The 72,089-nt window shown below is 36.3% G+C and overlaps 1 protein-coding gene and 1 pseudogene across 1 annotated transcript; both read right to left on the bottom strand.

Annotated features, from left to right (window-relative positions):
* Window positions 1–16,645: 16,645 nt before the first annotated feature.
* LOC149812079 (type I inositol polyphosphate 5-phosphatase 5-like) lies at window positions 16,646–47,880 on the bottom strand (annotated as a pseudogene).
* A 21,315-nt stretch (window positions 47,881–69,195) lies between these two features.
* Window positions 69,196–71,490, bottom strand: LOC149812080 (cell wall integrity/stress response component-like protein). The gene has a single exon (XM_089993206.1). The coding sequence runs from the start codon at window positions 71,028–71,030 to the stop codon at window positions 69,549–69,551; it is 1,482 nt and encodes a 493-aa protein (XP_089849332.1). The 5' UTR covers window positions 71,031–71,490; the 3' UTR covers window positions 69,196–69,548.
* Between the last annotated feature and the right edge of the window lie 599 nt (window positions 71,491–72,089).

Genomic DNA, 72,089 nt, shown 5'->3' on the forward strand with positions numbered 1-72,089 from the left:
AACATCTCATATTTTCGAACCAGAGATGAGATCTTGGCTTCTTTCACTTTATTGGTTCCTTCATGAATAACTTCCAGAGAATGCCAAATATCATAAGCAGATTCATAAATAAATATTCTCTTGAATTCATTTTGATCAATGACACAATACAAAGCATTCATAGCCTTTGCATTTAGATTGGCCATCTTCTTTTCTTCATCAGACCATAAGCTATAGTCTGAGGATGGAGATGTGTATGGATATTCAACAATTTTCCATACAACAAAATCTATAGACTTTAGAAATATAGTCATTCTGCATTTTCAGTATCCATAGTTGAAGTCGTTGAAGAAAAGAGAGCGAGATGCGTGTTGACCTTCAATATCACGAGCATAATAGGTAGATGCTATTTGTACTTGAAGACTTGTTATGTCGAAACCAGCAAAACATGCTCTGATACCAAATGAAATTTCACTAGAGGGGAGGGGTGAATAGTGAAATATAAAAATATCGGTAATATAAAAATTAAAGGCAATCAGGCACAACACATAAAACACAAGATTTATACTGGTTCGGTCGAGTTACTGACCTACATCCAGTCTCCAAGCAAAACACTTGAGCCTTTCACTATAAAATCTGAGTTACCGGATAAATAGTACAACACCCTCTTTCCCAGAGGTCTACTTCTCTCAACAGAGAAGGGAAACACCCTCTTTCACAGAGGTCTACTTTTCTTAACAGAGAAGGGAAACATCCTCTTTCACAGAGGTCTACTTCTCTCAACAGAGAAGGGATATAGTGAATAACAGAAAGTTACAATACTTCGTATAGAACCTTCAGAATGATATGAATGCATGAATGAAGATTCTCAGAATGTTCTGTTCTTTTCACTCAAATGATTCTCTTTGTCAAAGAGCTATTCTTGACTTTTTCTCTTTCTTTTCTCTTTCTTTTTCTAGGCTCTCTTTTTTGCATATTGAATAAGAATTTTTCTCTTTGTAAGCTCACATATCTTTCTCGAAAAACTATTTTGTTAGTGTATATATAGCCTCAAGAAAATAGTCGTTGCTTTTTTTAAATGATTCTCCTTTTGAGATGTGAGATGTCAAGTCATTTCAAAAACAACTTTGTGTAAAAAGATATGTGTACTATATTGCTTTTTCGAAAAGTCTTCTTTCCATAAGTGTAGCAATTGGGGTACACTATTCATTGTTGTATTTTAAATGAGATATAATTTGTAAAAGGTTTATTTTTATAATAAATTATTTGTAGTACATTGAACGTTGGAGTGTAAGTTATCATGTAGTTTTGTCTTTATTCAATTTAATGATTTGTAGTATATTAGTACTTTTATTACACATCGTCACTTCTTTACTTTAATGTGTGTAAGTACAATAAATGCTTTGTTGAGTACTTTATTTGTAAATGGTCATTTCTTAAATGCTTTATGAGGTGTTATTTAATGTCTACAGAAAGAATGATGACTTTAGGTAAGTCGACATTCTTGAGTGGGGAGTTTAATAATAAATAAATGGTTATTTCTCAAATGTTTTTGAGGTGGCTTTTAATGCTTACAGAAAGAATGATGACTTTAAGTAAGTCGACATTCTTGAGTGTATAAAGTAAATAAAGTCTTTTTCAAACATAATTGTTTTGTATATAATAATATTTGTTTTGTTAACTCATGATAGTCGATTATGTATTATGATTTAAATTCATTTTATTTTTTTCTTTCATACTTGAAATCATTAGCTTTGATTTCTTTTCAAATTGTATTTTTCATAAATGCATGTTAGAAGGTACAATTAATGCTTTTAAAATCATGAGCTATTATATCTTGTCAAAATACCTTTTTCATAAATACTTGTAGGAAGGTACAATGATTTGTTTCCAAAAAAGTGCTTTTTGAAAAATCGTATCCTTTTATAAAACATATCTTTTTGTAAAAAGATGGCTTGTATGATAAAACATGAAATATGCAATATGCATGCTTCTGAAGGTTCTGTTACATATGACTCTAAGGAAGAAAAAAGTCTTCATCTTGAAGTAGCCGATCTCCTTGAATAGTCTTTAAGAATGTATGGCACATCAAGCTTTTTCTTGAGAGAGTATGATTCCATCGAATAGTTGTACTTGATCAGGTTGTCTCCATTCTTCTTAGGGGAAATAACCTTGCATCAAATACTCGTTAAATGAATGACAAATCATATCCAGTCATAATATAACATTTTTCATGAAGGCATATCATCATATCATATTAAAGCATATATGACAGTATATCATATTAAGCGTCATCAAAACATAGTTTCTCAACACAGAGAATCAGGCTTGTGCTATGAAATTTTGAAAATAATGCAAGTTTGAGAAGTATGATGTTTGTCTTGGAAAATTGAGATGTGCTTGAAAAATGATTAGGAAAGTGCTTGAAAATAGAATTCCTGGGAAAATCATTGAATTTCATTAGAAATCAGAAATTAGATTGGAAAATGAATTTTCAGGAAAACTTGAACTTTAGGGAAATCAATTTTGAGATTTGGATTGCTTTTATGAGGAAATGGACTTGAGAATTCTAAGAAAGTCAGGAAGTTCATTGGAAAATGAATTTTGAAATAGAAAATGGATTCTCAGGAAAATGAGAACTCTAAGAAAATCGATTTTGGGATTTGAAAATGAAAATGAGAATGTAGAAATCTTGGAAAATCATGGTTTTGAACTTGGGAAATACTTTGAAATCTTATTTGAAAATTCAGAATTGTTGAGAAAATCAAATCCTGAGAAAGACTTGAAAATTCTTGAGAAAATCGATTTTTTTTTTTAAAATAGAATTGGGAAAAGAGTTTGAAAGTAATGCAAATTGGATAAATGAATGAATTTGAAAGAGAGTTCTTTGAGGAATTGGAAAATCCTTTTTGAAATTTTGAGAAATGCAGTGCATTTTGAAGTTAGCCTAAGAGTGTAGGCTCAATGTGGCTAATACGAAGATCATAAATCTTGGTTTCCTTCGTATTCTGACTATGACCATAAATGCGAATCCCACCAAGTTTATAAACTCCATAAGAGCTTGTGCATGTGCCATTTGTGTCAACCATAGTGATTTTGGAAAATATGCATATGCATCATACATCACATATTGGAAATTTGCAGGAATTAAACTATATGCAATGCAGTCCTATTTTATGCAGAAAAGTAACTCTTATTCCAAATTTTTACATTTGATATTACATTGAATTGAAATAAAAGAATAAAAGCTAAGTCTTCTTCTTGAATGTTCCTGCAAAACTAGAAAACAATGTTAGCACAAAAATGTAGGTTTTTCTGAATTTATCCGAAAATATTGGAAATTATCGAATATTATTCAAATGTAAACCCAAATTCATACCCCCCTTGATATAAACATGAGAAATAAGGAATAAATTTTGAAAATAAACTTGGAAATTCGAAATTGGGATCAAAATGACCTAAATGCCCCTGATAACCTTGAAATCAGGGTTTTCTAAAAGAATTTTTGTAAAATTTGGAAATTTAAAAATCAAATGAAATAAATCAAACACAATATGATGAAATATGATGATATGCATAAAAATTTATGGAATTAACAATTGAAAATTCGAAATTTAGGTCAAAATGACCAAAATGCCCTTGATAACAAGACTATGACCTTGAAACCAGAGTTTTCTGAAATAAATTTTGCAAAAATGAGAAATTGAAATGCAAATGACATTAAAATTAACTATAATATGATATGACATTCTTATTTACATGATAAAAACCCTAAAATGGCGAAAATATCATAAATTATCAAATTTAACTTGATTTTCGCTTCTGAATTTAAAAATAAACTGACATACAAAGCAAATGAACTTGGAATTGAGCAAAATTTGGCATGGACACCTATACTAACCCTAGGAACACAATAAATCTGAAAATACATTTTTTTGGTATTTTTAAATATAGAAAATAGCTAAAAATCCTAAAAAATCAAGATTTTGCCTAAAATGCTTATTCTAAAAGGAATTTTGGATATGAAACTTTCATAAAAATTTCCCAAATTTTATGGGGTGACAGAGGACAGTTAGGCAAAGATTTTTTCCTTTTACACATTTTGGTTTTGACTCATGGTCGGAGCTGGACAGCTCCGACAATTCGGATCGGAATCCGGTGACTCTAGGATTTAGGGCAAACAGACAGGTTTCAGGAGAAAATGTGGTAAAAATATAAGACAAATGGAAAAATAGCTGAAATTATGGGAAAATGTCTTTGACAAACATAGGCAAATTTTATTTTTTTGTAGAATTGGGATTCAGGTTATGGTTTGAAAATGAGCACGCTGTTATCAGAGACCTGAATCTCTGGAATTTCTGGATATTGGAATCTGTCAGACAGAAAAAATAATTTTGGGAAAATATTAAACAATCCTAAAAATTCTCAAATTTTGGAAAATGACAAAGGAATGGGTTAGGAACAACTTTTGTGTTGAAAGTTTTGACAAACAACTTATGGATTGAACAGACACAACACATTAGGGTCGGTCTATACCCTGACAAGGAAAAATCAAGGTTTTCCCAGAGGACTGAGAAAATTGATTTTTAACAAAGATCAAATCTCTTATAAAGATTCAAAAATTTTCAGACAATTAGTATATTCCACCATGAATCTATTGTAATTTTTAGGGGGATATTCAGATCTCCCATTTAGGAGATTTTAGGCCAAAAAGTATGCTAAAAAAATTCTGGAACTTCCAGGGGTTTAAAACCAGGTTCAGAATCCGATTCAATATTTCATTTTTTTGGACAGAATACGAATCTCAAAAGATCTCCATTTTTTTTAAATGACCACTAATAAACATATGCATCCACCCTAAAAAGATCATGATTTATTGAATATATTCAAACATAAAATAATGATATTCTTATATGCATAAAATCATGATTGACAAGTTATCAATGGAATGCCTAATAAATTCTAACCTAAACATGATAGATGAATAATATACAAAAAAAAAATGATGCTATGTTTTCAAGGAGACATGATCATCTATATTTGATATAGCTCTCAAAATGGGAAATTTCATCCATTGGATGGAGGAATCTCACCATTTAAGTAGCCAGTGGGTCCTCTTATTTCTACCATTCGAAGACACAAGGAAGGTCCATACATCACCCTAAATCCGATTTTGAAATCGACTTCATATCATTTACATAAAATCAAGCTTAAGAATTGTATTTCAGAAAATGATAAGTGTAGTTTCACACAAGTTTAACAAAATAGATATAAAATGGTAATGTAAATGGGGATTTACCTTGTATCGACAAAGAGGTAGCGACACTTGTTAGGCAAAAGGGTGTTGCCTTGGTGATTGTAGTCTTGTGGCTGCAAAGAGGATGGTGGTTGCTGGCTATGGAAGGGCTGTTGCGGTTGCTCGGAGGTGGCTGGGCCGGCTGTTTCCATAGTTGAGAGGGCTGCAGATGATTATTGAAGGAGATAGAGGGCGTCAGCTAGGGGTTGCTGCCAATGGTTGTTGAAGTTGCTGTAATGATTGACGCCAATGAGGAAGGTGTGATGAAGGCTGGAACTTGAAGATGAAGCTGTTGCTGAAGCTTGAAGCTGGAGAAGGCTGCTGGGCTTCAAGGTTGAAGAGAGAGAGAGAGTGAATGTGAGAGAAGAGAGGAGAAGGGCTGAGAGAGATTAAAGGGAAAGAGGTCTTCTTCTTTTTTCAACCATATGATGCTATCTCCTCTTTCTTTGTTGAACTTAGGGAAGATAGAAAATAAACTTAGGGCTTTTTGAGAGAATGAAAGAGAGAGAGGCTCTTTACATGAATGGGCTGGAGAATAGGGAAGGAAAGAAAGGGAAGGGAAGGAGGAAAGAAAGGGAAGAAGGAAAAAGGAAAGAAAAGGAAGAAGGGAAAAGGAAAGAAAAGAGGAAGGAAGAATAGGGAAAGAAGAAGAAGGAGGGGGGCTGGAAGAGTCTACGTGAATGGGAAAGGAGAAGGAAGAAAAGAAGAAGAAAAAGAAAAGGAAAGAAAGAAGAAGAAGAAAGGGAAGAAGAAGAAAAGGAAAAGGAAAGAAAAGAAGAAGAAGAAGAAGAAAATGGGGAAGGGAAAAGGAAAGAAAGAGGAAAGGAGAGGGGGCTGGTCGACCCCCTTGTGGGTCCTACCTACTCTCATAAAATAAAATAAAAAATTAATAAAAAAAATGAAAGAAATAAAAAAGAAAAGAAGATAAATTCTTTTTTATTATTATTAAGATGAGAATGAAGGAGCCATCTCAGAGTGGGCTCTCTTTCCAAATTTGAAATTCATTTTGATAATCATAGGGGTAGAATAGTCTTTTTTAGAAAAATTTTGGACGAAACGAGCTATTTTTGGCAGTTTTTGAAACAAGCTCAGAATTTAAAATTCAATACCCCGTTGCGAAACAAATCCAGTGTAGAATTTGAAAATTTGAGTTTAAAAGAAATCCAGATTATTTTTCTCGAGAAAATATTTCCAAATTTAGACTCCCGGGGGTAAAAATGATAATTTTGAAAACTTAGGGTTTGAAATTGATTTCTGAAAACTTTTAATACTCAATCTGGATTGAAATTTATAAAACTGGAGTTCTGGACTTTGAAAATGGAATGAAATGTAATAAAATGTTATGAAATGTTGAGGAATGATATGAAATGATGAGAAATGACATGAAATGTCACGTGAAATGCTAACCTTGAATGAAGAAATTTGGATATTACACCCCGATTGACAGTTTTACCAGTTCAAAAAGTGTTAAAATTGATAAAATTTGCAAAATGATTCAAGAAATGGTTTTCAGGTCCTACCGAGCTAGAGTGACACTGAAAATTAGGGTTTGAGCTGAATTGAACTGAAATGAGATGGATTGAGATGGGTTTTAGAGTTTCAAAACTCAAATGAACTGACCAGACACTGACTCAACTGACCATTCCGACTAAGTTTTCAAGAAAAGCTGTCATTTTTAGAGAAATGGTACGGAATGGTCACTAGAGTGAAGTGAATTACGAATTTGAGCTGGGTTTGAGCTAGAACAAAGGTCACTAATACTGACATGAACCAAGATAAAAGCTCGAACACTAGCTCAATTGACTGAACTCAGCTCAATTCTAGCTGAAACGGGCTAAAATGAACTCCTAGACACTTGAAAATGGTTTTGAACTGAAACTGGAGTACTTGAACTTCTGGTGAGCTCAAGCTAGACTCAGGAGAATAGGATTGACTGGGAATGACTGACTCAGAGACAATTGGCTTGGATTTAAGTGAGAAATGAGCTCATTTCTGAAGAAATGATCCTATTTTGGCAAGAATGGTCAGAAATAAAAATGGACTTCTCACTGTGAGCTCAAGTGAGCTTGAAATGACTGATATTCTAACTGTTTTGAACTGACCAATGAGCTTGGTTGACTCTGGCTGACTGGGGTCTGGGATGACCTAGGGGTAAAATGATAATTTTCTTAATGAAAGTGGGTAAAATGGTAATTTTCTGACACAGACTCAGGGTTTGACTCCTACACTGACCTAACAAAGTTGGCACTGCACGAGGAGGGTTGTCTGAGCATGGATGAGAAAAATTTGGGGTGTTTACAAGGTGTTTCATCACGATCTGTACAACCATCCCACCAAAAACCATCAAATAATCGAACCAAATCCATTTGAATACCCTATTGTGATTTTCCTTTACGAGCTTTGTCTAAGTGAACGATACGTACCATCGCGATTTACATAATGACTGATTCATAAAAGGTGGAAAAGAAAAATAATAAACAAATCGAGATGATGTTTAGACTTAGTAAAGTATAAATCGACTTAGAACCACAAGTCTTTAAGTTTCATAGTATAACAATATTTGTCCTATCGTGATTTGCTTTCACGAGCTTTATCTATGTGAACGATATGCCCTATCATGATTTACATAATTCTGATTCATAAATGAATGACACGTTGCACAAGTTTAGGAGGGTGTCGCTTCACTTTGCTTTATCAGTAAGTAACTGACGAACCGACATTTCCTTTTTAAACGACGTGTTCAATTTTGTCATTGTAAACGATATGTCCTATAGCCATTTACTTTTACAAACTCTGTCTATGTGAATGATATGTCCTATAGCGATTTACACAATGATTGATTCATAAAGGTGGAAAAGAAAAATAATAAACAAATCGACACGATGTTTAGACTTAGTTAAGTATTAATCGATGTAACTTCAATGATACAAATCGAGGTAACTTCATAAATAATGATGACAACAATTGCAAGTTTTTTTGCAGCACATATTGATAATTTCAGTTGTTAGTTTTCTTTTCTATGTAAGTGATTTGCACAATGATTGAGGCAAAATAACATGATTATGGTCGTTATATTCTACGCAAGCGATTTGTAAGACTGTGTATACAAATTGTGTAAATCTCTCTGAGTTGAAATAAAATTTCAATTTTACTAAACACACCAATAAGTTGGACTGTTATTTGTAGCAAAGGCAAATTGTTGTCTCCGACATAGACATCATTTTGTAAATCGCTATAGGACACTATTTTGTAAAATAATTCAAATACAGTATATGTACAAGGATTTGTCTTATTGTGATTTACACAATGACTGATAAAAGACAAAAAAGATAAAAAAGAACTAATCGACACGATGTTTATTGGTGCACTATAAATCTAGGAAACTTGATAAATATTAATATTCTTTAAGTTTCATAGAATAACAATATTTGTCCTATCGTAATTTGCTTTTACGAGCTTTGTCTATGTGAACAAATCGTTGTTAACTTCATAAATATAAATCGAAGTCCTGATAATTATTTTTGGATTCTATAATTCTTTGTTGTAATTCTATAATTCTTTTTTGTAATGTGACGTTCTATAAGTGTATAAATCTATTTTAATAAGTGTAGCACATAAATGCCACTGAACAAATCGTTGTAATGATCGGCCTTCGTAAATAAAAAACAAACAAGAGTTTAGCATTGTGTACTATGAAAATTATGATTTGGTTTTACGAGCTATCTTCTTATCGCAATTTACATAATGATTGATAAATGGCTGAAACAATTTGCATAAACATTGATAAAGACTGAAATGATTTATACGTATAAGGACTACATGCTAACATGATTTCCTTGATACCCATGGCTTACAACCAGTACTATAAGAGATCACAATTTGTGTTGTATAGAAGGTGTTCTATTATGATCTGTACAACCATCCCACCTACTGGTGATGATATCACAATCTATCACGATCACAAACAAAGACATATCACTGTCGCAGTTACTTCATAAATACAATTGGGTGTCCTGATAATTACCTACTGGTGATGATATTTGTTTTCTTTGATGATGATGGTCATGTATTTTATCTAAGCCAAACCATTGTGGTCATGTAAAAAAAGATTAAGTTTTTTATAAATGATTACGGTTGTAAATCACATCGATTGTTTTTCTTTTCGGCCATTTATGAATCAATTATTGTATAAATCATTTCATGGCCAAACCATTGGTCATGATGTGTTGTAACTAGATACTCATATTTTTGTTAAATGAATGTGGTTGTAAATAACATTGACTTGTATTTATTGTGATGAGACAACAATTTGTTCATGCACTTTTACCGCGATTTGTACTCATGCACAGTGTAATTTTCATCCAGTTGTGGCCGACATAGACGTTATTGTGTAAATCACGATAGGACACTACATGATATAACGATTTATATATCAAATAAATCACCATAGAGGCGATTTACTAATGGTGTAAAAATTAAGCTACAATGATTTAACAATGATCATACACAGGTAGTAAATGTAACAACTTTTTATTTTTAAGACAGTTTATTTATAGAACATTTTTTTGTGCAATGATTCAACTACAGTATATATATAACAATTTGTATATGTGAAGGCTAGATGAGACAATGATTTATACATGTAAATGATACATATTACAACGATTTATACATATAAAGGATATATTATTAAACAGAACAATACAAGATACTACATTAAGTTTCACAAGAAATGCAAACATCCTCCCAACATTGATTACATACTAAAAGACATGTAAAACTGAAACTATCGTTCCAGAAAAATTGGTCGGGAGGATTGAAGGTTACAACATTATAGTGCACATCTGTAGGGTATTGCTACATGTTGGAAATTATACAAGTTATATATTGATAAGTTGCACGTAATGCAATTTATATGGAAAGCAATATAATGTATTACATATCTGTTCATGCGAAGGGCTTTGTTGCTTTTGTTTAGAGTTTGGTTGTTTCTTAGACCTTTTCTTGCCAACTAATTCTAGTGCACTCTTTGTCCTTCGACGACTACGATTAGAGGCAAGTTTTTTTTTTATACATTTCGCTAGGTGAATTTTTCCATCATAATCTACAACGTTGACTCCTGACTTGTTGAAGATGATGTTTACGCTTCAACACAACTTCTCATACAGGTCAAGGGAAGCATGATTTTTACCTCTATTGTTCGCTCTTATTTTCTTGGACTGGTTTTCATGAGCTGCAATAGACTGATGGTGAATTAACTGCACATTTTTAAGTAACTCCCTTGATATTTTTCTCATGCATACATAGGCTTCTTCACTTTTCGATGACAAATCTGCAACATGCATAAGTGACCTATATAGTTGTTGGTAACGAAAGGCTATGTGGCACTTCTCATCAACACCAGATTGACTGACATTATCTATATCCAGCAGTTCAATCTTTGTTTGTCTCGTCCATCTTCGCATTAAATATGACTCAGGTATTTCTTGTATCTTCTCTTGATTAAATGTCTTTAATGCATGACGACATAAAATACCTTTGAATTCATACATTTTGCACGTATATTCAACTATTTCATTGTCAACATTATGCGTAGCATATGCTTCTTGCCTTTTCGGATGCTCTTCGCCCTCCCATATAATATGGTATTTGTGCATATTCTCAGTTTGCATACATCCTTCTATGTTCCAATTCATGACCTGTATAACCTCCTTCTTAATCCATTCAAATACAATTAGTGTATACAGATCTGCAGGTCACATCAATATTTTCATGCCCAAAGTTACAGGGCGTGTATTGAAGCATTTCATATCTTGTTCAAGCTCATTCTGTCAAAGACTGTCTACAAATAATTCATATTGTTCTATGAAGCGAAACATTGTTAAACATGAATACATGGTTTTCTTCAGTGTGACATACATAAATTTAGTTTTTGTGTGCTTATCATACCCGCACAAAAGTATTGTCTTCCATATGCCAATGTCCACTTCTCTTTTTATGCATATAAATTTTATAACCACACACAGTCTTCAAGGTCGTACATCTGAATCATTTCCTTCTAATCAGACATAAAAGTGACCTCGTCTACACTCTCAAGTACACACCTTGTAAACTTTTTATCAAACCCTATCTTCTGATTAAATATGTGTTCTATGTTCTTTATTGCATTTTGAAAGATATGCCACAAACATAGGCGATGATGTGCATATGGCCATACATGAGATACTGCAACCGCAATTGCGTAATCATCATCTGTAAGTACAGCTTCAGGTTGCTTTCCATTCATTGCCTGTGTAAATACTCTGAACAATCACTCAAAGTTTTCTTTGGTCTGGTCATACAAAAAAATGTTGCCTAATATACAACTCTGTGAGTGATGGTTCACTCTGACAAACTGTACAAATGGACATTATTTAGTATTAATCTTCACTGTCATATAAAAAACAAGCACATCATTGAGGCATTCATAATCTACTCTTGACTTTGAATCTGCCCAAAACATATTCACAGCATATCCATCTTCATCCAGTTGCATTGCAGTAAAGAAACTAGGGTCAATGCATGATTTCTTCTGTAAGTAATCAACCAAAGAATATATTTCTCCATTCTTTATATTATATGTCCTCTTCCTTCTCAAGTAGTTTCTTAAATCCATAGGTGTGAATGACATATTCTCGTGACCACCATCTATGTGCGTACATAAATTATATGTCTTCCTTTGTGCAATGACGGTGCTATCAGATATTTCAGCAATTACAACATGCACTTCAGTTACTTTACAATGTGACCTTAACATAGGAGTCATAAATGAAGTTGTTAAATCATGGTTATGATCACTGATTGAAATACGAACTACATATTTTCTATTCAAAAATCTTCTTAACACCATTCTCGCTAGACATCCACATCTTGAATCTGGCTTGCTCCTTGTTGGATTTCTACTTGACTTCTTTCAGCCTTCCTTAGAACAAACATATGTATTTTTTACCATGACACCCTGTGTATTTTTTGACCAAGAATACCTTCTAACACTGAAGCCAAGTTTTAAGGCATAATCATTGTAAAATTTATATGCAGCTTCCTCATTATTAAACTACATTCCTTCTATGGGAACAAAGTCGAGTGTACTATCATGTACATTCTCAGTACCTGCACCTTTATCAAGTGTATTGTCATGATCGTCTACCTCATTATCGAATTGAATTTCTTCTGCTGAAACATTCAAGTCAAGAGTGAATCCAATACATGCACCCTTCTTATTATGTGCATCATTAGTGCATATGTTCACTTCTTCAGGTGTATCATTAGTATAGATGTTCACTTCTCCATATCTTTTCAATGATTGAGATATATCATCTTCACTGCAACCAGATGATAAGCTCACCACTGTCATAAGCAAGATATCAATTTGTGTTAGCCAGCACATACGTTTACTATGATTTATTCAAGATGCGTATAACAACGGATACCGATAAGGTTAAGCAAGTCAAAGAAATGCTTGAATGAATCACAGTATAAAAGCAACAACGATTTGTTATTTGCTTATACTATGCATCGAGTTGTTATTTATCATGCCAATAAAAGAAACGATTTGTCGTATATGTGTATTGACGATAGCGATTCACGTGACAGTGACTTAATTATATCTACGATGTTGTGAAGTGATTTCAATAGAAATCGTTAAATGAGCAACAATTTGAATACGAAAATTGTCACCTCAAGCGCGCAATAATATATTTCTGCACACACACGTTTTAAAATTCTTTCTATAAATATCTTACAAATCGATACTAGAAAATACATAATATCTTACAAATCAATATACATATCGCTTAATATATTACAAATCGATACAACAATTCAGCATAATAGCTTACAAATTGACACTATAAAACACATAATATCTTACAAATTGATATACATATCGCAAAATATATTACAAATTGATACAAAAATTTAGCATAATAGCTTACAAATCGATATTAACAAACAAAACAATATCTCACAAATCGGTAGTATGTTACTACAACCGCGATTTGTGATACATTGCATATACTGAGTGAGTGGACGACACCGAATGGGGTAGAGGCCCTTTCTCACATCTGTAAACAAGCATTTTTGTTAACAGGTCCCAGTGTATTACAAATATCTTTAATTTTCCAACCATCAAAAAGATAAGATCTACCTGTAATAACAAAATAATGCCTTAATGATACTCACGATGACATACGTTCTTCAACAATAGCATGATGATATGAAAAGGTATTCATGATGCCTTAATGACACTTGTTGGAATGTTTGTGCGTCATTGTTTTTTTTCATACTGCCTAACGAAAATGAAGAAGAGAAGACTGTAAAAAGAGATGGCCGACAAATGCCCCTATGATGCCCACCAATGATTGAACCAATCGATCGATTTATAGTTATCTCCACGAGGTAGGAACAAACTCGAGAATGTTTTGTAACACAAGGCAAGAACGAGAAGGCGGCAATGTGTTGTAACACAAGCTAAAAACCAAGGCGAGAACCTGGACTCGAGACGATGGCAAAGGGTGCTTCGACGACAGCAGACGACGGTAAAGAGTGCATCGTCAAAGGGAGCTCCTGTTACAACTGATGGTGCAAACAGAACGTTTGGACTTTGAAGAGTTAACATCATCCTCGACTTTCTGGATGGAGGACAATTTTATCCTTTTCTCAAATCGTTGTTTCCCTTTTTTGGATGCCAAACTTTTTTGTCATTTTCTTAAACCATCGTTTCATGGCAAGAATGGCGAGAAAGGGTACTTAAGTCTTTGCAACCATATCAGACTCTGATGCTAAGTGATGCCGACACACATAGGGATACAAGCTCCACGTGCTTATATATGTTGTGCTCATTCGGACCCCAAACACGCACTATAGCAAACAGTGCATCTTCAGGGGAGAACACACAACACCCTCCCATCATTATCGCCCCCCTCTTTTGCTCTCAAACTGATCTAATTGGGCCAGTGTGGAGCCTCTTCAATCCCAATAAAATAAGCAAGCAAGAGGGCCCAAGGGTCATCTCAAGTGACCCTTTTTTGCTTGTTGAGAAGGTGATGTGAAGGACCTTCCCGGTATTCAGTTCACGCCTCCAACGCCTGCACTCCCTCTCTATTTTCGGTTGGGGCCTGCAACATCCTGTACATAGGCTGGACTGGTTCCAGTTAATCTGTTGCTCTTGGAGCCCAACCCAGGACCCGATCCAGTTGACTAGGGTCCGTAACTCAACTTCTTCTCTGTTGTGTGCTCTAGAACCACCTAGATTGGTCCAGTAGATTGTGGACCTCCATACTCTTGCGACAGATCTGATTTTGGTGGGTATTACACTAGACAAACCAAGTATCGTGCCTTTTATGGATTTTTTGGTCGATTTGGGCCCAATTTTGGAGAGGGGCAATAATAAAAATAAGATGGTTACGAACTGCAGGCTATCTCTATGGGAGATGCCCGACGAAACTGCATTGAATGAGGCATTGAGGCTCCTAAAAATCGGTCTAGGAAGGCAAGCAACAAGCCAGCTGGTTGGTGAATTGAGACTTCAAAATCAACGACTTTCTTCGTTGAAGTCACAAGCTAACATGGAGTTCTAAGGGAGCTTGGTATATGGGAGACCTTTATTGATGAAGCTCGTTATGTAGAATTTGCAAGGATTGGGTACTAAGCTCAAAAAGCTATTCCTCGCTAACTTTATCAAGCAAGGAAACTATGATGTAGTTGCCATCTGGGAAACTAATCTCGATATCCGGCACGCATGAAAATTTGGCCAAGATGATTATAATTACATGAGTTCATTGGTTGAAAATTTTTAGATTCTTACGGCTGATTTGGAGATATTTTTTAGAGCTAATTGGGTTACAAATTAATGAAACGAAGAGTTAGATAATGGTGTTTAATGATGAGAAGATATGAGACACTAGAAGACTTTGCTTCATGTGTGTTTGAATGTGGCAAAGTGACTTTGCCTCTCAAATATTTGGGCATTCCCTTGCATAGGGGCATTTTTAGAGATTGTTATTGGGCAGGGGTGGAGGACAGAGTGAATGGGAGATTGGATTTATGATCGGCAAAGCTTTTCACTGGTGGGCAGAATCACTCTAGTAAAACATGTCTTGGCCACAATTGCACTACACCTTATGATGGTCTTTGTTATGCCAAAACAGACAGCAAGAAGATTGTAGAAAACCTTTAAATCATTTCTTTGGGCAGGCAAGAAGAGAAAAATGTCTCATAGTATCGTATGTTGGGAGATGATCACTATGCCTTTGGAATGTGAGGGTTTGGGTATTAGAGACATACATCGTTCTAATGTTGCATTTATGGTCAAATGATGGTAGATCATATGCAGAGAGGACAACATGGTAGCAAGGTGCCTTAGGGAGAAATATGGTTTGAAAGGATGGTCATGGCAATAGATATGACTCAAAGTAGAAGAACAATTCAGGTTTTTGCAAGGGGCTCTTCACAGTTCTACTAGTTTTCTTAGAGTTTATCAAAGTGGAATTGGGAGATGGAAGCATGACAAGTTTTTGGTGGGGTATTTGCTGGGGTGAACAACCTTTAAGGCATAGATTCCCAAACTTATTTCGTGTTGTGGCTGGTTCTAACCGAACTGCATGTGGCTACCATGTGGTCGGATGGTGTTTTGATTTTCAAAAAACTCCTTATGTTGAGGCTGCCTGCCAACACCAAACTTTTCTATCTCTCTTTCTTAGCCCGCCATTGATAATGGGATGACATATTAAGTAGGAGGCTCTCATCGAATGATAAGTTCTCAGTGAGGTCTTGTTATCGGGCCCTATGCCCAGCTGCTGTTAGTCCTTTCCCACACAGCACCCTTTGGGGAGGGGGCCTACCTCCACGGGGATCTTTCTTTGCTTGGCTTTTGTGTTTCAAGAAAAAATTAAAACAGACTCATTTTTGGGTTTCATTTAGCGAGCAAATGTCAAGTTGCAAAGGAAAGGTAGCAAATGGACATATTTGTGAGGCGTTGTTGGCTTCTTATTGTCTGGCGATTTGTTTGGCTAGAACGGAATGCCAGAATTTTTAGCGGTAAATGCAAAAGCTTGGGTATGATTCTGGACATGAATCTCTGATAGCTTCATTAGAGATGCAGATTAAAATGGCCAGATTCAGATCTATCTTGGAAAAACATTCCACAGTTTGAAGGTCGATGATTTTCATGTTTGAACTCTATTTTTCCTTGGCTCATTTTCTTTGGCATCAGGGTGACACCTCGTCTCCTGCTCATATGGTATGTCAGTTATTAGCTGCTCTTGGTCAACTCACTATGCAAGGTAACTATAATGCATTATACTCTATAAAGAATAAAATTTCCTTAAAAAGTCATAATTGATGAACATTGAACAGGTTGCAGAGATAATACACATTTTTCACAATGAAGAGTGAGAGAGCCCAAAAACTTGGAGGAAAGACGATGGTACGTCAAAATTCATAGAAACTATGTCTCTGTTGCAAGTAATCATCAACCTCAACTCTAGAACCGGCAGCAGAAAAACCCTTTCCATGTTTGCTACCATCGACCATCTCAACTTCGGCAACGAATACAGCACATACGGGCCGGTGATCGGAAAACCGCGACTCCCCACGGATATACGACAATTGCTCGATGCCATCTCCTCTCCATAGTATGCGGTCGCACCTAGGTTTTCATGATCACTAAGTTAACTGCAAATTAAAAGTCGAAAGCAGCATGTCAAACTATATAAGATATACCAACCATGCTGGCGTTCTCCTTTTCTTCTTGGATTTCACTGTCTCTCCCATATATGCATCAGAGTTGTTTGAGTATTTGTAAGTGGGAGCGAAATAGATCTTGCCCTCTTTCCACGCTTTGAATACTCTTCCTGCTTCTCTCTCAATCTTTAGCTGTAATTCGAACGTGTTCACTCAAAAAAGTGTAAAAGTTATAACAAAACTATATGATAACTAAATAGATTGGGATGAGAAATTGGTGTCTGATTTGTGATTGGTAATCTTATTAATTATAACAATATCTTAAGAATAACACTTTGTAATAGAAATCCAATGAAACCTGATCCTTCTCCAGAAGAGCATCCCAGTCATTTTCCTCCAACAACTTCCTTGTCTCCGAATAGCTCAGAGCAATCCGGTAGTTCAGATCTCCAAGCCATATCACCCGACTGTTTTAAGAAACACAAAAGAGAAATGACATAAATCTCGCCAAAAAGTGGATGATTGCAGGATAAAAAAGTTTCAAGAAACAAGGAGAAAAACTTACTCATGTTCAAGAATTCTCTCAGGAAATCTGCGACCAGGGGATTTGCATACTTTTGGGAACTGAGTGGTTTTCAAGATCTCGATGACATCGACGTTCCTTCGGAGTTCATCACCTTCCTTTTCCCCAGAAGCTAAATGACTGCAAACGAAGCAGAAACTCGTTTGATGCACTGACATGCTCACTGATATGCACCCCTACATGACATTCACCAATTAGTAGATTATCGTGTGTATGTTTTGTTTTCAAGATTGCACATTCTAACCAAAAAACTACTTTTTATGTCTTGTGAAATTCTTGCAAAGCAGATCAAATTTCTGTGAAGATACCCCAATTCCACTTTCATAACTGTTGATCATATGCATATATGGCCCAGTGATGCTAAATAGCTAATGTATCTTGGCTACTGACCATTTATTGCAACCACAGCACATCTCACATCTCACTTGATTGAGGTATGTGTAGGCCCCATTCTCTCATATCCCACGGTTCTCAACTGAGATGTTCGATGGGGATTGAACATAACCAATGACCCGTTATATACAATATGACGGTAACTGCTCTCTAGACGTTTCAAGCTCGAACCACTATAGAGAGTGCCTGTCTTTTACCAGGAGTATGATTGCAGGGCCAATTTCACTCCCCTATGATATCAGTATCATCATACCCCATCTTGGATCTCATTGATGCAAGTTATGTTGATCAATTCTAACCTCATAGATGGACTTAACATGGTTAATTTGAGAGGAATCAGCCCTTGGATTGCATTTTTTGGCCAAAAAAATATGATTTTTTTAGGTCAACAAATTTTCTCATGTTTATAGCCATTGGTTTTTGAATCGTCAGTAAACCCTACGCAGGTTGGATTCTGCCCATATTTATTAAATGAACAATGTAGATCACATCTATGGGATCAGAATTGATCAAAACCAATTGCATCAATGAGATCCCAAGATGGGCTATGACTAGGGATGATATAGGGGATGAGTGGAACCGAGTTCTTACCCGGTAGATCAGGTGCAATCGCATTGCACACTTTAGTGTGCTGCTGCACCTGGTCTGCCTCCATCTTCTGTTGGGCCCACAGCTGACAGGCTGTATCCCAGAGATGGAGCGGCATACTCGAAGTGTGCTATGTGATTGCACCTGATCCGCCCTTCCCCTGGGTAGAGCTCAATGTGGTTTGATCCCGGGTGGGCTCCTTATCATTAAAAAAAAGGTTATATAATCTACCTTTAATATAAAGAAGTTTGCTTAGTTTTTACCTTATTTCCTAGGTATCCCATGATTCCACGACCAACACACGAAAGCCTGAGGTGGCCAATGTGCTGCACGAGTTCGCTTCTCACCCACACGGATAGAAATATTCCCACCATCTGTTTACTGGCGATCAGGCAATAGTTGAGCTGGTTGGGGCCAGGCATGTCGCCATGCTGTTGGGAGCAATCGTCATCCTCATTGTCAGCATAACACAGAGAACAGGAATCCGCCTGCTGGATCAACTCCGCCAGCTCTTTCGTCCTCCTGTCCGAGGACATAGGGGTGGGGCAATTGCACATCTTCAGCTGCGCACTGTCCACCCTGAAGCTCTTGTTCAACACCTTGAGGTTGGGCTTCTGGGAGAAGATGAGCCCACTGGGGGACTTGGAGTCTTTGGAGTTGGGATGCCTGGAGGAGTTGGAACCGTGGGTGGATCTGTTGAAGCTGCCCTCGAAGTTTGGTTCTGGTGTAGCGGTGGAGGAAGCGCTGCTCCATTGGTCGTTGGGGTACTGCTGCTGCACCACGCTCTTGTTGAGTGCCTGGCCGATGAGAGACAGCCATTTGGCTGCGGGCTCGTTGTCTTCGATGACCAGCACGTTGCCTGCATTTAGAGGGACTATTTCCTGAAACCTGGACAAAACACACCACGACTAAACTTTTGTGAACTAATGGAAGAACAGGACTTCTCGTGAGAAACAGGTTGGTCACATTTTAATGGAGGTGGTAAATTTTTACCCTAAGACGTAGATATCGGAGGAGCCTTCCACCTGCAGGAAGTCTTCGAGGTCGAGTCCGTTGTGTGGAGACTTCCCTCCCACGTTCCAAGTCGCCACGAATATCCTGTGAACGAAGACAGAAGGCGTAAGCTGCAATGGTGGTGAAGGACCCACTGCTTGGTTATCCACCAAATGCTGGAATGAGATTGTCCTTTTCCCGAGTAAAGGGGACACGAACCCCCGAAGCCTGAACCAGTACTCGGCCCACTAAATGGTGAGTGCCACACAGCCTTGGGGCTGACCACTGTCATGGGGGTATGGTGGACGCCAGCAACGGAACACAGATACTATGGTTGAGTACTTGCACGGGTACTACTGCTCTCAGCGAACCCAACTAGGGGTGTCAACGGGCTTGGTTTACCGGGACCAGAACCAAACCCTATAGGGTCCGGGTATGGTGATAAATAAGAAGACCCGAGTCCAGACCTGAAGGTCCGATTATAGTTTGTGAAATTTTATAACAGACCCAGACCCAACCCGAGTTTCGATTAAAACCTACAATTTTTCAATGTAAAAATGATAAAAAATACGGTTTTATCGGGTATGGTTTGGGTTTGGTTTTTTTGTAGTGGACCCGATTGGACCCAGGTCCGAACCTGATACTGAAAATCTGGTCCAAGTCTGCTTCCACCTGATTCCAAACTAAACCTGACCCATTGACACCCCTAGTCCCAACCAACACCTGATGATTTTGATGGGAAATGAACAATTTAGTGTTCAATGTTTTTAACGCATGTTCTGAAAATCAGACTCTACAAATGTGATTTCTATAGTTTATGTATTGGAAATCTTGTATTAGATTAGAAAATTTTTTGTGTTTATACAAATTTAACAATGTATTTAAAAATAAATTCATATTGCATCTGAATTTCACAAAAAAAAATCAAATTTCGGTTATTTTAATAGTTCGATGGATAGAATGTTTTTTAGTAAACATGCAATAATGAACACATTTGCGGAAACCAAAACGACAGGGATGGACACCAACTCTCGTTCTCCCCCGGCGGCCAGCGTTCCCTCATCTTCCCATGCGGGTTGTGAGAAGCATGATGTGTCTCACAGCCCGGGAAAATCCCCCCTCAACTCCTCCTACGTCCTGGGTGAATATTGTCGAAGGGTCTTCTGAACCAGTGTCTCTTTTCAAGGCTGCAGTATGAAGCATGGTGAACGCCTACGGTTGAAAATAACCTGTTTTTGGGTTGAAATCTATCAGGCCGTTATAGTCGTTAAGTTCACAACAATTCGCCTGAATAATATGGAAGAACTAACACATGTCCTTCATGGAGGGCCATGGAAAGTGGTCCGGAAGACATTAGTGGCCCACCAGTGGCTACCACTATTAGCTGAATGCTGGACAAGAGACGTTTTTGAGGGGATCGCTCAGTATCTGCATGGCACTTTGCTGGAGAAAGATCATCACACTCGAGACATGGAACGTGCAGCCTTTGCACGTATTTGTGTGTCTGTGCCTCTCAAGTTTTCACCTCAGGCTTCTATTGAAATAGCCATTATAGACCATCGTACTTTAATTCAAGAGATTATTTATGAACAAAAACTTCTCCTTTCCCACACGATGAATGGACTCAAGTGAAGATTCATCGTAGAACAAAACCCTATAATGCTCGTAAGCAAAATGGCCAACATTCTAATCGGTTTGAAGCTTTAGCTGAAGATACATTGATGTCTGATGAGCATGGGTCTGATGCAAGATCCCATAAAAAATCGAGGAAATATTATGACCAACTCAGAGGGACAAAATAACCCAGAGAAACCGACGGAGTCGGGAACATGCAGGGACGTCGTCTGATTCCAATTTCCCGCCGGAAAAATTGTTGGCTGGTTCTTCCAGTCGATCAACTCCAAAGCAAGTACTTGATTACTGCTCTCTACAATTCAAGGGATTGAGCGTGATCTAGGGATAGCAGTGGACCGGGGGACAAAGGGCCCCGCCTCGTTTGGACAGGGGACGAAGGGCATGAAACAGGGATGGAGGCAGGCATGAAGGTTAAAATCTATCCTGGTGCGGGGGATGGGCTTACCTGGTGCGGGGATGGGCTTACACTTTGCCAGAGTGAACGACAGACCGACATAGAGAAAGGAGTGAAAAAGATAGGCAAAGACTACCTTATCCAAGTCCATTTCAGATCATAACGGCCCCCTTTTATCAACAAACAACTCCTCCAGGACCCGTCGACCATTCAAGTTTTTCTCCTCTTGGTCGACGATGCCATGAAGTAATCGCTCAAGCATGAAATACTCTGGTGAGAGGGTAACCTATGTTTCGAGTAGCAACCAAATTGGCTATTGCCCTCCAACATCTGAGTGAATGGAAAAAATCAGTAATAGGGAATCTTAACAAGCACAAAGATGAAATCAGTCTAGCAATATCCCAATTGCAAGCTCAAGTGGATGAGGGCCACCAGTCCACAATTGCAGAGGAATCCTCCTTGCAAGATAAATTTGCTGAAATCCTTCAAATAGCAGAAGCTCATTAGAAACAACTGTCTAGGTGTCGATGGTTACAAGAAGGTGATCACAACACCCGTTTTTTTCACCTTATGGCTACCCATAATCTACAATGGAAGCATATTTTATGGCTCCAAAAGGAGGATGGCTCTAGTGTCACAGGTCAAGAAAATTTATTTCAGGAAGCAACAGATTATTTCTCTCTTCTCTTCACTAGATCACCGTGCAATTCTCAAGACTTCCAAGGATCATCATGGCCATCTATCTCTTCTGATGAAAATGACAGCCATTTGCTGCCGGTGTCAGACGAGGAAATATCCAAAGCAGTCTTTGAGTTGGATAGAGATAGCGCTCCAGGGCCTGACAGATTTTCTGGTAGATTTTTTACGTTCTTCTGGCCAATCATCTTCAAATATGTATGTGTTGTTGTTCAGGACTTCTTCGACTAAAGGTAAAATGCTCTCAAGTATTGATATTACCCATATTATCGTTATTCCAAAGGAAGAAGCTCGTTCCTTTTCTAAATTTTGTCCAATAATCTTGTGTAATTTTCTGTATAAGATTGTTACCAAAATTATGGTCTTTCATATGACATCCATCTGTCAACACATAATCTCTGCAAATCAAAGAGCTTTCTTAAAAGGTCGAAACATTCAGGAGAGCCTCATGCTAGTGCATCAACTCATTGACTCTATAGGCCATAGCAAAACTCCGTCGGTTATGTTTAAAATAGACCTAGCTAAGGCCTACGATAGAGTTGATTGGGACTTTCTACAAAGTACCTTGAAGAGCGTTGGCTTTACAAATCCTTGGATCCAGTGCATTATGCAATGTATCACTACTACTTTCTTTGCGGTGGTTATTAATGGAAAACCAGGCCCAATGTTTAAGAGCAGTAGAGGTATTCGTCGGGGCGATCCCTTGTCCCCATTGCTTTTTCTCTTGGTAATGGAAAGGCCTAAGGCCAGATATTTCAATTGGACTCATTTCTTGTTCGCTGATGCTCTTTTCTTTTTAAGAAACAAAAAGCAATCCCTCAGTAACGTTATTTCAGTGCTCAGAGAATTTGAAGCTTCTTCATGTCTTGTTGTGAATCCAAGCAAATCCCAGTATGTTCCCTTTAATATATCCTCCTCTAGATCACAATTTATATACCAGCTGTGTGGGTGGAATCAAGTGGCACTGCCAATCAAATATTTGTGTCTTCCCTTGTTTACAGGACAACTCAAGAGATCCATGTGTGACTACTCATTGATTGCTAAGTTTCAGAGCAGATTAGAAAGCTAGAATAGTCGGGTTCTTTCCATGGCAGGGAGATTGGTTTTGATCAAATCGGTTCTCGCTTCATTTCCAATTTATTGGATGTCTTGTTTTTCCTTACCTTCTTCTGTTATACAGCAAATGGAAAAAACTGATGAACAACTTTCTCTGTGTTGGTTCTCCTGATCATCATCGATTCCATCTTCTTTCCGGGGAAGTGATTTGCAAACCCAAAATCGAGGGCGGCCTTGGTATAAAAGCTCTATCAGAGCATAATTTTGCTTGTTTGGCCAAGTTGGGAGGGCTAGTTAGAAATTCGGCTCCTACTCCATCGGTCAGGTTAGTGCAATCTAATTATTTGCATAACTCTTCCATTTGGTTCTCTCAACCATGTATCACATGGATGGCACCGTGTAACTCAATGTATCCTTTGACTACAAAAAGATTTATCATGGCGCATTGGGAATGGTCAGCAGACTAAGTTCTAGCTTGATCCAGACTCATACAATTTTTCAACCCAGTTACACTGGCAGATATCTTATCCTCTGGTTTGTCTTCAGTGGTGGATATTCCTCCTGCCATCCAGCAGACCATGGTATTCACCTAGGCTCCCAATTGCTTATTGAGAATAGAGATGAAATTCTCATAGCAAGAACTTCTTCCTTTAATGTTGTCGCTGCTTGTAACAAACACCCGACGCTCCCATTAATGAAATCAGTATGATCTAAGGGCCACCATCCCAGAGCCGCTATAACATTACCCAAGACCTTCTGCAGCGCCTTGGGTTTTCACTAGCCAGCATGTGCATTTTTTGCAGGGAACATATTGAAACCCCAGATCATATGTTTCTAACCTGCCATGTTGCTTCCCAGGTGTGGAAGCATATCTGTCGTTGTTTCAACCAATGGTGCATACCTGCTCATTCCATATCAGCTTCCCTTAAGCGCTGGAGTAAGCACCGGTTTAGACAGAAACAAGTGTATCAGGCTTGGGTGGTGCCGTTTCAGATCACCATCTGGAAACTTTGGCAATTGAGGAATGCCGTGTTATTTGAAAATTCTTCACTGCAAGGGCATCAAATTCTGCATAGCTATGGCAGGGCCATAAAAGAGAACACATTCTTAGGATATGCAAAGACTCTGTTCAACCTAGTGTCCGATTATGGCTAAATGATGGCAGATGGATGCCCCCGCCAGTTGGTTGGGTTAAAATCAACATCTCCAGTTTATTCCATCAGCGTTGGCATTTGGACTTCACGGTGCGTGATCATCAGGGCCACTATATAGCTACAGGCAGTTTCTCTGCCAATTCTGATGTCAGGGGTAGGGGGGTTCTCTGGATAGGCCAGAATTCTCATCCAAATCCCGTATCCATGTAATCTTATTATAGAGACTACATGAAAAGATTAACTCAGGGAAGTCAGACAAAGTATGGAGCAAAGAGGGAGTACACGAGCAGAATTATGTCATATCGTGGAACACCTACTTAGCAATTTCAACGTTGATCTTGTGTGTATTGCCAAAGAATCTAACCATGTAGCTAGATATTTGGCTGTTCTAAATTCTTTAAATTATTTTATTGATTCCTTAGAAATTAACTGGTAGGGGTTGGTCTAACCCCAGCTTTCTCTGTCGAAAAAATAATGAACACATTTGCATATGAAGATTATATATAGTTATTATACATGCATCAAGTGCACCTGATACCCTCTATGTATGAAGGCATCAACTTTATTATACATTAGTAAATTCATGTTAAATTTAATCTTGTCATAAAATCTCTCCATATTAAATGCAATGCTATCATATAAAATAAAAATTTTCTTAAATGGTCATAGCCATCAGTTTGAAACAGATCCAACATACCTAAGGTTAGGTGCACCCTATCATTACTAATTTATATGAGAAAATATTGGCGACACTTGAGTGCACCACACTCTCTAATGGAAACGATTAATTTTTTAGCATTTTTGTGTGTGGATCAAGCTCTATATATATAATCTACATGGCTTATTTGGTCGTAAACATGGTTCAGATTGTTTGATTGCATTGTGCGAGTAGATATTTTAAGAACATCAAAAATGAATGATTTACAATGCATTAGAATTTCATGATTGAAAAAAAATATGTTTTTAAGTCACTCAAACCAAATATATTTCTTAATAAACGAACTATGTTGAACATAGTTGTGGTTCAGATTGATCAAATGGAGCTTGCATTTGTGAGTTTTTGCAAGAAAGTACAATATTCTGTAGTATAGCCAATATTTTCTCAATACACACCGACACATATATAGTATTAATGAGGGTATGCAACTATTGAGTAGAAATACATTTTCTTCATCTTGTTTTGATATTTTTGTAGATTAAACCCTTACAGATGTGATCTACATACTTTGTTTTACAACTAAATGAGTTTTGAATCATGTGGTTGTGATATATAAGCAAGTTTGACGACCTACAATGTATCAAAAATTTATAACCCAAGATTTTTTTTACATTAGAAAAACTATCTAAGGCCTGATCCTTGGCAAATAAACATGCTGAACCTATATATATATGAGCGATTGAGTCAATACAAATCGCAACTAGGTTTTCACCTCAATGGTTCTCTGCCTTTATTAGTACCAAATGTTTAGCATATCTATGTGAATGTGTGTATGTGTGTGCAAGGGCATGCGTGTTTTTTTTTTTTTTTTGTGTGTGTGTGTGTGTGAGAGAGAGAGAGAGAGAGACTTGGTTTCAAAAGTGGTTTGTTGCACAACCTACTTAATACTCAACCCTAGAAGACTGGGACAACTCGAACCAAGCGCCGAGAATGAAGTGGGCCTCTATGCTTCCCGTAGCAAGGTGGGGGTAGTGTCCTCGGCTCAAAGTTCTTTATAACGTGAGACAAGGATTTCTCACTGATCAAGAGATTTTCTTTTCTTTTGGAAAATATAATAAAAGGATAAGGATGTACATATACATCATATAGTGGCAAGACGTCACTCAGTAAGGAATTATGGATCAAGAGATTGTACCTGAATTCCTGAATGTCGACCAACTGGGAGGCCGGTGGCACGTAGTTACTTAAATTTAGCCCTTCGATTCTCTGATTCGTGTGCCTCTCTGCACCAAACCAAGCGTTTTATGGAGTTAAAAATTATGGAGGGCGACAACCTCGAGCAGAAGCAAGACCCAAGAGATAAGATGGACAAGGAAGAAAGAATGTGGAAGGTTTTTAAGGTAATAGCCGTGTAGGAGTTGAATACGGAACGGAACCGTCACACTGATGAGAAAAGATGATATTAACATAACCGAAACTTTAAATTTTGGGCTGCATCTTTGAGTGGTGGTTGTGGCACATTATGGTGTTGGCGGTTTCAGTCAATCCCGCATACTCGAGAAGCTTTTCGGAGTTTTTCCCACAAATGAAGGGTGATGAACGGTTGAAGGAAAATAAGAGAGTTTTCTTCATCGTCTTTTTTGTTTCTTAAGCACCATATTAAACCTATTTCCACCATGAAATTTGATATCCAGAATTCACGTTGAGAACACAAAGATAAGAAGTAATGGTGAATGGGTGTTGGAGATTACCCGAAAAGCTCTTTCTGATAACAGGCGGTGCATCTAACAAACTTCTCCTGGTTGTTGCCAACCTCCTTTCAATATCTGCAGAAAAAGAAGATTATCCGTAACTAAATACCCGTGATCACATTTATTTGTGTGCAGAGAGAGAGAGAGAGAGCATTTCGAGTATGACCTCTTGCAGCCTCCTTTCTAGAAAATATATCATCGTCCGCATTCCTCCCATTTCCCCATTTCCTAGCAAAGAGCTTCGGAATGAACGACTGCATCACAATAAAAGAAAAAAAAATCCTATAACATGCATTTTCCATACCATTTTTTAGTCTCTTTCCCTTATTCTCTTTGCACCAAACAAATTACATATTGTGAAACAGGATATATATATATATATATATATATATATATATATATAGAGAGAGAGAGAGAGAGAGAGAGAGAGGGCTTTTAATAAAAAAAGTCATACCTTCTTCTTCTTATCACCCTTGACAGATGAATCTGAGTTATTATTGCTGGATTTCGTCATATTAACGCCCACAAACGAGCACACGCATTCATTTGGCCTTCTATTATTTGAAAAGGCGTGGTTGTTTCCTCGTCGTTGCGGGCAATATTTGAAGGACCGCAACTGGGGAGGAATCCGGTTGGGCCACGGCGTTATGCAAAAGCTGAAGCTTCCATCTTCGCAGAGGAACGAGCCCAACGGGCGACTTCGGCCTAGGCCGGAGAGAGAGAGAGAGAGAGAGAGAGAGAGAGAGAGATGGGTGATGGTGGCGTTGGGCACAACGGGGAAGAAACTCTGAAACTCCCACCCCCCTCTCCCCTCCCCCCTATTTCTCCGTTCCGTTTTAAATTTTATGTAACCATGCAAAGGCAACAGGTGCAACTCCCGGCTTTGGTGCCTCGCCAATCGCACCCTCAACGACCACGTCAAAATGCAGTCCTCCTTCGTTTGATTTTTCTCTTTCTTTTGCTTCTCCTCCAACCGAGAGAGACCCCAACTGCCCAACAAAAACATTATCATGGACACGTTGTTTTTATGTCACTCCGGGTTCGGGACAGGTTACATGTTTCCCCCAAGAACACGCAGGTGCGTGTTCTCGGTCTGAATGAGCGCCACATATGTAAGCACGTGGGGCTCATTTTTTCGTGTGTGTCTGCATCACTTAGCATCGAAGTCTGGTGCATTTGCAAAGACTTAAGTACCCTTTCCCGCCATTTGCACCATGAAAGAACATTTCGAGTAAAGGACAAAAATGTCCTTCCACCAGAGTTTGTAAATACTTAAGTACCCTTTTCCGCCATTAGCGTCGTGAAACGATGTTTCGAGTAAAGGACAAAAATATCCTTTCGCCAAAAAGGGTTAAAATCATCACCGTTATCGTCCTAAGGAGTAAACTCCTCTGCTTTAACAGAAGCCCCTCGCAATATGTCACCCTAAACGTTATGAATCACTCTTTGACGACGCACCATTTGTTGTAACAGGAGCTCTCTTTGATGACACAGCCTTTGTCGTCGTCTGCTACTGTCAGAGCACCCTTTGTTGTCGTCTGCTGTCGTCATTTGCTACTGGTGGAGCATAGTTCGAGCACCGTTGCCACCATCGACTACATCTACCTTCTAGGTGTTTCTCCTCCACTATCGGATAAGCAAAACTTGTATCCTAGAAGGTGAGTTTTGTATAAGTTTTCGTTATATAAACAAATCGATTTATAAATTCGAATGCTAAATCTTATAAGTGGTTGTACTATACATGCTAAATAACACATATTTTTATACTGAAACAAGAGTCGTGAAAGGCAACGATATGTACTTATGAAGGCTAAATTTATACAACGATTTGTAAGTTTGAAATTAACAAAGAGTTCTACATTTAATACAGTAGCAATTTGTTCGATGCAGCAACGCTTTATACGTTTAAAGCAGTAGCGATTTACGATTTATGATTCGTGATTTATATATTTAAAGCAACAAGGATTTATACATTTAATGCAGTAGCAATTTATGATTTACAACGATATGTACTTATGAAGGGTTTGATTTCTACAACAATTTGTATCATTGAAGGAGCTCTTTGTATGTTCGATGCAGCAATGATTTATACATTTGAAGCAATAGTCATGTGTATTTATGATTTATGAACTTACCATGATTTGTACTTAAGTTTGTTAAATCGTACTACGATGTTTACTTAGGAAGCAAAAATGTTACAACGATATGTATTTATGAAGGGTGTGATTTGTACAACGATTTATACGTTTGAAGCAACAATGATTTATACGTTTGATGCAGTAGCGATGTGTAATTATGAAGTTACCTCGATTTGTACTTAATTTTGCTAAATCATACTACGATGTTTATTTATCAAGCCAAATATTGTGACGGCTTGTAATGTTGGTGATTATGTAACAAATGTGATAATTTGTAATAATATATACTTGGGAAAGCGGTTGTAACATATAATGATGCGGTTAAATTTATGTATTGTGCAGGTTAGCAATGACTACAATTCGTAAGACAAGAAGTCTTCGTTGTTTAAGGAGATGACTCTTGGAGAAATCATCCGTCAACCGATATATATGAGGGTTATGTAAAGAACATTGAGAATAAAAAAGACAGGAACAAATTGTTGGATATTTATTATGCCGATCCTAATCCATTAGATATTGAAGATGAAAAGCAAATGAAGAAAGATGAGGAAGAACTAAAGATGAAGAAGAAGAAGAAGGATGACGAAGAGAAGGAAAAGCAAAGGAAGGAGGAGGAGAATGAAAACTACATGCACTTATGAGGCAAAAGGATTTCTTCCTGCCGACCATGCAAAATTAAATCTATATGCACATCATTCTTCATGTTATCTGTTATGGTCGTCAGTTGCATCGCACTATACTATGCATTGAGTTGTTATTTACCCTGCCAATAAAAGAAATGACTTATCGTATATGTATGTTGACAATAGTGATTCAAGAGATAGTGATTTAATGACATCTACGACGCTGCGAAGCGATTTCCATTTTAATCACTAAATAAACAGCGATTTGAATATACACATCGCCACCGCAATCGTGCAATAATGTAAATGTCGAACGCACATGTTTCAATACCATAATACAAATATCATACAAATCGACACTAGCAAACACATAATATGTTACAAATCGATATACATATCGCATAATATATTACAAATTGATACAGAAATTCAGCATAATAGCTTACAAATCGATATTAACAAACAAAACAATATCTCGCAAATCGATACTATGTTACTATAATCGTGATTTGCATTAAACTATTCCAATATTTTCTATACAAAGGCAAATCATTGTTGCTTACATAGACGTCATTGCTTGAATCGCAAACATCACAACCGAAATCCAGGTCTCACAAGACATATCGATTTTTTACAATGAGCAGGATATGAAACGACATTTCTTTTATAAATGAATGACACATATTTTCGTAACAAAGGTAAATCATTGTGGCGATTTATGATTTACACATTTATAGCAGCAACAATTTATACATTTAATGCAGTAGAGATTTATGATTTATAGAGTTACCAAGATTTGTAATCAAGTTTGCTAAATCGTACAACAATATTTAATGTTGAAGTCCAAACGTTACAACTATATGTACTTATGAAGGGTGTGATTTCTATATTGATTTGTATGTTTGAAGCACTGATTTGTACGTTTAAAGCAGGAACCCTAAAACTCTTAATGCCTAAACCCTTAACCTAAATTGTATACCATAACCCTAAACCCTAAACCCAAAAGCCTAACCCTAAACCCTAAACCCTAAAACCTAAAACCATAACCTAAACCCTAAACCCTTAATATCTTACTAAACCCTAACCCTAAACCCTAAACCCTTAATATCTTACTAAACCCTAACCATAAACCCTTAACCTAAACCCTAAACTCTTAATATCTTACTAAACCCTAACTCTAAACCCTAAACCCTTAATATCTTACTAAACCGTAATTCTAAACCATAAACTCTTAATATAACCCTAAACCCTTAATATCTTACTAAACCCTAACCCTAAACCCTTAATATCTAACTAAACCGTAATGCTAAACCATAAACCCTTAATATATTACTAAACCCTAAACCCTTAACTTAAACCCTAAACCCTTAATATCTTACTAAACCCTAAACCCTTAATATCTTACTAAACCCTAACCCTAAACCCTAAACCCTTAATATCTTACTAAACCGTAATGCTAAACCGTAAACCCTTAATATATTACTAAGCCCTAAACCCTAAACCCTAACCCTAAACCCTAACCCTAAACCCTATACCTAAACCCTATACCTAAACCCTCGATTATGAAGATGATTCGGTATATCGATTTATAAGCTATAAACAGGAATTTCCATATCGATTTGTATGATACTTTATCATCGATTTGCATTATACTATGACAATATTTTCATAACAAAGGCAAATCGACTAAACATTACAACGATTTTTAAGATATCAATAGGATTTTCCATATCGATTTAAGAAAATATTTTTATTCTTAATATCGATTTAAGATATTGTTTTGATTCTAAATATCGATTTTTAAGATATCAAAACGAATTTCCAAATCGATTTAAGATATTGCTCTGAATCTTAATATCGATTTCTGTATTGATTCTTGATATCGATTTAAGTTATTGTTTTGATTCTTAATATTGATTTATATGTTATTGTTATAATTCTAAATATCAAGTTATTTATTGATTTTGTATATCGATTTATAAGGTATCAACAAGAATTTCCATATCGATTTGTATGATGCTATGACAATATTTTTGTAACAAAGGCAAATGGACTAAACCATTGTCACTGAACAAATCGTTGTAATGATCGATGTTCATAAATAAAAATCAAACAATCATTTAGCGTTATGTATAGTGAAAATGCCACTGATTTGCTTTTACGTGTTGTTCTTATCATGATTTACACAATTGAGTTAATAAATGTCTGAAATGGCGAATTATAAAACGTAAAAGCAATCTACTAGTAACGAATCGCTTTGCATAAATTTTGATAAACGGCTGAAATGATTTGCACAAACGCGCTCTGTACTCATGCACCGCGATTTTTATCCAGATGTGGTCGATATAGACATCATTGTGTAAATCGTTATACCATTGTGATTTACACAATGACGTCTGTCTTTTAGACAATGAGCTTTGTCTAAGTGAATGACACGTACCATCATGATTTACACAATGACGTATAAAGGCCACGTGTTATCACGATTTGCTTTTACAAACACATATTGTTCTCACCACAATTTTGTAATTACAAATCCACATGATTTAAAACCATATTCATATAAAAAAATATTAGAATTTAGATACAATACATCATGACCAATGGTTTGGCCTAGATACAATACATGACCATCATCAAGAAAGAAAACAGATATCATCACAAGTATGAAACCCACATCCAAAATAGTGATGTGCTTCTAATGCAATCCAGGTGCGGGAATGTGGAAAGCTATTTATGGGAGGACATTTTCATCAAATGCATATCTATCTTTATGAGACTCCCATTTTTACAGAAGCGTTTACCAAAACATTTGTATCGTTCATCGTCGAGTTCATTTCTTGTTGCAATGCGATTCTATTTACAGCTGCGGATACATCATCTCCAAGAAAATGAGCTCATTAGTAATGGCATGCCACTGCACCATTTCCCTCAAGCTGAGGCTGATAGAGACTCGAGCAATGGTGCACCTTGAGAATATGCTTTATAAACTTCAGCTCAGGCACTGTCCCCTTGAAGAGCTGATGGGCTACATCATAAATATCTTTTACGTATTTGTCATAAAGTATATCGAAGACAAATATGTACAAGTGACTTATGATGTTGCCCATCGGCTCCTTCAAGGGTTCAGTGCCTGAGCTAAAGTTTGTGAAGCATATTCTTAAGAGTGCACCATTGCTGGAGTCTCTATCAGCCTCAGCCCGAGGAAAATGGTATAGTGGGTTGTCATTACTAACGAGCTCATTTTCTTGGAGAGGATGTATTCGCAACTGCACATAGAATCGCTTTGCAGCAGGAAATGAAATCGACGATGAACGTTATGGATGTTTTGGTGATCCCTTCTGTAAACATGAGAGTCTCTAAAAGATAGATATGTTTGACGTAAAAATAAAATTGATATTGTTTTGTTTGTTAATATTGATTAGTAAGTTATTATGGTGAATTGTCGTATATCGATTTGTAAGATATTATGTATTTTCTAATGTTGATTTATGAGATATTATTATGTTTGTTAATATCGATTTGTAAACTATTACGCTGAATTGCGGTATATCGATTTGGTGATATTATTGTTTTCGAATGTCGATTTGGTGATATTATTTTGTTTGTTAATATCAATTTGTAATAATTCTATGCCGATTTGTCGTATATTGATTTGGAACATATTATGTTGAATTATTGTAAATCGATTTGTAAGATATCAAGCCAAAGAGAAGTGAAATTCTTACGAGCTTTCCTAGAAATGGTCACTTTTAGGTTATTAATTGATTAAATAGGGAAAGATTCATCAGCGAGTTCAATCTTTGACTTCTTAATGTCAGTCTGCTTACTGTTTTTATTAGTACACCCTCTCTTTTTTTTAGAAAATTAATGAGGCAAAACCATGTCCGCAACCCGCCTTTTTTAGAATGAAGCAAATCGATATAGTGTTGATTTGATCGATATTATTTTGTTTGTTAATATCGATTTATAAGCTATTATTGGTGAATTGCCATATATCGATTTGTAAGATATTATGTGTTTTCTAGTATCGATTTATGAGATATTGTTTTGTTTGTTAATATCGATTTGTAAGCTATTACGCTAAATTGCGATATATCGATTTGTAAGATATTATATGTTTTTGAATGTCGATTTGGTGATATTGTTTTATTTGTTAATATCAATTTGTAATAATTTTATGCTGATTTGCCGTATATCGATTTGGAAGATATTATGTTGAATTGTTGTAAATCGATTTGTAAGATATCAAGCCAAAGAGAAGTGAAAATTCTTATGAGCTTTCTTAGAAATGGTCACTTTTAGGTCATTAATGGATGAAATAGGGAAAGATTCATCAGCGGGTTCAATCTTTGGCTTCTTAATGTTAGTCTGTTTACTGTTTTTTGTCAGCACACCCTCTCTTTTCTCGAGGAAATTAATATGGCAAAACTTTATCCGCAACCCGCCTTTTTTAGAATAAAGCTTCCTGATATAGTGTCGATTTATGAGATAATGTTTTGTTTGTTAATATCGATTTGTAAGCTATTATTGGTGAATTGTCGTATATCTATTTGTAAGATGTTATGTGTTTTCTAGTGTCAATTTGGTGAGATATTATTTTGTTTGTTAATATCGATTTGTAAGCTATTATGTTGAATTGTAGTATATCAATTTATAAGATATTATGTGTTTTCGAATGACGATTTTGTAATATTGTTTTGTTTGTTAATATTGATTTGTAATATATTATGTTGATTTGTCGTATGTCGATTTGGAAGATACTATGCTGAATTACTGTAAATCGATTTGTAAGATATCAAGCCAAAGAGAAGTGAAAATTCTTATGAGCTTTCTTAGAAATGGTCACTTTTAGGTCATTAATTGATGAAATAGGGAAAAGGCAGTGGGTTCAATCTTTGGCTTCTTAATGTCAGTCTGATTATTATTTTTGTCAGCACACTCTCTCTTCTCTCAAGGAAATTAAGGAGGCAAAACCTTATCTGCAACCCGCCTTTTTTAGAATGAAGCTTCCCGATATAGTGTTGATTTATTGATATTATTTTGTTTGTTAATATCGATTTGTAATATTATGTTAAATTGTCGTATATTGATTTGTAAGATGTTATGTGTTTTCTAGTGTCAATTATTGAGATATTATTGTATTTGTTAATATCGATTAGTAAGCTATTATGTTGAATTATTGTATATCGATTTGTAAGATATTATGCACAATTGTTATATATCGATTTATGTGATATTATATATTTTCTAGGGACAAGTTTTATGATATTTATAGTATGATTTCTATTATAGAATTACAACAAAAAATTATAACATTACAACAAAGAATTATAGAATTACAAGAAAGATATATCGATTTACAACAAAGAATTGTAAAATTACAACAAAGAATTACAGAATGCTAAACATTACAACGATTTACACTAATAAAAGTTAAATGCTACAAGTATTTTGTAGTTGAAGAATCCATAAGTGATTCATGTGTTGTGTTGCTCACTTTTGAATTGAACTGAGCCTGTCATTAAACAAAACAATATCAGACACTATATTAAGTTCAACAAGAAAATGCAAGTTCAACAAGAAAATGCAAACATCATCTTAAAATTATTACATACCAAAACACTTGTCAAACTTATGTCATCGTTCCACTGAAACAGGTCGAGGGATTGCAGGTTCCAATGTTGTAATGCACGTCTATAGGGTATTGCTGCATGTTGAAAATTACACAAATTAGATATTGATAAGTTGCACGTAATACAATTTACATGGGAAGTAATATACTATATTGCATACATGTTCATGTGAAGAGCTTGGTTGCTTAAGGGTTAGTTGTTTCTTACATATTTTCTTGTAAACCAATTTCAGTGCACCCTTTGTCCTCCGACGACTACGATCAGAGGCAGGCTTTCTTTTAATACCTTTCGCTAGGTGAATATTTTTATCATAATCTACAAGGTTTACTCCTGACTTGTCGAAGATGATGTTGATGCTTTGGCCCAACTTTTCATAAGAGTCGGGGGAAATGTGAATTTCACCTACGTTGTTCGATCTCCTTTTCTTATATTGGTCTTCATGAGCTACAACGGACTCATGGTGAATTAACTGCACTTTTTTAAGTAATTTCCTTAACACTTTTCTCATGCATACATAGGCTTCTTCGCTTTTCGATGCCAAATTTGTAACATGCATAAGTGACCTACATAGTTGTTGGTAACAGAAGGCTATGTGACACTTTTCATCAATACCAGATGGACTAACATTATTTCTATCCAGCAGTTTAATATTTTCTTGTCTCGTTCATCTTCGCATTATATATGACTCAGGTATTTCTTGTATCTTCTCTTGATTAAGTGTCTTTAAAGCATGACGACATAACATACCTTTGAATTTAAACATTTTGCACATACATTCAACTGTTCTGTTGAAAACATTGTACGTAACATGTGTTTCTTTTCTTTTTAGTTGCTCTTCGCCCTCCCATACAACATGGTATTTATGCATACTCTCGTATTGCACATGTTCTTCTATGTTGCAATTCATGACCTGTATAACCTTCTTCTTAGTCCATTCAAATACAGTTAGTATATACAGATCTGCAGGTAGTGTCAATAGACAGGTTTTGAAGTATTTCATATCTTGTTCAAGCTCATTCTGTCTAAGACCGTCTACAAATAATTCATATTGTTCCATAAAGCAAAACATTATTAAACATGAATACAAGGTTTTTTTTAGTGTGACATGCATAGATTCAGCTCTTTATGTGCTTATCATACCTGCACAAAAGTATTGTCTTCCATATGTCAATACCCACTTCTCTTTGTCTGCATATAAATTTTGTAACCACACATAGTCTTCAAGGTCGTACATTTGAATCATTTGCTCCCAATTAAACAGAAAAGTGACCTCTTCTATGCTCTCAAGTACGCACTTTCTAAACATTTTATCAAACTTTGTCTTCTGATTAAAAATGTGTCATATGTTCTTTGCTGCATTTTAAAAAATATGCCACAAACATAGGCGATGATATGCATATGACCATATATGAGACATTGTAACCACAATTGCATGATCACCATCTGTAAGTACAGCTCTAGGTTGCTTCTCATTCATTGCATGTATAAATACTCTGAACAACCACTCAAAGGTTTCCTTGGTCTGGTTATACAAAAAAATGTCGCCTAATATGCAACTTCGTGAGTGATGGTTCACTCCGACAAACTGCGTAAATGGCCACTATTTCATATTAATCTTCAATGTCGTATAAAAAACAAGCACATCATTAAAGCATTCATAATCTACTCTTGACTTTAAATCTGCCCAAAACATATTCACAGCATACCCATCTTCATCTAGTTGCATTGCACTAAAAAAACCAGGGTCATTGCTTGAATTCTTCTGTAGGTAATCAACCAAAGAACACATTCTTTTATTCTTCATGTTGTCTGACATCTTCCATCTCATATGGTTTCTTAGATCCATAGGTGTGAATGGTACATTCTCGCAACCACCATCTATGCGCGCACATAAATTGTATGTCTTCCTTAGTGCAATGCTGACGCTATAAGCTATTTCAGCAACTACAGCATGCACTTCAGTTACTTTACAATGTGACCTTAATATAGGAGTCATAAAAGAAGGGGCTAATTCATGGTTATGATCATTAATTAAATTATGAACTACATATTTCTCATTTGAAAGTCTTCTTAACACCATTCTCGCTAGACAATCACATCTTGAATCTGGTTTGCTCCTTGTTGGATTTTCACTTGACTTCTTCCAACCTTGCTTAGAACAAACATATGCCTTTCTCACCATAACACCCTGTACAATTTTTGCCCAAGAATACCTTCTAACACTGAATCCAAGTTTTAAGGCATAATCATTGTAAAATTTGTATGCAGCTTTCTCATTATTAAACTGCATTTCCTCTACGAGAATAGAGTCAAGTGTAATATCATGTAAACTTGAGGTGCCTGCACTTTTGTCAAGTGCATTGTCATGATTGTCTACCTCATTATCGAATTGCATTTTTTCTGATGGAATATCATTATCGAATTGCATTTTGTTTGCTGGAATATTCAAGTCTAGAGTGAATTCAATGTCTGCACCCTTCTTATCATGTGCATCAATAGTGCACATATTTACTTCTTCAGGTGCGTCGATAGTACGAATGTCTGTTGCTCCATGACTTTTCAGTGATTGAGACACATCATCTTCACTGCAACCAGTTGATATGCTCAACACTGCCATGAGCAAAACATCAATTTGTGTTAGCCAGTGCATACGTTTACAACAATTCAGCAAAATATATTACAAATCGATAATAACAATCAAAACAATATCTCAAAAATTGACACTGAAAAATAAATAACATCTTATAAATCGATTTACGAAAATTCAACATAATATATTACAAATCGAGATTAACAAACAAAACAATATCTCACAAATCGATAATAAAAAACATATAATATCTTACAGATCGATATATGACAATTCAACACAATAGATTACAAATCGATATGAACAAACAAAACAATATCTCACAAATCGACACTTAAAAATACATAACATCTTACAAATCGATATACAGAAATTCAACAAAATATATTACAAATCAAGATTTTCAACCAAAACAATATCTCATAAATGAATCTAGAAAATACATAATATCTTACAAATTCATATACGACAATTCAACATAATATATTACAAATCGATATTATCAAGCAAAACAATATCTCACAAATCGACACTAGAAAACACATAATATATTACAAATCGATATACGGCGTTTCATCATAATATATTACAAATCGATATTAATAAACAAAATAATATCTCACAAATCGATATACATGTTACTACAACTGCGATTTGCGTTACATTGAATATACTGAGTGAATGGACGATACCGGATGAGATAGAGGCCCTTGCTCGCATCTGTAACCAAGCATTCTTGTCAACAGGTCCCAGTGTCTTACACATGTTTTCAAGTTTCCAACCGTTGAAACGATAAAATCTACCTGCAATAACAAAGCAACACCTTAATGACACTCACAACGACATACGTTCTTCAACACTAGTATGATGACATGGAAAGATACTCACGATGTGACCTTAATGGCACTTGTTGGAATGTGTGTGCGTCATTGTTTTTTTTCCATACTGCCTAACAAAAATGAAGAAGAAGAGAAGATTGTAAAAAGAGATGGCCGACAAATCCCCTTATGACGCTCACCAATGATTGAACCAGCCGTTCGATTTATAGTTATCTCCATGAGGTAGGAACGAACCCAGAAAAGTTTTTTATCTAACATAAGGCAGGAACGAGAATGCGGCCATGTGTTGTAACACAAGCTAAAAACAAAGGAGGAACGTGCAAATCTATTTACAGGGAGCGGGAGGACATTTTCATTCAATGCATATCTATCTTACGGGAGGACATTTCCATCAAAAGCATATCTACCTTTTTTATATGTTATTTTATTATAAAGTCATCGTGGGCAACATTGGCATATGAATTATTGCGGGTCCCAAAATATTCCTCCGTACACACAGGAACACGCAATTTGTGTTCTAGGGAGAACGCACAACACCCTCCTCTCACGGTCAGTAAGGCCAAGAGTTTGTTGGCTTTGGCAGTTTGGGCAAACCGCCTGCAACCCCAAATAAAGAAAAAACAAAATTAAGAGAGAAATTAATTCAATAAAAAATTATTGAAAGACGCAATCACAAAGATAATGTTCCTTTATCGACCCCTGCATTCCTTTCATCTACCGACAACTTCTATTAGAAATCGTGCAGTCTTCTAGTGATGAGAAATTGTCAATCACGAATATACTTAATATTTGAAAAATGTTTACGATTTTATCAATATATTTTCATAATCAATGTCATTCATTATGAAAATATTGTATTTTTAAAGTGATAAAACATTTCTACTTTATCGCTAGCATTTATATATTCTATATGTCTTTGCATATTTTATATAGTTTTAGATATGTTATTAATTTTCTAAAGAGCAAGATTAGGAATGGCAGTGGATAGGGGGAAACGGTTCCCGCCCCACCTCACCCCATTTGGACCAGAGATGGAGGACATGAAACAGGGATGGAGGTGGGGATGAAGGTTAAAATCAAAACCTATGCGGCGATGGAGGCGGGGATAGACTTACGCCCTCAATCACTTGCCCCGCCCCGCCCCGTTCCCAATCCTTCTAAGGATGGCAATGGACCGAAGAGAAACGGGGTTCCGCCTCACCTCGCCCCGTTTGGACCGAGGATGGAGGACATGAAATGGGAATGGAGGCGGGGATGGAGGTTAAAATCCAAACCCGTGCGGAGATATATAGAGGCAAGGATGGAGGTCCGGATTTTGAGACGGGGCGGGGATGAAGACCTTGTCTCCCGCCTCTGTTCACTGCCATCCCTAAGCAAGATTTGTGATACCGTTGATGGACACACTAACAATTTAAATTAAAAATGTCAAAAGAATGGTAGCCAAATTCTCATGAGAAATTCAAAAAAATTCTTGTGTAGTATAATAGGCTGAGCCAGCGTGACCAGGTCTTTGTGCCCGGTGCAGTTTCTTTGAGTTACAGGTGACTTAATTTGGATTCCTTACCAAGAACGATGACAAGGGGTCAACTAGCTGTTGCCCCCTATTAATCAATTTCTCAGCATTTTCTTTCCCTAGGTTTATTTCTTAGTTCTTAATCTTTTAACTTAATTATTTAAAAAAAAATTACTAGGTCTTCCAAAAAAAAGGGGAATTGGATGGGGTGTAATTGGGCTTAACAATATGGAATTGTGATGTAGATCTCAGATCTACAGGAAAATTTTATGAAAACTACGATTACCACTAATTTAATCTAAAAAAACAGGAAATTAAAGAACAATGCAAGAAATAAGAAAATAAGAAAAAATTAAGGGAAAAGAAAATAATAGATTTCATCCAATTACAAAGATAACTCATCTATAAATAGATGAATCTTTCCTAATTCTAAATTCGACAAACTACATATTCTGATAACTCTATAAAAAGCTAAAACTTATCTTCAAATATGGATCCGATTTAATGAACTTAACAAAACAATATTGAAAAATAAATAAAACTAAAAACTGCAAATGGATCTAAATAGACCATTATGGACCCAAGTCTTCTACTCAGTTCTTGCATCATTCTTCTTGGGTTGGAGAAGACTTGCCCTCAAGTGCTTAAATTTTTTCTAATTTGGCTCCACTTTGTGAGTTATGGGCCCATGATACGAAACTAGGTAGCTTTATTGCTACGAAAATTGCATTGACCAAATAAAGTCTGTTTCGATATATACCTGAAAACCTGGAATGTTCTTCTCCAACCATCCATAGTCCATTGGATTACTATACGATCTATATCAAATGGATCAAACAAATCCAGTGATGGCTTGATCCAAATGATCTGAATCTCTCACTTTATCACCCATGCTCCACATATTGTTGGTGACTCAATCTAGACAAGCTCAAGTTATAGGACAGATTTAGTTTAGGTGAGGTGAGAGTAGGTAAGCTTTGGTTCGGGTTAATAGGCTTTGGATCCCGTATAGATTAGGGCATAGGTAAGCTTTGGGGGAACTTCATTTGGTTTAAGTTCAATGTGAGTTTATCAGGTTTGGATGTTTGAGTCCTAAGGTGGGTTCAGGATGATCCAATAAAACAGATTTGGGTTCGTCATATATATTGTTCTAGAATCGTGTGTTTTGGATTTAATAAAATGGATTTGGATCTGAGCATGCAGTAGATTTTGGGAGAGGTTTTGGTTTGGGATTTGAATGGTTTCTATTATTTGGGTATGGGTAATTTTGGGAACGAGAGTGGAAACAGGTCGATGCAGATCCTCATCATAAATTAATATTTCTTCAATATGTAATCCCACTTGAATCGCGTGCGTGTTCCAAGGATATAATTTTGGATCGGTTTGGTTTAATATTTTGGTGAAGTTGTAGCCTTGAAATATACATGGTGATCTGGTTATCTTCAGTCTCTTGGATTTAAGCTTGTGATTTGAGATGCTAAAATTCTTTAGTATGCTATGAAACAGATTTAGAGCCTTGAGATAGTAAACAATATTCCATGTATGCTCGATCCACTTTAGCATCCGTATGGGGCTCACTTGGATTGGGTCTTATTGGATCAACCTTCTTTTTGAGTTGGACATTAATGAGACTGGATCTTGGTACCTCTGGATTGCTTTGGGTTTGGGCCAATTTTAGATCTTGGGTTAGGCAATGGTTTGAATAGGCATGGGAATGGGTTTGGATAGGATCCAAATATGTTGGATATAGTTTACAAGAGGGGTATTGGTGGTTTAGTGGATCATAGTTGGTCGGGTTCGAAATATTTTGGGTCAATACCAGATCCAAAACATGGTTCAAAGGAGGGTTGGAGACTTGAAACAAGTTTTGAGAATAAAACCCGATTGCAAAGCAAATGGATTGAGGATGAACCGGGTATTGCATAGTGGTTAATGGGTCAAACCGGTTTGAGTCAGAACTGGTTCGGCCTCACCCATCCCCACGCCTGAATTATTGAGCGGCAGGGTGGGGTCGCTGCTGGTGGGTGTGGCTTCCGCCAGCCTGCCCTATCTGGCGGGTGGACGTCGGACATGGTCCAACCGGCGGCGAACCCTTTGGCGACCTGGTATTAGGGAAAGGAAGAGTAAGATGGAAAACAAGGCGGAGACGACCTAGGGCGGCCAGTGGTGGGAGGAGCACGGTGAAAATCCGTCAGTCGGAGATGGCGGTGGTCGTGGTAGGGTGTCAAGGTGGATGGATAACCATGGGGCTCACGGCGGTTGGATAAGGGAAAGCATGGAAGGGGACTGAAGGTGGTGAAGTGTTGGTGGTGGGGAAGAAGGGGCAGCAAGGGCTATGTCAAGAGGGCAGACATCCACCGGCCAGGCCTGCTGCCAATGGTGAGTGGCTAGCGGCCACCAGCTAGTTGGATCCTCGTTATGGCTTCGATGAGAGGGGAAAGGCGGAAGTTCGACTGGCGTATGGGGTCTGCAACACGAGGGAGAAAGGGACAAGTGCCTGGCTGCGCCGGACGACCGAGAGGCCAGCAGATATACCATCCACAGATCTGGACGAGGATGTGCTGAGCCCCTGTTGCGTCTTCGCTGGTGTAAGGATCGACAATGGCACACATTGATCTGGCTAGTAAAGCAACAACTCCTTGAAAAGATTTAACTCGAACGGATTGCTCTCTCGCAAAATGGGATGCATCGTGGTGATAATAGGTTGACACCTTGACAGATCTTGCGACATTGATAGATCTTTTATCGGCAACTAAGCATTCCACTGATCTGGGTAGCTACAACTCATGTTCTGATCATCAAAGTCGGCTTCTCAATTGAATGCTTGGCAATATTGAAATCAAACAGGACTATGCCCTTAAATTGTTTGATTGAATAAATCGAGGAGGACAATCCCCTTTCTCTGATACAGACTGATGTCAACCTAATATCTAATCTGTAGGGAAATTCTACCAAAACTACAATTGCCACTAATTTAGCCTAAAAATGCAAAAAATTAAAGTACAATGAAGGAAATAAGAAAAAAAAAAACATAAAATTAATGGAAAAGAGTAATAGATTTCATTTAATTCAACTGCCCAATTACAAAAATAACTCTTCTATGAGTAGATGAATCCTTCCTAATTCTAAGTCCAACAAATTGCCTATTTAGATAACCCTGTAAAAAGATCAAACTTATCCTAAAATATTGATATGATAATATGATCCAAATATAAAAATATTTAAAAACAAAAAAAATAAAAAATGCAAATGAATCCAAATCAACTCTTATAAACCCGGGTCTAGTGCTATGCTCCTGCATCAACCTTGCAAGCTCAAAGTAGTTCACCTTGTACCTTGTGCAAAGCACACAATCCTATCTCACTATAACACCTCTTGACTAACTTGACTCTGAATGGTTGGTTGAGCTTCGGCCCCATAAATTTTACAAAATGATAAAAAAAATATATGAAAGATTTGGGAAATCCTCAACAACTTAAAATGGGTTTGTTTTATCATCATATCACCTAGGGATGACAATGGACAGGGGACAAGGTCTCTACCCCTGCCCCGTTTTAAAATTTCACCCTCTATCCTTGCCTCCATCCCCGCACAGGTTTTGATTTTAACCTTCATCCCCGCTTTTATCTCTGTTTTATCATCATGAATTAGATTAAAGATGCAATCCTTTAGAAAAATTCAATGCGAGCCTTGCATTATCAGGAATTTCAATTGGATATAGGGCATAACATGTTGGCTCATGCTAATTATTAATTTTCAAAATCCTGTTTTGTAATTTTGTAGACTACAAAAAACCTGGGCCATGTGACCATGTCCAATTCCATCAAAATTCTATTTTCCCATGATTTTGATGGAAGAATTGAACAAGTATCTATTGGAAGGAGAGTTCTTACAATGATAGGGACAGGATGAGGTAGAGAGGAGATTTGGTGAACTGCCAAATCACTTATCAGAGTTATAAAATCATAGTCATACATTGTTTCCATCGCCACTGTTGTATTGTGCAAACTGTGAAGCCAACCATAGTTGTACGTCTTGTTTTCTTCATCTACAGAGACTGTCTTTGTTGCAGTTGTTGAGTCTATCAGTCTGAATCAAGCATGTGTGAATGCCAGTGCAATTGTTGTGGGTGAAGATAAGGTGTCTGATCTTGATTTCACTCGTGAACAATGTAATAGATTTTGGCTCTTGTTCCTCAAGGTAACCATGTTTTGCAGGTCTCAAAAGGTAACTTAATTTTCCTGTCCAACGTTTCTTTTGATTTTTGAAAAATTGTATCATTGATATGGGAGCCACCATTCACATGACCTATTTTGTGGCTCAATCTTGTTTATCCAAAGTTAACTACATGTCATCATGTTAGCCTTCCCACTGGTGTGTCCACTTTCATTATTTATATTGGAGACACCATATTTTTCACATAAAATTGTCCAACGTTCATTGTTTACCCAATTTTAAATACCTCATTTCAGTTGGAAAATTGACTCGAGACTTAAATTGTTTGATTATTATATCACTCATGACTCGTATTTGTTTCAAGACCCGTACTCGAGACAGATGATTGGATTGGGTAAAATGTGAAATGGACTTTATTTACTTTAGATAGATGGTGATGCTGCTCTTACTGTTTTGAGTTTTGTTTCTTGCCTTTGACATTATCGTGTCGAGCATATCAGTTTCAAACTTTCATAAACTCTAATAAAATTAAATCTTATTCTTTTAAAAGATAATTGTCCTATTTGTTTGCTTGCCAAACTAACCATGCTACTGTTTCCAATGGCTACATACAGACTAATGCCCTTTCCAACATATTCATTGTGATATTTGAAGAAAACAGCCAAATTATTAGGTGCACATTATTTTTTAACCATCATAGATCTTTTCAGTAGGACCATGTGGGTATATTTAATGTGTTATAAATCTAAAACGTGTTATGTTTTCCAAAATTTCATATTTATGAATGATTCATACCCAGTTTAACACCGATGTTAAACAAATCTGAAGTGACAATGAGACAATTCTTCTCCAATGATATGTGATATCTATCTTAGAGAAATGAATCTCCACACCCCAACAAAATAGAGTGGTAGAATGCAAATATTATGATTTATTAAATACTGTCGGAACACTTCGATTTCAAGCTAATCTCCCCTTAAAATTCTAGGAAGGATGTGCTTTAATTGCAACATATATCTTATGAATCATCTTCCTGTGGAATGGATGCTTTGTCAGGAAAAATGTCACACGTTATTTTCAAAACCAACCCAAATATTATTAATTGAAAGTTTTTGGATGTCTATGTTATGCTATCAATGTGATTTATCCTCGTAAATTTGATGCTCATGCTAGAAAATGTATATGTATTGGATATTTGTATGGTTAAGTGGCTTATCACATTTATGACCTTGATACCCATATTGTCTCTAGTAGTTGAAATGTTAGATTTCATAAGAATATTTTTTTCTTTCAGAAAAAATGAAAGTTCGCCTCATGAAGATCGACTTACTTGTTTTTTTCCTTCCTATTCCAATCTACCCAAAGGACAAGATCCACCCAATGATCAAATCATTGAGCTTACACCAACCAATGCTCTTTCAAACCTCCCTGATCCCAATTCCAGTTATGAGACTCAAATAACTCCATATCCAAATTTCCAAAACCAAACCTAGGTTCGTCATTCTCAAAGGGAACGAACTCAACTGGCATATCTTAAGGATTATGAATGCAACATCACAAAGCTCCCAATTCAGTCCATGGTTGAGAGTATGAGTCAGGGAACTCGTTACCCCCTGAGTCACTATCTTAGCTATGGCAAGTTCTTCTTGTCCCATAAAGCTTTCTTGGCTGTCATCCTCCAGTCATCTGAACCAACTTCATTCACTCAAGCCATGCAACACAATCAATGGAAAAAAGCTATGCACTACAAAATAAAGAGGTAATAGATATGAGTATTAACTACAGTTGTTGACAGCCATAATTAAAAATAGTTATCAACTATAGGTTAATAAGGAGTCATAGTTAATAATAGATTCTATGACTTTTAACAACGGTTTTTTGACTTTTAATTATAACTTCAACCGTTCTTAAATAGTCACACAAAGTGTATCATTTTAACTACGGTTGCAAGAAAACTGCACTAGCACTACAAGAAAACCGTGGATTAGCGACGGCCTATATCCATCGCTAATCCGTCGCTAAACTGTTTAGCGACGGCTTAGCGATGGATATAGGCCATCGCGAATTTTCGCTCGCTAATTAGCGGAAAAACTTATCTGTCGTTAATTACGTCGCTAATTTGCGACAGATTAGCGATGGACATTATCCGTCGCTAATCTGTCGCTAAATTTAAAAAAAAAAAAAAATTGATCCCTGTCGGGCGGTATTCCGGCAGCACTAAGCCGGACTTATACCGCACCCGACAGGCATTGCATGCACAGAACGATCGCTTTGCCTCATCGCCGAACTTGTATCATCCTCCGTGAACCGGTGCTCTCCGGCATCGCCGTCCTCCGTGAACCGGCGTCGTCATCCTCCGTGAACCGGCGTCGTCGTCCTCCATGAACCGGTGCTCTTCGGCGTCGCCGTCCTCCATGAACTGACACCATCATCTTTCGTGAACCGGCGTCGCCGTCATCCTCTGTGGATCGGCGTCGTCGTCCTCCATGAACCGGCGCCGACGTCCTCCAGCGATCACCGACCGTCCTTTGCCATCGCCGTCGTCGTCCTTCGTGAACCGACGTTGTCGTCCTCCGTGAACCGGCACCGACGTCATCCAGCGATCGCCGACCGTCCTCCGGCGTCGCCGTCCTCCGTAAATCGGCGTTGTCGTCCTCCGTGAACCGGCGCCGACGTCATCCAGCGATCGCCGACTGTCCTCCGGCATCGCCGTCCTCCACTCTCATGTACATGCCCTCCAACGCGCTCTCCGACTTCGCTCGGTTTAAATCGAGCGCGATCGATTTAAATTTCGAACGGGGAGAGGGAAAATTTCGCGCTTGGTTTAAATCGAAAATTAGCGAGGGATTTAGCGAGGGAATTTTTTCGTCTCTAATCCGTCGCTAATTAGCGACGGATTAGCGACGGAAAAATTCTCTCGCTAAATCCCTCGCTAAAATGTTTTTCTTGTATTGAGAATTAGCGACAAAATAATTGTTGTCGTTAATTCATCGCTAATTAGCGACGGATTAGCGATGAAACAACTTTCATCGCTAATCCGTCGCTACTTAGCGACAGATTCATTAAGAAAGTTTTCTCTAGCTAATCTGTCGCTAATTTGCGATGGAAAAAATCCGTCGCAAATTTCCGTCGCTAATTAACATTTTTCTTGTAGTGTAGATGATTGTTTTAAAGTAATCACTATGGCTTTAGGCCCTAGTTAATACTAAAATTCATCCACACCAAACTTTTCGCAGGGTGGGTAAAAAAAAACTTTGTCCCTTCACGGGCTCTCCCTTCTCCCTTTCTTTCTGCTCTCCTTCTCCCTCTCGCTCTCCTTTCCTGCATTGGACCGCCTCGCCGAGGTCGTTCCCCACCCACGTCGAGATGATCATGTCAAGCTCCATCTAAAGTGTGTACATCAAGCTCATCTTTCTCCCTCTCCCACTCACTCTCCTTCCCTGTTAGACTGTCACTGAACTCCTCCATCGGCGTCTCATGTGTGTCCTTTCCCCTCTTTCTCTCTATTGTGCTTTTTTTGTTTGGGGTTTTAGGGTTTTTACAAAATATGGCATGTTTGGATATTATTTTAAAAGTTTTAGGAGATGAAGACAATGAAGAGGAGGAGGACAATTATGACGATGACAAGGATGAAGGCGGTGAATCTCTTCTCTCTCTCATATTAGGTGGTGCGTGAGGAACCCTCATCAATGCCGAGATAGATCAGTTGTTGACCCCATCATTGTTTGTCATTGTTGAAGTGACCTTGGAGGTTTTGGTATGTTCTTCATGCTCTCTCTCTCCCTCTCTCTCATGTTTTGGGTGGGAGGCAAAGAATCCCCCTTCTCTCTCTCTCTCTCTCTCTCTCTCTCTCTCTCTCTCTCTCTCTCTCTCTCTCTCTCTCTATTTTGGGTGGCAAGGAGAGGGGATTTGTTGAACCCTCCCCTTCTCTCTCTCTCATTTTGGGGGAAAGGCATAGGGGATTTATTGAATCCCCCTTCTCGCTCTCTCATTTTGGATGGGTGGTTGAGAGAAGTGTAAGGAGAAAGAGAGTGGTGGTGCATTGTTGTTCTTCTCAAGAGAATGGGCATGGTTTGCTCAGAGAGAGGGAAGAAATAGAACATTTGGGTGAAGATAGATGGTGGGGGTCTTTTGTTTTCTCTGCTTTTGGTAATTTTAGAGAGAGAGAGGAAAGTGATGGTGATGAGTATCATTAGTGCCAACCCAAACCCAGCTAAAAAATTATTGTTTCCTAACTTAACCTCCTCATGTTCTAAAAAATTTAATTGTTTAGTGTTGTAGGATTTCGCAGTCTTTAACGATGGATAAGAGTTGGGTTAAGAAGGATAGAATGTCTAGAGAGTATGATGAAGGGTTGGATGCATTCATTAATTATAGCTTAACTCATGGCATAACCATTGATAGGATGTTGAAGTGCCCATGTATAAAATATTGCAATTCAATGTATCAAAGTCAAGAATTGGTTAAAGCACATATGATAATATAGAGGATGATAAAAAGTTATATTATATTGTCTAATCATATAAAGAGTATAGTTTTGCCATCTAGATATGAGCACATGATAAAAATTGAAGATAACCAATTGGAGGATTATGTAGAGGACATTCCAGATCATGATATAGCGGGTCTGCTCCATGCCACGTTTGGAAACCAGACCCCGGTTGAAGAAGTTTATTAAGACATTCCAAAAGGAAGTGAGCTACCCAATGCTAGCACTTTCAATTTTTATAAATATACACATGAATTTGGAAGAACTTTATTTTCTAGTTATAAAACATATATGATATTGTCTTTTCTTGTCAAACTTTGGCATATCAAAATCCTTAGAGGGGGGAGCAATAAGTCATTTAAGATGTTACTTGAATTGATAAGAGAAGTGCTACCAAAGAAGTCAAGTTTGCCAGAGAAGTTTTCTCAGTGCAAGATGATTATTTCAAGCTTGAGATTGGACTACAAAAAAATGCATGCTTGGCCGAGAGACCATATGTTGTATTACAAAGAGTCAAAGTTTAAACACAAGTGTGGTGTTTGTAGAATTTCATGATGAAAGAATCCAAAAGCTAGTGCTAAAAAAAGAATTTCAGAAAAGGTTATGTGATGGTTCCTTTTGAAACCAAGGCTCCAATATCGGTACATGTGCAGAAAAACTATAACAAACATGAGATGACATTATAAGGATCACACTAAAGATGGGGTGTTAAGACATCCTATCGATTTCATAGTATGGGAACACTTGGATGCAATGTACCCAACATTTGCGGAGGACAGCTAAATGTCAGACTTGCTCTAGCAACTGGCGATTTTAATTCTTTTTACAACATGAGTCTTGGATACAACACGTGGCTAATTATCCATACCCTTCTAAATATGTCTCCATAGGTGGCAATGAAGTAGTCAAACATGATCCTCTCGTTGCTTATACCTGGTCCTTCAGGTCATAAAAATGTCGTAGATGTTTATATGAGACCTTTGCTTGATAAGCTAAATAAGTTATGGGAAGAAAGGTTGAAAATATATGATTTTTCAAAAAAGAATGCATTTAAATTATGTGCAACATTGTTACGGAGAATACATAACTTTTCAGGATATGGTATGATATTGAGTTATAGCACTAAAGGTTATAAGGCTTGTCCTGTATGCCAAGATGGTACTTGTAGCATGCTTTTAAAACACAGTAGTAAGATTTTATATATGAAAAACTGTAAATTCTTACAAGAAGAACATCAGTTTCATATGAAGAAAAGGGGGTTTGATGGTACCATTAAACTTAGAGAGGTTTATAACCCATTAACAGGAAAATAAGTTGTTGAAATGCTAAGTCATATTCCAAATACACTTGATCAGAATCCTATCAAGCCTATAGAAAAGCAAAAGAGAAAAAAAGCTAGCAGAGTACCAAATAAGGAGGAGATGACAACATTTCCTAGTAACTAGAAGAAATTAAATATACTCTACCAGCTACCATATTGGTCTGATAATAAACTCAAACACAATCTAGACACTATCCATATTGAAAAAAAACATATGTGATAATGTGCTTGAAACTCTATTGGACCTTAAGTTTAAATCAAAGGATGGTTTGAATGCTCATCTTGATTTGAAGGATATGAACATAAGACCCAAGCTTTGGCCACAACAATAAATAGACAAAAACAAAATAATTTTTTTTCTACTTGTTATAACATGTCTAGACTCAAGACATAAATGTTTCTCAATATACTAGAGGGCATTAAAGTTCCTGAAGGTTACTTCTTTAACATTGCAACGTGTCTAAATGTCAAAGATTAAATAATATTTTGGCTAAAAAGTCATAATTTATGTCATTATGCAACAATTCCTACCTCTTGTTATTCAAAAGATGCAGCCCAAAAAGGTGGCTTCCGTCTTAATTGAACTTAGCTCATTTTTTCAAGATTTATGCGCTAAAGTTTTGTGGGTTGAAGATCTTCAGCGTTTACATGAGAGCATTCAAGTAATTTTGTGCAATTTAGAGCAAATTTTTTTACCTATATTTTTTGTTGCTATGGTATGCTTGCCTTCGGAGGCAATGCTTGTTGGACCTGTCTATTATCGTTAGATGTATCCAGTTGAAAGGCATAAGCCAAGTGATTTGTTGAATTTTATTCTATCAAGGTGTAAATGAATTAACTGAATTATTTTGTCTCTAGTAACATGTATGCACTCAAAACTCATGTGTTCAATCAAGCTCGCCCCCAAGGTTTCATTGTAAAAGGGTACCTCGCATATGAATGCCTCATATTTTGCTCGAGGTACTTAGAAAATATTGAAACCCTATTGAATAGACTATCTAGACATGCTGAAGAAACTGTAGTTAGGGATATCGTAGTCTTCAACTTCATTAATACAAAGCTAGATCAAGCACATAACTACGTCTTGGCAAAGTACTGAAACCAAAGGCAAGGTACATGCTTGTATCAGATCAAATAAAGCAAATATGTCAATGGTTGAGACAGTTGAGATTTCCAGATGAATATGTTTTTAACATTGCTCGAGCTGTGAAGATAGATAAGAAACAATTATATGGGTTGAAGAGCCATGATTATCATGTCATTATGTAACGGTTGATACCCCTAGCATTCCATGATATGTTAGAAAAAGTTATATGGGTGGTATTATCTGAGTTGAGTAGATTTTTTAGAACATTGTGCATATCGAAAGTCGTAGTATCTGAGGTAAAGAATCTCGATGAATCTGTCATCACTACTATTTGTCAACTAGAGAAGATATTTCTGCCAGCATTTTTCGATATTATGGAACATTTGATCATACATTTGCCATATGAACTAAGGGTTGGTGGTCTTGTGCAATATCGGTGGATGTACTCATTTGAAAAGTATATATTTTTTATATTTTTTTCTTCAATGTTATTGAGAAATTTATTATAATCTGAGATATATATTGTTGACAGATGCATGTTTAACCTCAAAAAAAAAAAAGGTTTGCAATAAAGCAAGAGTAGAGGGCTCTATTTGTAAGGCATACACTTTATAAGATATTTCAAATTTCTCATCTATGTACTTTGAACCTCATATTTCAACATGTTACACATGTCTAACTCGTAATAATGATAGAGAACAATTTACTGTAGCTGACAAACTGCCGATATTTCAACCACTTGGGCATGCCTTTGGTAGTTGTCGGTTAAGACTCTTGGAAGATCAAGAGCAAGACGCAACTCAAATCTATATCCTTTTTAATTGCTTAGCGATCGACCCATACATCGAGTAAGTATACTTAATTTGTAACACTAAGTTCTATATGTGCATACATGGTTTGGTAATATAAGTATTTGTTAAGTACAGACAATTTGATCTAGACTTGCGAAGAGAACTTCCACATCTCACTGATGCAGAAGTACAAAAAGAACATGAAAATAAGTTTGTGGCATGGTTGAAAGTGTTGTTAAGGATGATGACATATGAACCATTCATTATGAAGGTGAATCATAAATCAAGGTTTAGAATATATGAATTATTCATATTAGCCTCTCAAGCTCAATAAGTTTACTATATTTCATATCTGATTACAAGGAAGTCAGATAGAAATGAATGGTAGGCAGTTTGCAAGGTGAAGTCTAAACTATACCCTGAGTATGATAAGTTATAGGAAGACAAGTTAACTGAAGAGAGTGATTACTATCAATCAGATGATATGTATGACTTCTCTTATGGTCACGATGTCACGCATGGTATGCATGTCATATCTCCATTGGTTGATGGCACATGCATGGAAGAATATGATCCAAATGATATACCAAGTGGATGGACACCCAATGAAGAAGAAGAAGAAGAAGAAGATGACGAAGAGGAGGAGGAAGAAGAAAAAGAATATGAAAGTCAAACAAGTGATGAGGAAGAATTCTTGAGTTAGTGAAATACATCTTGTAATACATACCTCTATTTGATGTGAATGATTCGAATGTATTGAAATATATTGCAATGACTTGAATGATTTGAATGTATTGCAATGTTTGAATGTATTGCATGAAGTTATTTTTTATTTGATTATGTATCTTCGATAGGTATAGAGTTATAATTTGAATGTATTGAAATATATTGCAATGACTTGAATGATTTGAATGTATTGCAATGTTTGAATGTATTGCATGAAGTTATTTTCGATTTGATTATGTATCTTTGATAGGTATAGAGTTATGACTTGAATGTATTAAAATGTATTGCAATGACTTGAATATTTGAATGTATTGCAATGTTTAAATGTATTGCATAAAGTTATTTTCGATTTGATTATATATCTTCTATAGGTACAAAGTTATGATTTTAATGTATTGAAATGTATTGAAATGACTTAAATGATTTGAATGTATTGCATGAAGTTATTTTCGATTTGATTATGTATCTTTGATAGATATAGATTTATGATTTGAATGTATTGCAATGACTTGAATGATTTAAATGTATTGCAATGTTTGAATATATTGCATGAAGTTATTTTCAATTTGATTATGTATCTTCAATAGGTATAGAGTTATGATTTGAATGTATTGAAATGTATTGCAATGACTTGAATTATTTGAATGTATTGCAATGTTTGAATGTATTGCAATGTTTGAATGTATTGAATGAAATTATTTTTTATTTGATCATGTATCTTCGATAGGTATAGAGTTATGATTTGAATGTATTGCAATATTTGAATGTCTTGCATAAAGTTATTTTCGATTTAATTATGTATGCATGAAGATATAAAGTTGTGTAACTGATCCAATTGTATTGCAAGTTATGGATAAATTATCCATGATTAGCAAGTGATGTCATATCTTATGTTTTAATATATTGCAATATTTGATGTGAATGATTTGAATGTATTGAAATATATTACAATGATTTGAAGGTATTGCAATGTTTGAATGTATTATATGATATTTTTTATTTGTTAGAATATGGTTCGTGGAGGTTACAGTGGTCGAGCACCCAGTGGTAGTCAGTCTCAGCCTTCATCTTCATGGGTTGCTTCGATAGGTATATCATTTAACTAATTGTATACTTGATTAGTTTAAATGCGCATTGTGTGAATTTCAAACTCATTTTTCTATAGATGATGTTTCGCTTGTACATGACTCACCTACACCAGTTGTTCATACAAGTCACGAGACAATACTAGATGTAGGGTCTTCTCAGTCTGACACACGATGACTCATTGAAATAGTGTATATCGATAATCGACTGTAAATATTTTATTTTTATTTATCCTATACTTATCTTATAAATATTATATATTGATAGTTAATGTGTATCAATTTATGTGCAACACGAGGTTTAAGTCACAAGAAGTAATACAAGAGATTAGGCATTCACTAGTTCAACATCTACCAGGACTGGTCGCTTAATAGAAAGAGTATCCGAAGGAGGTGTTGGACAGATTATGGTCCTCATTCATGGTATATAATTGTTTCTCATAGTTAATGTATTTCATATTTAATTTTTTGTTGTAGTCATGTCTGCTAACTTTCTGAAATTATTTATAGGCTTTGAATCACTTCACTACTACGATGAAGGAGCAGGATGCGAGGAAGGTATGGAAGAAGGTGACTGTCAATCGATTTGTAGACATGTTGCACAATATAAAGATTGCAACAAGAAAAATATCTGGCGGGATAGATGATCCACTATAGTGGAAGGGCCATGGCCCTCCTACTATCATGTCAGATGTTTGGGATGCAATGTGCGACAAGTGAGTAGGGCATGAATTTTGAAATCGCTCAACGAAGGCTGCACAGAACTGAGCGAAGATGCCTGATGCTCATCTACACACAGGTAGATCTAGAACTTTTGGGAACCACCTAAAGAAAATGGTAACTCATCAATATATATATTATCAATTTTATAAGTATTGTTGCATACCTCTTAAATAATTTTTTTATCATTTAACTTCGCAGAAAGCAGAAAAAAGCGGCATTGTGTCATACAAGGATGTGTTTGTTGAAATACATAAATGTAAGACCACGAGAGAGTTCGTATCAGAGAAGGCAAGAATGACAATGGTATGTATTTATTGTATTAATAAACATTGTAATATATAAGTTTTTATAAACATTGTAATTCTTAATTATTAATCCATATTATAATCATTACTTTGTAGGAGTCATACGAGCAATAGATGGTAGAGTGATATGGTGATGACTCCACTCAGCATCCGCTTTTTGATCCTTCAGCATGGGTGACTGTAACAAGTGAACCCAAAAAGGGTCGTGTGTTTGGGTTTGGGAGTAATATGAACACCTCACTAGTCATTGCCTCTTCCAGTCACAGCTCACAGAGTTCTCCCACCAGCATCAGCTCCAAGCATCCGAATGACCCTTCTAATTCTTGGGATGGTGTCCACCAGCTTGTTAAAGACACAATGCATGACTATTTACATGAAGCAATTTTTGACGTTGTCTGTAATGAGTTGTGCAGCTTTTTTCGGGACAAGGGAACTTCGTCTGCAGGTGCCTGTCAGGTATGAAAGTTTCATGTAATTGGTTTCATGTCGTTAGATTTCAAGCTAGTATATGCATGATTAGAATACATATTTGCATGATTGAATCATTATGAATTTTTTATGTCAGCCTTAGAACACATCTGAATTTTGTTAATATCCTTCACTTTATTGCTAGCTAGATTATGTGTAATTCACTCATGTTACTTTGATTGTCTTAACTTAGGTGCATTGCATATAATTTATTTCATTATATTTTATTTATCAATACTAACCTTTCTTTTCTCTTATAGGATGCTGGAGATAATCAGTGTAGAGGAGCTGAAGGGGCAGATCAAGACAATGAAGAAGATGACACACAAAATCTTGGCGATGATTAGATTCATGTGTTGAATTTGTTGTACCTTCTTGTTGTTTCAAAAGAAAATCTTTGTAAATATTCACTTGCAAATAATTAGAACTTAGCGAGGATTGAATCAATAAATTATTTTATTTGCTTTTTATATATATTTTTTATGTGTACTTTGTTTTTTATATACAGAAAATATAAATTGTACAAGAAATATAAATCGTATCACAAGAATTTTTCTCGATATTTATATTTTAAACAATTTTTTGTATTGTTTACGATGGATTAGCGACGAATATTATTCATCACTATTTAGTATCAACGTCTAATTTTGCGACGGATTAAGGACAAATATTTATCCATCGCAAAAGTGAATCGGCCAATGATTTGCCATGAATTTTAATTCGTCGCTAATTCTGTCGCTATTGTAGAAACGAAATTAGCGACGGATTTTAATCCATCGCCAAACCAAATCTTCGCAGATTAACGACGGCCTTGCGATGAATCATGTCATTCGCTAATTCATCACAAATTGGCAATAAAACTAGCGACATATAGTTTTTGTCGCTAATTAGCGACTAGAATTAATTTTGCAATAAAAGTTAGTGGTCGCTAATCTGTCACTAATCCATCGCTAAACTCTACAACAACGGATTAGCGATGAATTGAGACCATTGTTAATCCACAGATTTCTTATAGTGATTGTGAAGGTTGAAGTTATGAAGGATATAGTTATGGAGGTCTAAAGGAAGAGATATAGCAGTGTAGTGTGTGTATGAATGTTTATGAAGGATATAGTTATAGAGGACTAAAGGAAGAGATATAGCAGTGTGTGTATGAATGTTGAATGATTGGATAAATGTATAAGCAAACTCATGAATAAACCAAAGAATAAATGAATAAATGTATGAATAGGCTCATTAAAGAATAAATGTACATGCAGGTTCATGAATGAATGAATGAACATGTATATATTATTGAATGTATAAGCAAGTTTATGAATGAATAAATGAATAAATAAACAAGTATATATTATTGAATATTTAAGCATGTTCATGGATGAATGAACATGTATAAATTATTGAATGTATGTATAAGTAGGTTATAAATAAATGTATGTATGAACGGATTGATAACAAGGACATAAAAAAAATAACATATTTACTAGCGCGAAAAAAATTATGCTAGTAAAGGCCACTTTTCTGGTGCATTTTGTGCACCAAAAAACTTCACTTTACTGGCGCAAAAGACGTGCAAGAAAATATCATTTTTTTGCATTAAGATGCACCAAAAAAGTTATGTTTACTTGCGTATATTTTGCGTAAGTGAAGTAATGTTTCCTGGCATAAAAAATGCACCAAAAAAGTGGCCTTTACTGGGGCAAATTTGTTTTTGCCAGTAAAGATATTGTTTTTTTAAAATAAAATGTCAGAAAATCTCTTTACTGATGCCATATTTGCACGAGTAAAGAGATTTTTATTGGTGCAAATTTAGCTCCAATAAAGAATGTTTAATAGTGGTATCATTTCACGTCAGTAAAGGCTACATCGATAGGACTTACTATGGCGCATTATATTACTCACGTATCAACAATGTCAGTAAAGCCCTTTACTAGCACGATTTTTGTACAGTAAAAGTGGAATTCGTTGTAGTGATAAGACGTGAGATCATTGAATCATGTTTCATTTAAGTACCAAAATGAATTTGGTCCAGGTTAAGTGTTGAGCGTGTGCCATTTGTATTAAAATGTCCTTTCAGAAAGCTTGGTACTATTTCAAATATCAAGCAAAAGTGAAAGTACATGCACTAAACAGGATCAAATGATCCATTAACTCATCTCTTACGTGATTACAGCAAATCACATGGCAGCATTCAATAAGCTCAATAATAACAAAATGTGATGTGCACCATAAAGCATGCAGAGTGCAAGGAGATGTGATTGAGAACTCTTATCCACACATTCAAATGTGATGATATTTCATTAATTGCAATCCTTTTAATATGCCTGAAAAAATTTGTTCAAATCAGCTTTAAGTGTGGTTCTAATCCCAAACTGTACTTGAATTCTTCAATCTTCAAGTTAGCTTCTTCCTCTGCTATCATCATTTTAATATGACCTTGCTAATAACAATCTGGTTCAGTTTCCCAAAGAATTCTGAGTAATACCAGTCAGATCTAGTACTAATGTTGCATTATAGTAGTTCCAACGTTTTCCTTTCTGACGTCTCTCGTAAAACACCTTATAAGCCTATGCAGCAATTTTTCTTTCTATTTCTTTTCATGTGGTTTGTTAGTTGTTTGCAGTGTATATATTGGAATCACTGTCACCAATGTCGCCTATAGTTCGAAAATATCACAATAATATCAGCAAAATCAAATAACCTGACAATATCGGCAAATATCACCAGAAATGAAAATATCACGATAATACCATGATTTTAACGTGATATTTTTGAAAGACAAATTAGCCTAGTTTTTTGTATTTTTTGTCTCTGTTATGTTTTAAAAACTTTTCAAACCTATAATTACTTATATTTTTCAAGAAAAGTTATATAAACCTATTATTTTATTATTTTTTATTTTTAAAACTCTAAAAAAAAATTGAGATTTTTTTAAAAAAACCACTTATTGAAAATTTCTCTGATAAGTTACTCTATATGTTTGATGTAATTTTCAGAAAGTTTGGTCCAATGGATTAAATGGTTCAGTTGTCTTATTTCATCGTTGTGTTGCTTTCTAGATTATTTTTCATCATGTAGCGACAAAAAGTTAATATTTTATCAGACTAGGTTCTAACGTTTGCATTTGTTATGAAGTGGTATTACATATGTGGGTTTTGGTGGTCACTGTGCCACAAAATCCGGTTGAGATAATGTATCCTCATTTTTATATTCTTTAATTGGCCGTTACTCGCTGGACTTGTTGTGGTACTTGATCCCCGCTTATGGTAAGAGGGAGAATTGGTGGTAACTTTGGCAACTCTAATCAGATATGGTCTGTGCATCTTGATATTCAAATCTTTGGATACCAAGAAAATGAAGTTATAATCTTGTTAACTCCATCTCTTCGGCGTAAGGGATATTGGGACTAATCAACTGATATGACAAAAGGTTCTTATAAAGAGATTGTAAAATTTTGAGTGGATATAACATAAGTTATCTTCACTCAAATATCTAGTGAACTGACAGGCTAGTTGTAGGCTAGTTCAAGAACTGTTGTTGAAAATTTTATCAAATCCATAGATATTCAAATCTTGCCATAATTATGTTCATGAACCGTTGTTCTAGTATTGTATGCAACTATGACTTATGTAAGATCTTATCATAGTTTTAACAATTTTGATTGTAGGATGAGCTCATCTGAAAACTTATATAAGTTGTGTAATTTGGATTCAGGAAAAAACCTCCTTCATATCTTTGATGTCTCACAGATCACGTTAGGGGTATAAGCCTGAGTGAGTTGAGGTAATGCAATGTATCTTTTTTTTTTTTTGCAGTAGGGTCTCTTGAAGATGAGGCATTCAAGAGATAGACTTACTCACGACATCAATATGAGAAAATCACTCGAGAACCCAGTAGAGATCATGAAACATGTGGCACATATATGCTTACAATAGATCTGACATTGTCTTTCTGTCATTTAAGCAATTTGATATGAGAAGGGCAGGTATCCCTATTGAGAGACAATGGTTAATAACCACACTTGTTGAAAGCCTTTGAGATATGATTGGTTACATGAACTTGGATTTTAGACAATCAATGTGTCTTATATTGGTACCATATGTCTATATACTGGGCGAGCAAAGCTTTTTTTATGCTCGTAATGATAACTAACGTGAGTACATTGTATTAAAGCCGAACCTTTAATATGTCGTTCAATGTGATATGAGTTAGTATACTAGTAAATATACATATATTGAGTCAAAGTTATGATTTGCCAAACAAGTTTTCTATAAATCTTGTTTTGGGGATACATTTATTAAATTTTATTTTTGGTATCTCTAAAATCTCTATAATTTTTAAAATTTTAATTTAATTAAAAAATTACCTAAGAAGGGATGACCTTTTTAATTAAAAAAGTGTGGCTGAAAGTCGATATCAACCGAGACTCATTTTCTTAATGAGAGATTGGAGTCTCTGTATTCTATAAATAGAAGGTTTCACCTTAGGGAAGAACAATAGAGAAGTCCTTGTGAGTAGCTTTGCGCAATGTATCCAATAGGTAAGCCTAGGTTTGGCCCATTCAATGTCCTCCTAAACTTAGGGTGGACATAAAAGATTGAGCCTGATTATATTTTAATGATGGTTCAAGTTAAAGTAAGTTGATATAGCCTTGTGCCTTATTTTTATTCAATCAACATGGATTTGAGAGTTTTAGCTAGTGAAAAATATATTTTCTTTCTTTTTCTTAATGTCATTATTGATTTATTTATATTATTTTATTTAAATTCATGTTTGGATCATATATATATATATATATAGGCTGAATCATGCATGAAATTGGATAACACCTATATATTAGAATTCAATGAATTTTTATGCACTGAAAAGCTTATTCAATTCTCTAAATTTTATCTTTTTAAGTCAAAAGTAAATTTCTCCTCTATCATGTCAAAAATTATATGACGATCAAAAGGTTTCTGTTTTGACAGATTTGGTTGCTTATTTAAATAAAATTGATCTTATTTATAATCTTAACTAAAATCATATTTATAATTATTGACTATGATTACATATTTGTTTATAATTGTAAATATCTATTATTTAAAATTTGATCTATTTAGATAAGCTTAGACATTTTAATTGATTATTAATTATTATATATACTAATTTAGAACATTGATTTGCTCATAGAGATTTTTTTTGCATATTTAAATTGACATGTCATATGGATCATGTAAAGAAAAGTGTATTTAATCTCATTGATATGATTATTTAAAATAAAAAACAAGATGTGATTGTTTCTCATAAAATAAAATAATGAAATTTTTATCCTTAATTACATATGCCATACTCTATTGATAATAAATTTTTAATATTTGAATTTCTTAAAATTTATGGGTTATTTTATAGATCTTGTTCTACCCCGTTATCCAACATCTTTATGCCTAACTTCAGTTCATACTTGAATTGGAGTTTGATTATAAATTTGTCTCAAAAAATAAACTCAAACTTGGCTGAGGCATTTTTCAATTTTCTTCCTTTTTTAGCAAAGAAAGCGAGAGTACTGGGTTCACTTGGCTTGTCACTGTATCTTTGTTTTGTGTTGATGGGAATAAGGTATCCTTCTTCTCGATGGAAGAAAAATTAACTTACATTGATTTTTATACTTCACGATATACACGAGCCCGTATCAGGTAAAAAACGTGAACTGACAGGCTATGACAGAGGGGATTCACGCTAGACACAAGAATCATATTCTTTGTTTTGTCTGTATAATGTTATAACAGGACAATCACAGGACACCATTTTTGTTTTATGTTCTAGGATTTATCACAGGATCCATGGCAATATGAAAAATGAGGTCTTATGCAGCTGCCGGTGCTGCATGCTTAGCCTGCAGTTCCGCTCCTGAAGACCATCCATCTCAACATTTCTAGAGATGGACACCACACCCATCTCAAGAAATGCCAAGATGGATGGTTGACAAGCAGGTTGCTGCATATAATGTGAATACATAAAAAAAAATTGTCATAAAAACCATCTTCACTATATTACCACCAGCCCATAATATCATTCCACTGAATTCCCCGGTATCCTATGCTTCCACTTACATACATGGATTCTTACTATAATCCCCAACAAATTATTCACCAAAATATCTTAGCATCTTAAAAAAGGAATTAGTAACTTTCTTTTTTTATTTTTCGATAAGGGAGGGGGATTATTAATTTGCCAAAGTATTTAAGCATCTTTTTTTTAATATTTACACGGAGAAACCGCCCAAAGGATCAAAGACCTAGCCGCGCTGGCTCTGCCTGTCGTACTTACGGTCCTGTTTTTTCGAACAAGGTTTGCTTTAGACTTCCATGTCTATATATTGGGCATTGTTTTAAAAGTTGCAACTACACTATGTGTAGGGTTTATAGATTTATATGGATGCAGATGTTTTTTATATTAGAAACTTCTTCTTCTTCTTTTGTTAGAAAATCAAGATTGGATTTGATGGGTGGGTTAGTCTAGGAGGTAAACCATTGGGATCATGAAAGGCTAGCTTAAAAAAAAAAACTCCATCCATGCCATATCCCTTGGTCACAAAGTTACACAGTTTTTTAGATTATAGGATGGGGTCATATACTCTATTACAAGCCTCTAGGTATTATTCTCTAGTGTGAGATTTGGGCAACTCAAAAATCCTAACCCCAGCTTGCCTTTCAAAAAAATAAAAATAAAAATAAAAATAGGATTGAAAATGGTACCTTGAGTTCTGAATTTTAATTAACGGACATCGAATTGGTTAAGCACAAACTACAATTTGAGCACCGGAGACGCATTTATAAGCAAACCAAAGTTTATCATAAATTTAATAATATATTAAGGTGACCGCGGTGACCAATATCAGGAGATTTTGGAAAATATCATAAAAATCTCACGGTATTTTGTCAGACATTTTAAATGGTCAAAATATTTTTGGTTTTCCAAAATCTCATCATTTTATCACGATATTTACATTTTTTGTCAGCTATATATATGAGGAAAACAAAGACCTTTTTTTGTATTTTTATATAGTTTATTCTTTTATTCTTTTTTGCATATACATTATTATTTTTAAATTATTTCTTCAGCTGATATTTTACATTTTAAAATATAGGATTTTCAATTTTTGGCTACTGTTATTTTGCCGTTTAAAACTCTTGCTGCTATGCTGACAAATACTCACCATATTTTAAAATGGTCAGGCTTGTATACTGATACAGGAGCAAGGGTGAAACTTGTCGGGGTCCATAGGGTTTATTTGGATCCGTATACTGATGCAGGAGCAGAGCAAGAAAATGGATAGGCTTAAATCTCTTGTATTGAATATTGGATCTAAATACTTGATCCGCATCTCAACTTAATAGTTTATTAGGATTAGCAAGTTTTTTAATTGATGTTTATCAAAATTTGTTGGTTAGATCTAATTAGATTACGATTCTTCTTCTGTAAATATAAAAGAAATCTAGTGTTTAAAATCATTCAGTGAATTGAGTTCAAATCCAAAAAAAAATTAATTTCCTGTTTATTTCAGTAATTTCCTGCACTTTTCTTTATATTTTCAGTTTTTCCTAGATAAATTGTAATTTTGGGTAGCCTTTTCCACTAGATTCTATCCTGGATTTACATCATATGCTATTCTCCAGGGATGGTACATGTCTGGCTATTTTCAGGCCAATTGGTGGCTCAAAATGGTCAAAATACTATCCTTTTTTTTTCTTCTCGTTTTAGGTATGTCTGGCCATTTTCCACTGCTGGTGGCTAGAAAATAACTAGGCTGGTACTAGGCGACTGGCTTGGTACTAGTTCAGCCGTTTCCGGCTGGTGGCTGGCTGGAAAATTGCGAGAAATGGGGTCTTTATATGTATAATTTTTTCGAAACTCCATTTCCGACTCTTTTTTTATCAGCCACTAGTTAGAAAAGGTCGAGCTGGCACCATCCCACTAGAGAATATGAGCTTAGCCATTTTCCATTGGTGCCTAGCCAGAAAATTGGCTAACACATAAACTTTTTAATATTTGTATTTGTTTAGTTTTTAACAACTAAAAACCTGAAAACCAGGTTGTTGGTCATCCAAACAGAATGAAAACCAAGTGCTTGGCAAACCGAGTTTGCCAAAAACATGGTTTTGAATAAAATTGGGATTTTACAAACACAGGTTTTGCAGCCCCGGTCATCCAAACGGGGCCTAAAACAATTACCATCCAATTAGTAATTGGATTAGGAAATGCAGCTTCAGGTCCAAATAAATCCAAATACAAGCCTGAATTTGATGGATAATACAACCCCATTACATATAAAGCACATATGATTAGCTAACTGGAACGGGATTTACTATTACCTTTTCCCATCTGATTCCCAATCCAATTCTGAATCCAATTAGGAAAGATCTGATGAAGTCGCATCAGTATTGCCTAGATTCAGATCTAGCTGTTCTCATTTTCTACTACATGTCTCATTGCCTTGTCTTATTTTGGTGAGCATTTGATGCATCATGTCTCATTGCCTTGTCACGTTTGAATGCAACCATACCCTAAATGTGGAGAGTACTACAGCTACATCCGATGTATTCATTAATGGACCGCCGCTATTGTTGTTGTCAAATATACTTACAACCAGCAGATCTAGTACAGTACAAATCTTCATTATTAAACAAACGACTACATGTACTCATAAAGCCCCCCTATGCTTCACATTTTATTGCACTTTGATGGTGAAATTCCAATCTCCCACCGTTCCCTAGTGCGGCATCTCTCTCTCTCTCTCTCTCTCTCTCTCTCTCTCTCTATATATATATATATATATATATATATATATATAGAGAGAGAGAGAGAGAGAGAGAGGTTGCTGCCTGACGAAAACGGAAGCGCATTGAAAAGACCCGCCACTAAAGGCCCTTTACACAACAATGCATCTGTGTGTAAAAGGACGTTCAAATCCCACTGGGACCTTTTCAAAAGCATTGCTAAAGGTCCTTTTTTACATGGACACATGCTGAGCGTCCATTACGCATGTGCGATGGACGCTCGGCATGTATCCATTTCCATCAGGCACTAAGGCAATCAGGCAATCGCCGGCCTACCACGAGCCAACGGGTGTTTTCAGTTTTTTTTTTTCAAATTTGACCAAGATTGACTTGCTAGAACATAATACTTGGATCATGTTTTTTTATTAAAAAAATAAGATTATTTAAGTCTTGAATATTTATAAAAATCATAAACCTTTAATTTGTAGACCTTATAAAAACCTACCTGCATATCAGGACAATCCAAAAGTCAGTTCTTATAAAATCAAACATGTAGAATACATCGTACAGTTAGATTTTGAGGAAAACGTGAAAAAAAACCCTTCAAAAGCCTAGTAGGCAGCTACCACCTAATATATATATATATATATATATATATATATATATATATATATATATATATATATATATATATATATATAGAGAGAGAGAGAGAGAGAGAGAGATGCGTTGGTTATGCCTGTTAGGCCCCTTCAAAAAACATAGTTTTTGGTATTTTTTCTTAGATGTGATCTATAGGTTTTGTTTAGTATGTAGGAACTGGCTTACCTTTATACAGGTTTTTATGGTGATCCAAAAATAATGTCTACAAAGGCATCAATTTTTCTCATCTCAAAAAAATATATTTTTTTATTGGAAAAACATGATCCAAGAGTAGATTCCCACTAAATTGAGCATTAGGGTATTTTAATTAATAAAGTTGAATTTATCTAATATTAAACATAATTAGTTTAATATTTAATTAACCTTAAATATATATACACTAGACGTTAACTGCGGTAGACTTTTTGAAGGGTATTTTTCCATGTTTTTTCTTGAATCTGACGATATAGATGCATTCTGTGTGCTTGATTTTATAAGAATAGACTCTTGCATCATCTGATTCTGATGCACATGTAGGTTTTTATGAGGGAGGTTTGAAAATTAATGGTGTAAGATCTTTATAAATATCATAAATATTTAAGGCTTAAAAATCATAACATTTTTTATAAAAAAAATATAATCCAAGTGCTGTTTCGTAGCAAATCTATCAGGGTAAACGCATCTGCATGGTCAGATTTGCAAAAAATGACCTACAATCCCTCCATTTGCTTGGGTTAAGCTGCAGTAAGCATAAATCGGAGCAGACAGCTACCTTCTATACTCTCTCTCTCTCAACTTGGACAAGACTCATTGCAGTAATTCGGCCAGCCATTAGAATTTGAAAATGCACTTTGTTTTTTTTTTTTTGTTTGGGACAGGTGGGGACAAATATACAGCTCCCTACATAGTCGTGTTTGGATATATGCCACCAAAATTCCCAGCTTTCCTGATCTTCAAATTTCTTAAAGATTGGTACGGCATTGAATATCTAGTTGAATGGGATTTTCTCAACATACCCTTTGGTGCTGAATCCAAAGCTTTAAAATTTTCAGCTTTTTCACACTTGTTAAGTTTGGGTACCTAACAGTCTTTAATAAGTGAGACAAATGTCGGTGGTATTCTCAAAATATCACAAAAAAAGCGTGTTCTTTTAAAACGGTCAATACATAGTAAAATATTCAAAATAGGATGAGATTTTTGTTTATATAAAATATCACATTGTTAATGCAATTTATATATATATCATCATAATGCCAGTTATTTTATTTTTTATGCATTCCTTAGTATTTTTTTCTTATATTTTTTTTTCATAATCTTTAATTTAGTTTTTAATATTTTTAGTTAACTTATTTTCATGTCAGCTTATCTGAAAAGTTTGTCACTGTGCTAGAGTTGAGAAATGAGACAGGCAGCTCATGGTTTAGCTCATGTTGAACTCATAAAATATGTTTGCCATTCCTTTTCAACTCAGCTGATGCATGCTCATTAATTAATAATAAATAATTTTTAGATATATTTATATCATGGTTCAAGTGTTTGGCTTGCAATCAATAAGTTTAGAGTTCAAATCACAATGCTTTACAGCTTTAAAGCAATGCACTTATTTTATGAACGAGCTAGTTTGAGCTTGGCTCAGTAAGTTTAGAATTAGAATGAGTAATCTAATTCTTATTATTTTCAATTTAAAAAAATAATTTTTTGTTAACATTAGATATGGTTGCCCCCACCTGCTCTCGGTTTTCTCAACAGCAAATTAAATAAATATTAAAATAAAATGCTATTAGATATTGACTTCAAGAATGAAGAGTAATCACATTTATTTTGGGTAAAAAAGTTTATGATGCATTTGTCATTGCTTATGAGACCATTTACTCTATTAATCTTCAATGCATTAAAGATTAATCTTGAAAAAACTTTTGACTCTCTTGATTGAAGGTTTTCAACGAGTTGTTTGCAGTGCATGACAAGTAGTTGAAATGGATTCATGGACTGCTGGCCGCCACCTTGACTGCAATGTCTATCAATGGCGAAATGGGCAAAAAAATATTTTTAAGTCCAAAAGAGGCTTGAGCAAACCTAACCCACTTGGCTTATTAAGAATGCTGTTAACCCGGCCTTGTCCAAACCTACGTTTGGTGCCCCCACCTCCACTCGGTTTTCTCGACAGTAAATTAAATATTATAATCAAATTTGAGTTGCAAGACTGGGCCGGGTCAGCTATCCTTGTCTTTTAACAACAGAAAGTCTACAAGCGAGACAAGGAAACTTTCGATTCGGTTTTTACTCCTGTGTGGTCAGATCACATCAGGGGTTCACATCAAGTTTGTTTTTTAAGGGATGACCATAGAAAACCACTTCACTCGCTCGTAGAATTCTCAGTAGTATTGTCAGTATTAGGTATCGTATCCCTAGAAAATCGATATGATATTGACATGAATCGGTTATTTTTAAATAAATATAAAAATAACATAAAATTATTTTTTTAAATATATTTTTTAATAAATTTTAATATTTTAATTACTTTTTGGCTTATTCAGAACCATTTACTTGAGAATCGGTAATCATTGGCCAAAGGATACAAGTCCTGGTACTATTACGGGGTTGGGTCGGTGGGTTGGCCGGTCAGAATACCTCAACACGAACATGACCCGTTTATTAACCCGTTTAATAAACGGGTCAAGTCAACACAAGACGATTACATGACATGGTAACCCATTTATTAAACGGGTTGACACTATAACCACACAGACGCACACCACCACTAAAGTGTAAAGTTAGGAGTTAGGGTTAGATAAGTTAATATATATATAAACGGGTTGTGGGTTGACGGATTTGTTTAAATGGGTTGACCTGCCCGCCTAACTCATTTATTAAACGGGTCAAAGAGGTTGATGGGTTGGCATACCTCTAACACGAATACGACCCGTTTAATAAACAGGTTAGGCGGGTCAACCCATTTATGACATGGACCCATTTACTATACAGATCCGTTTAAGCCAAACCCTAACCCAGCTAAGAAGCGGGTTGGTGGGTCGGGTCAGATTTTGCCACCCCTAGTTTCGATACTGACAACATTGCCTCTCAGTGTAGAAGCCCTCTTCCATGCCCGGTTTTGGCCTCTATTAATAAGGGACAGTCTAGTCAGGATCTGTTCCATTCTCACGTCGGCATCTTTGTCTGCTTGTGAAATGTACAATGAAATGAAGTGTTTTCTCCCTCCAAAAAAAAAAAGAAAGAGACGGTCACCTGTGAATTCCTTAATGATGATATATTTTTAATTTGGTGGTGCTTTTCTGCCTGAATGGTCTTGGCCGGCAGAAAAAACGATACGATACTAACCTGAATTGGTTGTTTTTAAATAAATATAATAAATACTTAAAATTAACTTTTTTAATATTATTTTAACACATGTCATGTTCTGATTGACACAAAATATTTTTTAGTTCTTTTTTAGCCAATTCAGAACGATTCCCTTGAGAATCAGTACCGGCCAATTCACATGAATAGTTGGCCAAACGATTCAGGTCTGATACCGATAGGAGTAAGGGTGTGAAAGGAATCGAATTGTAACTTGTTCATGCTTGCTTTTCTTATGAAATATGGACTTCAATCTCAAGCTTGAGCTTGACTGTTAGCAAGTTTAATATTGAAGTCAAGCTTAATTTCGAAGTTATCTTTTTTATTATCATTGGTAATAGCGTAGATGATCTTGGAAACTTTCCATGGCAATCAACGAGAAATAAGTCAAAAAACAAGGGCGGGTGGTTTCTAAATCAATAGCATATATCAAAAGGAACGTTTTTTTTATACAGTAGAAACAAGGGATAAAATTGATGCACAAATGAAAGGAGCTCTAACCTGAGAGTTGAGTGAAGGAAATTCATCATAAAAATGAACGGCACACACCACCTACAAAAAACACTCTATTTTAGCCGATTCTCAGTCGTCCATTTATCTGGCATTAAGAAAGTGAACGACATCAGATTATTATTATTTTTTTTATGGGCCCCATCTAGGTCAAAACCGACCGTTTGAATGGGTTTTGGATACCATTGATGGACGGCATCCAAGTGCTTGAGGTCCAAGGCTCCTTGGACTTGATCCGCTCTCGATTTGAAAATCACCTCTTAAGGAGGAAATTAAGGGAAGAAGATTTGAGTGACACCATTAGGAACAACGGCTAAACTGTCGGCACATCTCCAATAAATTATGCTGGATTCTATGACAGCAAAAAATAGCCACCTATTTGTATCGCATGTTTATAAACCATGTGCGTAGCATTGATTAGCCTTATAATTTAGGCATATCACTGTCTCAATCGAAAGCACAAATGCAGTGAAAAAAATAAACAAGATAACAAGAAAACAAGGAAGGGTTTTCCCCCCATTCCTTTTACTAAAATATGCATTTATGTTTACCAAAATACCTCACAGCAACCATTTTCTTCTTCCTTTCTTTTCACATATCTGTAGCTCTCGGATCATACATTTTTTAAAGCGAAAGCTCAGAGATCCTCTTTATTCATCACTCAGACACCGACACCCCCTTTATTCCCATTTAACTCAAAAAGAAACCAAAAAAGGAAAAAAAATTACAGCTTTCTTACCTTTTTCACCTTTCATTAACCATCCCCATGTTCATGGTTGCAGAGAAAATAATTGAAAATGAAAATAAATCGCAAGAAAAAAAAACAGCAGATGGTGGTGGTGGTGATGAAGAAGAAGACGATGGTGACGAAGGGTTTCAGTTTTTCTTGTCGCCTTCCCCTGCTTCATGGTAGTAGGTCTTCTTGCTCCTGTCAATCACCCTCTTAGCCAGCAAGCTGAGCACAAGGAAGCAGAAGGCGTAGACGGCGTGGCTCCTCCAGGTCGCGCGCGGGGGCTTGTGCAAGAGGGCGTTGTGGAAGACGGCCGAGTAGTAGTGAAGGCCCACCACAGCCCCCACTATCGTCTGCACCAGCGCAGACGCACGGACCCACAGGGCGGTGGCCGTCGAGAACTGAACCACCATGTAGAGCACCAGCATCAGCAGATACATCACGTAGAACAGCGTCTGCATCACTTGCATGTAGATGTAGCTCGACATGGAGGACTCGTAGAAGAAGCGGAGGGGCTCGACGCTGGTGACGGCGAAGGCGAGGGTGAGGACGGTGAAGTAGGCGCCGAGGTAGCCGTGGACGAAGAAGAGCAGCTTCTGCAGGGAGAGGTATTCGCGGATCTGGTGGAATAGGAGGGAGACCAACAAGACGGGGAGGAGGAGGAAGACGTAGGAGGTCACGGTGGCCACCAAAGGAGCGTATTTGTGACCCACAAACGGCTTGAACCCTTCCACCATCTCTCGGTTGGCTCTGCTCAGGTAGGCCTTGGAGGTGGTGGAGATCCTCTCGAGGTCGGGGACGAGGTTCTCCTGGAATTTGTAGGGGAGGCCTCGGAAGTCTTGTATCAGATCGTCTTCCTCCTCGCTCTCTGCTTTCGGCGACTTCTTCTTCTGCTGCTGCTGCTGCTGAGTCTTTTTAGCCTCTTTCGATTCCTTGTTATTCTCTGGCGAGGTCGGGATCTTCTTCTTGGTAGGTGTTGAAGAAGATGTGGAGGAGTCGGGTTTATTCTTTATTGGGTTTTCGTCCGAGAAAGAATCGGGCTTTTTTTCCTTGAGTGAAACCTTTGGAATTGTTGGGAGCGTCTTCTTTTCCTCTTTGGTTTTGTTCTTCGACTCGGAGGGTTTCAGTAAGTCTGCGGATTTCTTGATGGATTTCAAGTCCGTGAGAGGTGATGACTTCGGCAGGGGATCCGTGTGGTTCGAAGAAAGCTCTTTCTTCTTCTTGAGGAGTGCTGCTGTGGTTGTTGAAACGTTGGTGGGTTTCTTCAGTTTTGTCACCTCTTTGATGATGGGTTCTGGTTTGATCTTCTTTTTCTCCAAGATAGAGCTAGAATCAGGCGCTTCTTCCATCATTATCTTCTTCTTCTTCTTCTCCGAAATAGTGCTAGAATCAGGCTCTTCTTTCACCACCTTCTTCTCCAAGACAGAGCTAGAATCAAGCGCTTCTTTCGCCTTCTTTTTCTCCAAGACAGAGCTAGAATCAGGCGCTTCTTTGGAACTGAGGATTCGACGGCTTCCCATTAGAACAAGCCCGTCTCTGCTACCGAGTATAGTCTGAGACGCGGACTCTGAAGGCAGAAGGAAGAAAAGGAAGAGGGAAATGAAGTGGAGAAAGGGCACAGTGGCCATCTTAGGCAAAGAGATGCTTCAATTTCCCCAGCTTTGGATCTGGAAGAAGAAGAAGAAGCAGTGACTAGGGGACGAGAGGATGTGTTGAGTACCACCAATAAAGGATGCAGTGCGTGTGAAACGAAGCTGGATCAGATCAGATTCCTGCTCCTTCTACCTTTGCGAAAAAGATTTATAATCGAGTGGAGTGAAGCAGGAAACTGGATTCGTATGAAAAGGGTGTCCCTCTTTCTCTCAGAGAGAGAGAGAGAGAGAGAGAGAGAGGCTCACGTGGTGGGAGCTGACAAAAGGTGGGGATGGAGTCTACTGCTGACCGACGCGGTTTCGCTGGTGCTATTTTGATGATGTGTGGGGGTGGGGTTAAGTCTTTTCACTCTCAACTGAGTGGGCTTTTGCACCTATTTCGTCAGCGTTAAAAACTGTCCTAAGTTCTTCCCTAACCATGATGATTAATAACAAATGAAAAGTTGTAAAGCATACTTAGGAATTGCTCTGCTGCTGTAAACATGAATCCAGTGAGCTGAGCAACCTTTTCAAAAGTAGATATGCGATCCTTTATTAGAAGCAGGGAACCATCTCAGCCTTGGTCTTACCCTCAGTCATGCCACACACACTTGCCAAACTTTGTACCGCCACCGAAAGAGGTGCGCATTAATGCCGGCAGAAGTGGTCTCAATCCTTTACAGCCATTACCCATAACCTTGTGTGACTCAACAGCCCCTGTGGCCTTATATATATGAGAATTGAAAATATTAGGCCCAATTTTACGTTCTGCCTCATAGGTTTTAAGTGTTTTATGATATATTTCAACTATTAGATATATTTAGCATGATCGATTTAGGGGAATAGACCCTTGCATCATGTTTTTTAATAAAAAAATATCATTTTATGAGAAAAAAAAACTGGTACCTTTATAGCCATTGATTTTGGATAATCAGAAAGACCTATATACAGGTCAGATTCTAGGGATCTAAAAGTTGGTTCCCACCAAACAAAACCTATAGATCACATCTATGGTGTTAGACTTGAGAAAAATAGAGTAATCCGTTCCTTAGGCCT

Source organism: Nuphar pumila, chromosome 17 (genome assembly GCF_984573655.1).
Source record: "Nuphar pumila chromosome 17, dmNupPumi1.hap1.1, whole genome shotgun sequence".
NCBI classification, from domain to species: domain Eukaryota; kingdom Viridiplantae; phylum Streptophyta; class Magnoliopsida; order Nymphaeales; family Nymphaeaceae; genus Nuphar; species Nuphar pumila.

What these genes read in the sequence shown, in the direction of transcription:
- LOC149812080 (XM_089993206.1), bottom strand. Translation starts at nt 71,030, where the DNA reads ATGGCCACTGTGCCCTTTCTCCACTTCATTTCCCTCTTCCTTTTCTTC.